Here is a 72,089-nt window from a genome sequence, read left to right as displayed (position 1 = left end):
TCTTCTCCCAGCAATGCGAGAGAGAGCATGTGATTCTTCTATCTAGTAAAGGATAAGGTGTGTGTACATGGAAGCCTTTGGTACATCCGACCAGGTTAATAGTCACACCGCCTTTATCCCAAAAATCTCTCACTTAAAGGTGAATGTGTCAATAACTAGTACTACAATAGGACCTAGTAGTACGTACATGAGGTATAGGGAAGAATCTCATTTATGCCCACTGGCTCTCTCAAAGTTGATGCATGTTGTTCGTGTAGGCTCTAGGATGTGCCAAAGCATATCTCCGTGCTAGAATTAGCATGCATACCTTGTAGGTATCATGTAACGCCCTACATTGCTCTATGATGCATCATGTTAGTGTCATTCATGGCACAACTAACAATCCCAATTGCAAATGCTCCCAGTATAGCTGCTATATTGGGTCTCAACACTAAGAGATTGTACATGAGAGTCCCAAAGGTTGATGAAAAATGCATAATCTCTAGTAGCATATCCATGGAAATTGCACCAATGACATGTGCAATGACCTCTGTTAATCTATTTGCAATAGATATCTCAACGCTCACTCCATCACCACTAGAACTAGTCACATATGTACACATCAATCCTAACTCCAAGGTAGTTGTCACTCCCTCATCATCCATAGGGAATGTATCGACATGTCCTGGCATCATCATATCAACCTCTAGCATGAGCATGTTCAAAAATCCTGTATCGCTCATCTCCATGGTAGGAGGCATCTTTGTCCTAAGAGCATCAATCTACTGTGTCTCAGTAGAGCATGTTCAAAAATCATGTATCGCACATCTCCATGGTAGGAGGCATCTTTGTCCTAAGAGCATCAATCTACTGTGTCTCACTAGAGCATGACCACGCTAACTCTGCGTATACAAAATGTCATGCACAACACTCTGGAGATCCGCGAAAGAGACTTGTCGAGCATCTCTCGCTAACACGTCTCCATGTTGGATTTCTTGGCTTTGAATATGAGATACCTTACATTAGTATAAAACTCTCTTGATGTCTCCCAATCTTTTTTTTATACAAGAGACTTTCTACTAAGAAAACTTATTAATGCAGGTATTGAAACTTTCATAGTTGTCAACATAAACATTATAGGCTTTTAGAGAGCATTTACCCATATTGTAAATCCAACAAGTTTAACTATTGGTTAGCAAATGGCTATTGTATCCATTGTAGAAAGACGAATGTGCTGGAACAAACTTCAAAGCTCCAAATTAGAACACCCTTCTTCTAGATTGTAAACCTATTAGCACACAACTATTGGACACATTTGTAGTCATTTATCAGTCTACATGGCTTAGACTAGCTAGTACTACCCAATAGGAAGCCACGACTCAACACTAGATCACATATGGCCTACAAAAAAGTATGCCATTCAGAATTGCAATTAACTATTGCCATTGGTATGACCATTCTATCACTTTGGCCTACCTATTTGTTTAGGTGCATGAGCTAGTGTCTCTATCCCTTTATTAATATCTTTTGTCTGATTCACACGAGGGCTATTAAAAGCTTTATTTTACTCCTAAACGAATGAAAGTATACGAGTAAAAAGCTTCTTTAGAAGATGCCACTACTGTGGCATTTTCTACCAAGTTGTTTGAGAAACGTGCTACATGCGTCATAGACAATGAGGGAGCTATTATCGATCCAGTAGCCTAACATCCACAATTACGGAGAAGCTGGTATGCCAAATGAGGACAACGCAAGCAACCCCACACACACACGCGTGTGTGTGTGTGTGTGTGTGTGTGTGTGTGTGTGTGTGTGTGTGTGTGTGTGTGTGTGTGAGAGAGAGAGAGAGAGAGAGAGAGAGACGCCTTGCCTCCCTCTAGAAGCTAGAAGATGTATTGAAAAAGAAACTTTTCATAATGCCTTCTGTCCTTTGAAAGATTCATGGAATCTCCAAAAAAGAACCAAAACTAAAGATATGGGTGCCGTCTCCCGACTCATTGAGTCGTGGGCAAAAGCATACATAGATCCATTTTGTCGATGTGGCACGAGCATTAAAGCACGATGATAGATCCATAAAAGTAGGTCATGTCGTACGGCTGGACGCCAACATCCATAATTCTTGAAAACCTTGCAGAAATAGTGTGTGTGCGAGAGGTCTGTAATGTTATTGCCATAAGAGCCCCATCCCGCCTATTGCAACGGGGGGCTACAAAAACATCCTTATCTCATGTGCATTTTGTTGCACGCTCACACATAGTACAATTGTTGCACCATGATGAGGAGCGCCTTTGTGCTTGGTGATGAGCGCATGTAGCGCGTACGGAGTGTGTGCAAGAGAGGGGAAGAAGAGAAATGGGGAAGGGGGAGATGCACAGGCAGCCACTATGTTGGTTAGTGGAGAAGAAAGAGAAGAGTCAACTCTACCTCTTTTTCTCCCTATATTGATTAGGTGAGAATCAAGTGTACAGGAGTGGTTTCCCACGGCCACCTGGCCTACACCCCAACAACCTCCCACTTGAAGGTCATGGTGGCCAATAGTGGCATTAGTATAGTTAGTCTATACAAAACTGATGAAGCATTGCCGAGGCTTCATCCTACACCCATAAGTTCTATACAATGTGTAAATCGCTCCGAGGCTAGGCTCTTTGTGAGAGCATCTGCGTGGTTGTCGTCAGTGTGGACCTTGACAAGCTCGATACGCTTACCAGCCAATGCATCTCGTATGACATGGTATCTGACCTCTATGTGTTTCGACTTTGAGTGAAACATTGGATTCTTTGCCAAAGCAATGGCACTCTGACTATCACAATGTAGTACTGGAACCTCGTGAATGCCCAAATATCCCACTAGACGAGCCAACCATATGGCTTCCTTGCTGGCGTCAGACGCAGCAACATATTCTGCCTTAGTGGTAGATGAAGACGTGCAATCTTGGAGACACGATCTCCAAGAGATAGCTGCTCCAGCAAACATGAACACATAGCAAGATGTGGATCTTCTACGATCCACGCAACCCGCATAATCCGCATCCGTGTAACCTACAATAGATGCATCACTGTTTCCGAAGCGTAAGCACTTGCTAGCTGTACCTTTCAAATATTTGAGGATTTTCTTCACTGCTTCCCAATGCTTCTTGCAAGGGTTTTCCATGTACCTACTAACCACTCCCACTGCATGTGCAATGTCTGGTCTTGTGGCTACCATAGCGTACATCAAACTGCCAACTTCTGAAGAATATGGTACTTTCACCATTTCCTCTTTCTCAGCCATTGTCTTGGGAGAGTCTTCCTTGCTAAGTTTGGAGTATGCTTGCATTGGGGTACTCAATGACTTCCCCCCCTGCATACTAAAACGTTGCAAGACTTTGTGAATGTACTTTTCTTGAGATAATTCAAGAATTCCACGTTGCCTGTCTCTCTTGATGTGCATACCAAGAAAGTGATTGGCATCTCCCAAATCCTTCATGGAAAACTGAGTGCTTAGCATCTTTTTCAACTGATTGATTTCTTCAATTGATTTGCCTGCGATAAGCATATCATCTACATACAAGATCAAGATGATTAAAGAACCATCGTTCAACCTTTTGGTGTATAAGCAGTGATCCTCTTGACTTCTAATGTAACCCTGAGACTGCATGAATTTGTTGAATTTTTGATACCATTGCCTGGAACCTTGCTTGAGGCCATATAGTGCCTTTTTAAGTCTACAAACCAATTCTGTCCTCGTTGGTTTTTGGGTTTCACATACGAATCCCTCTGGTTGTTTCATGTAGACATCTTCATCTAGATCCCCGTGAAGAAATGTTGTGTTCACATCCATTTGGACAAGTTCCATGTCCTAGATAGCAACCAAGCCAAGCACGGTGCGAAGTGTAGTCATCTTGACTACTGGAGAGAAAATCTCATCAAAATCCACACCTTTTTGCTGCTTGAAACCCTTGGCAACTAGACGAGCCTTGTATCTAGGCTCGGGATCTTCCGTTGTATACTTCTTCTTGTATACCCACTTGCAAGGTAAAGCATTTTTGCCTTTTGGTAATTCAACCAAATCCCATGTCTCATTAGCCACAATCGAATTGTATTCTGATTGCATAGCCTGCTCCCACTTAACACTATCCTCCATTTGTATAACTTCTCTTGTAGCAGGTTGGCTCTCCACTGTCAGTGACCAAAATGTGGTGTATACCCGGCTCAAACCGCTCGAGCGCACGTGATACTCTCTCAGAGCGTCTGAGTGCCTGACTGCTGGATTCTGCTCTCTCCGGAGCAATAGTAGTATCTTGCACTTGAGGAGTAGGTGCGACACTACTGAACTGAGTTGGTTCGGAGTCTACATCCTCAAAACGAACACGTCTGTACTCAACATCTTTGATGGGCTTCTTGTGCATTTTTGATTCATTGAAAATTACATGTGAGCTACGAATGACTTTGTTTGATTCTGGGTGCCAGAGACGATATCCCATCTCTCCGTTTGCACCATAGCCTATAAAGATGCATTTGTGTGATCTGGGATCTAACTTCCGACGAAGTTCTTTGGGCACATGTGCATATGCTTCACATCCAAATACACGTAAATGCTCATAGCTTGGCCTTTTGCCAGTCCATAATTCCTCTGGAATTTTGAAATTCAAAGGAGAACTAGGTGACCTGTTGATGATGTGCACTGCTGTCAGAACAGCTTCCCCCCAAAATTCAGGAGTAAGCTTCGCCATAGACATCATAGAGACAACTCGCTCTTGAATCGTACGATTCATTCTTTCAGCTATCCCATTTTGTGCAGGTGTGTATGGAGCAATAAACTGCCGCCGAATGCCTCTTCCATTGCAAAAATCCTTGAGCTCTGTGGAGACGTATTCTCCACCATTGTCCGTGCGAAAAGCTTTGAGCTTTGTTCCTGATTGGTTCTCAACCATGGCGAGGAATTTTTGGAATGTCGAAAAAACTTCTTCCTTACGCTTAAGGAGATACACCCACACCTTTCTGGTAGAATCATCTATGAACGTGAGAAAGTAGTTCGCCCCCCCTAGAGTTTTATGTGGCATTGGACCACACAAATCACTGTGCACAAAGTTTAGAGGTTTGCCTAGTTTCTTATTCAATGGCGAAGATGTCAATCTAGTCTGTTTGCCATACAGACAATGCTCACACAATGGAAAGTCCGTGTAATCTAACACAGGTAAGTAGCCAAAACGCTGAAGTGTTTTCATTCCCTTTTGGCTAATATGCCCTAGCCGGCTATGCCACAACTTAGGAGACGGCAGCTCGGCAACATAGATAGAGTGTTCGTCGACACTCAAAACAAACAAAGAGTACAGGGATCTGTTTTTATTGCCTTTCACCATGATAAGGTTGTTCTTGCGGATCATCCAAGAACGATTACCAAAAACTGTAGTGTAGCCAATGTCATCCATTGCCCTATAGAAAGCAAGCTTTTCGTAAGCTTGGGCACATGTCTAACATTATGTAGCACAAAAGTAGTGCCATTATGCATCTGAAGTTTCACATCACCAATGCCAATAATGTCAAGCTCATAGGAATTACCAAGCTTGACAATTCCATGCATGGATGCATAAGAGGAAAACCACTCTCTATGCGGTGTGACATCCCTCATCCTGTGCAACCAAAGCATATGGAGTGAGATCTGAATGAGAACATCTGAGGCATTTGTTGTCACCTCGGCATGAATCTCTGTGGGCATAATGAGCATCACTGGAGGAGGAGCATCCTCTACTGCAATGGTAGGCATGGGAGACTCAACAATGTTGAGCTCCTCAATTTTTACTGTACTTTTGCCTTTGCCAGAATTATCCTTGTTAAGTATGGAGCCTGATTTACCCTTGTAATTTTCTGTGGTAAAAGCGCACATTTGTAAGGCCCCCATTATGAGGAGAAGCCATCGTGCGTGAAGGAAAATCACTCACCGAAAACCAAAATTTTCACGGACAAGAATCAGTGGCAACTTTAGAGGCCTCGGGGACGGAGGCCCCCGAGACTTTTTTTTTCGCCGGAATATTATGGCCGGACGACGGCCGAAAAGTGGTCGGAAAACAACCGGTCGGTTGGCCGGTGGCCGGTAGTCAATGGCCGATGGCCAGTGGTCGGAAGTCAATGGCTGGTGGCCGAATTCAAAAGCGGACTTGTCTTCTCAAGGGCGGCCACACATGGGCGGATTGGAGGGTCCAATTTGGACTTATTCGCACAAGGGCGGCTACACATGGCTGTCTCTCATAAGAGAGGGCAGCCCTTTTGGCCTATAAAAGGAGGCCATTTCTGCACACATTTCATAGTGTGGAGTTAATGCAACAAGGTGAGTGTGAGGTGGTGAGAGTGAAGCAAGGCGGGAGCTCTATCAAGGGTTTAATCCCTTTGTAAGCTACTTCTTCTTTTGAAGTGCTAAAGCCATTGAGTGGCTGCTTTCCCGTGGACGTAGCCCACATTGGGTGAACCACGTATATCGTGTGTACTCTCTCTCTCTCTCTCTACTCTATAATCTCTTGTGTGTGAAATCTATCTCTCTCCATTAAGTAATCTACTCAAAAATCTATTTAGCTATGTCTTATTTCCTAACAACTGGTATCAGAGCAAGGTTTGCTCGTAGCTAAATTATCTCAAGGAAAGGATTCCTTGAATTGAGTGGGAGTCATGGTGGAGGAAGGGAAGCTCAAGATTGAGAAGTTCAACGGCAAAAACTACCAACATTGGAAGATGCAGATTGAAGACTATCTCTACCAGAAGGACCTCTATTTGCCACTAGGCGGTCTTGTGAAGAAGCCCGCAACAATGGCAGATGAAGCATGGATTGTCCTTGATCGAAAGGCACTGGGAACAATCCGGTTAAGCTTGGCGTCAACGGTGGCCTTCAATGTTTCGGAGATGAAGACCACGGAGGACTTGATGAAGTCACTTGATGACTTCTATGAGAAACCATCGGCATCCAATAAGGTATTTCTTATGAAGCGCTTGTTCAATCTAAAGATGGCAGAGAAAGGTTCAGTTGCAGAACACCTAAATGACTTTAACACAAACATAAGTCAACTTAGATCAGTGAAAATCGATTTCGATGACGAAGTGCGAGCTCGTCTTATACTATCATCTCTACCGGATAGTTGGGATAGCCTTGTGATGGCTGTAAGTAATTCTATCTCTCGCACAAATACTCTTAAGTTTGATAATGTTGTGGGTGTTCTCCTAAGCGAGGAAATGCGAAGGAGAAGCACAGGAGAATCATCAAGTGCTGCACTATCAGTGGAAACAAGAGGAAGGCCTAAGGAGAGGTTCAAAAACCAAAAGGGTCGTGATCGCTCAAGGCGGAGCAAGTCACGCACAAAGTCACTTCTTGAATGTTGGAACTGCGGCAAGAAGGGCCACGTCAAGAAGGATTGCTGGTCCAAGAAGAAGAAGGAGACAGAGTCTCAAGACAACAAGCCAACATCGGAGGCCAATGTGGCAGGTAAAGTAGAGCAAGATGCTCTAATTCTCTCATTAGACAATGTGTCTAATTCCTGGATAGTAGATTCCGGGGTTTCATAACATGCGACACCACACAAGCAACATTTCCAAGACTACACCAAAGGTAATTTTGGGTATGTATACTTGGGAGATGATGAAGCTTGTGAGATTGTCAGCAAAGGTACAGTTTCTGTCAAAACTGCTAACGGAAATGAATGGAAGCTTAAAGATGTTAGGCATGTTCCTTCTCTTCGCAAAAATTTGATCTCTACAGGACAATTGGACGATGAAGGTCACAACATTGCATTCGGAAACAAACGGTGGAAGATCTCAAAGGGATCTTTGGTGGTTGTCAAGGGAGAAAAAGTCGGTACACTTTACTTGTGTACTGTTGGCACGCAACCTTCAGCTTGTGCAGCAACTACAGAAGTTGACAGTGCGGTGTGGCACTACCGACTTGGGCATATGAGTGCCAAAGGAATGCAAATCCTTCAAACAAAGAAGCTTCTACCAGGTTTGAAAGAAGTGGAATTAGAGTTCTGTGAAGATTGTGTTTATGGTAAACAAAAGAGGGTAAAATTTCAAAAATCAAGAAATGAAAGAAAAAATAAAAAACTTGAGTTGGTTCATTCTGATGTTTGGGGTCCTGCAAGTACACCATCACTTGGTGGCTCATTGTACTATGTAACATTCATAGACGATGTGACTAGAAAAACATGGGTTTATGTCATGAAGAATAAATCCAATGTATTTTCCATATTTCAAAGGTGGAAAGCCTTTGTGGAGAATGAAACAGGTACCAAGGTTAAATGCCTCAGATCCGACAATGGAGGCGAATATTGTAGCCAAGCTTTTGAAAGCTTTTGTGCTAGCAATGGCATTCGGAGGCAAAGGACAACACCAAGGACACCTTCACAAAATGGGATTTCGGAAAGGATGAACAGGACAATCATGGAACGAGCACGAAGCATGCGGCTACATGCAGGCCTACCGCTTGAGCTTTGGGCGGAAGCTGTAAGTACGTCTGTGTACTTAATCAATCGGTCACCCTCAACGACATTGGATGGGGGAGTTCCAGAAGAGGCATGGACAGGTAAACCGGTGAATTATGCATTTCTCAAAGTGTTTGGGTGTGAGGCTTTCATGCACATAGATAGAAGCCTAAGATCAAAGCTAAATACAAAGTCCAAAAAGTGTTTCTTCATTGGCTATGGAGAAGGAGACTTTGGGTATCGCCTATGGAATCCTGAAGATGGTAAAATCTTAAGGAGTAGGGATGTAATTTTTAACGAACAAAATATGTACAAAGATTACTTGGAAAGAAAACAAACAAAAGAAACAGGTGATGAGTACATGGAGCTTGAGGACGGTGAAGACTCAAGGACTACAAACGGTGACAATGTGCAACAACGTCAACCAAATGAGGAGCCTCAACCTATTCCCCGAAGATCTACAAGAGCAAGTAGACCTCCAGAAAGGTTTGTTCCTTCCTTCAACCATCTCTTGATCTCAGATTCTGGAGAGCCGGAATCATACGAAGAAGCTATGCAACATGAATCCAAAGAAGAATGGACGAAGAGCATGCAAGTGGAGATGGACTCACTACATCGCAACCAAACATGGGAGTTGGTTGAGTTGCCTAAAGGTAAGCGGGCACTTCAAAACAAATGGGTGGACACGTTGAAGGAAGAAGAAGGTGGGAAGAAAAGGTACAAGTCTAGGTTTGTGGTAAAAGGTTTTTCTCAAAAGAAAGGTGTCGAATTCAATGAAATATTTTCTCCTGTTGTAAAAATGAACTCAATTAGGCTTGTCTTAAGCCTTGTGGCTGCTCATGATCTAAATCTCGAGCAAATGGATGTAAATACGGCATTCCCTCACGGTGACTTAGAGGAGGAAATCTACATGCTTCAACCAAAGGGGTATGAAGTAAAAGGTAAGGAGAAAATGGTTTGCAGATTAAAGAAGAGCTTGTATGGTTTAAAGCAAGCATCAAGACAATGGTACTTGAAGTTTGATCGATGGATGTTGGATCATGGATTCACAAGATGCAACTCGGATCACTGCGTCTACACGAAGAATTTGGAGATGGGAAATTCATCATCCTAATGTTGTATGTTGATGACATGTTGATTGCAAGTACTAACATGCAGGACATCAAAGACCTAAAAGAGGAGCTGTCCAAATCTTTTTCAATGAAAGATTTAGGTGCTGCAAAGAGGATACTTGGTATGAAAATATCAAGGGACAGGACGAAGAAGACAATAAAGCTATCTCAAGAAGATTACATCAAGAAGGTACTAGAAAGGTTTGCAATGAAAAATGCAAAACCAGTTTCTACACCTTTGGCTGGTCATTTTAAACTAACGAAGGATATGTGTCCAAAGACACAAGAGGAGATAGCCTATATGTCTAAAGTTCCATATGCTGCAGCGGTAGGTTCTCTAATGTATGCTATGGTCTGGACAAGGCCAGACATTGCACATGCAGTGGGAGTTGTGAGTAGGTTCATGGACAACCCAGGTAAAGAGCATTGGCAAGCTGTGAAGTGGATACTTAGGTATCTAAAAGGGACAACAACAAATGCTTTGTATTTTGGAGGAACTGATATTTTTCTAGAAGGGTATGCTGATGCAGATATGGCAGGTGACAAAGATACTCGAAGGAGCACTACTGGCTATGTGTTCACGGTTGGAGGCACAGCAGTAAGCTGGGCTTCAAAGCTGCAGAAAGTGGTTTCACTTTCTACCACGGAAGCAGAGTATGTAGCAATGACGGAGGCAAGCAAAGAAATGTTGTGGCTTCACAGATTCTTAGAAGAGCTTGGATTCAAACAAGACAATTGTGTCTTGTACAGTGATAGCCAAAGCGCTATCCATCTTGCGAAGAAGTCAGCCTTTCATTCAAGGACAAAGCACATTGAGGTGAGATATAACTTCATACGCACTCTTTTGGAAGAGGGACAGCTAAAGCTAGGAAAGGTGCATACAAGTGAAAATCCTGCAGACATGTTTACAAAGGTGGTCAACAAGGAGAAGTTGAGCTTTTGCTCATCTTCAATCGGCATTCAAGGATAAGAAGCCAAAATGGAAAGCAGTCACAGGTTTGGTTTGGAGATCAGTCTCCAAGTGGGAGATTGTTAAGTATGGAGCTTGATTTACCCTTGTAATTTTCTGTGGTAGAAGCGCACATTTGTAAGGCCCCCATTATGAGGAGAAGCCATCGTGCGTGAAGGAAAATCACTCACTGAAAACCCAAATTTTCATGGACAAGAATCAGGGGCAGCTTTAGAGGCCTCGGGGAGACTTTTTTTTTCGCCGGATTATTATGGCCGGACGGTGGTCGGAAAACAACCGGTCGGTTGGCCGGTGGCCGGTAGTTAATGGCCGATGGCTAGTGGTCGGAAGTCATTGGCCGGTGGCCGGTGGTCGGAAGTCAATGGCCGGTGGCCGGTGGCCGAATTCAAAAGCGGACTTGTCTTCTCAAGGGCGGCCACACATGGGCGGATTGGAGGGTCCGATTTGGACTTATTCGCACAAGGGCGGCTACACATGGTTGTCTCTCATAAGAGAGGGCAGCCCTTTTGGCCTGTAAAAGGTGGCCATTTCTACACACATTTCATAGTGTGAAGTTAATGCAACAAGGTGAGTGTGAAGTGGTGAGAGTGAAGCAAGGCGGGAGCTCTATCAAGGGTTTAATCCCTTTGTAAACTACTTCTTCTTTTGAAGTGCTAAAGCCATTGAGTGGCTGCTTTCCCGTGGACGTAGCCCACATTGGGTGAACCACGTATATCGTGTGTACTCTCTCTCTCTCTCTCTCTACTCTATAATCTCTTGTGTGTGAAATCTATCTCTCTCCATTACGTAATCTACTCAAAAATCTATTTAGCTACGTCTTATTTCCTAACAATCCTTTTGCATGTTTTTCTGATCTCTTAGGAAACTGCGACAATCCTTTTTGTAATGACCCTTCTTGTGGCAATAATAACACTCAACATTTTTGGCATTGCGGTCTCTACTTTGGTTCCTGTGTCTACTAGGACTACAAGGATTCCGCTCTCTACTTTTGCTTTTGTATTTGTTCCTGTCATGGCCTGTTGGCTTTGTTGAACTGCCAGCCATATATGCATCTCCATGACTAGCATTGTCGAGAGATTTACGACGAATCTCTTCAGTGAGCAACGCATCTATGACAGCATTGAATGCTAACTTGCCATTCAGAGCCGAATTGCTAATGGCTGTGCAAAAGATATCCCATGAACTGGGTAGAGAGCATATATGATAAGAAGATAGACTTGAGTTCATCGTCAAACTCTTTAAAGCCCTGAGATGTCAGATGACTGAACAAGGAGTTGAACTCCTTTAAATGACTGGAAACTGTGCTACCTTCTTTCATGTTGAGCTTCATAAGCTTTTTCATGAGAAAAACTTTGTTGGATGCACTTTTGCTCTCCCATGCTGAACATAAGCTATCCCAAAGTTCCTTGGTTGTTTTCTTGCCTATGATAGTGAAGAAGACTGACTCGGCTAGATGTAGACGTATCGTAGCCATGGCTTTTGCATCCAAAAGCTCCCATTGAGCTTGTGTATAATCATCATCCTCTGCACGCTCTTTCAACAGTTCTGAGAGGCCTTTGTTTATCAAAACATCTTTCATACGCTCTTTCCACATGGTGAAGTTGCTACCATCGAACTTCCGAATGAAATACTCCTCCTTTTCTGAAGAGGAAGCCATCGCTGATAAGAGGGTTTGAGAGGTGCCAAACTATGGCGAGAAGCTGTAGAAATTTGGGCAGAGTAACCTTTGTATTGGGAGTAAAATCTCAACCGAAATAGACTCAAAAGTGCCAACAATGGAAGTCACGACTCGCGGGAAGTAAATCCGGCAGAGTCTCGTTTGTATGAGGAGTCAAAACTCAACTCAAAATGCATATAAATGTGCCAACTGCACTAACTGGGCATCTGCTGCACAAAACCACTGCTATGTGAGTGCCAACTCGGCGTCAAAAGCATAAATAACCGTCCAGATACATATCCTATGGCGAGGGTACCATAAAGGGAAACTCCAGCTACCTGTATCACCGAAGGTGTCTCAACATTCGAGCACACCCCAACTCAAAGAAAACCTCACGCTATCGACCCTCCAAAAGGCTAATGCAGACACAAATGGACTAGCCACAGTCTCGGAAAGGGCTCTTCCGATCCGAGTCTCAGAAACGGCCGGGAAAAACTGCCAAAATAGCCAAAAATGGCTCCACACGGAGTACAATGGGCAGTGTCCACAACTCAACGTACATGAGTAAAATTGCGCTCAAACAGGCGCCAAGAATTGCTGCATGCAGTGAAAGTGATCCCTGCGGGGATATCTGCTCTCAAAAGAGCTCAGTAGCACTAGGTGTGCTCACAACAAAATGTATCTTTCAACGCATGTGCCCGCAGAGAATCTGTTGTCAAAATGACTACCAAATCGCCTGTGAAAGCGCTGTGTCTGGTAACCTGGAGAATCTGTGAGTGAATGGGCTGAAAAACCCCCCTATAGCCTGTAACCTGCGTGTCGGTGTCGTTATGTGCCGATTTCTGCCGCCGGGAAAAAATATGCTAGTCAAATAGCCGCCAAAGGTGTCATATCCGTGAACTGTGTCGTACAAGGCGATCGATGCGCTCAGTGCCGATGCCGGGTGTCACTCCTCTATGATAGAGGTACCTCACCCGCGCATGTCGCAAGCACGGTCGTCGATCGCGGGAACGCGCTAGTGTGGGGAAGCGCCCGGTGTGGGTCGGATGTCGAAAATCCGCCGCAATGAGGAGTGTCGAGTCGGTGCGCATGAGCGGTGTCGATGTCGATGTCGATGTCGCCTTCCGCCGCCGGGCAGAAGTGGCTAGCCGAATAGCCGTAAAACGCCAATGCTCGAGCGTTCAATATCGAGTCGGATCGGTATCAATCGCAAATTTTGCTTGATCTGTGAAGATTGCCCTCAAAGTTTGTCGAACTCGGTTGTTTGTGCTCGCTCGCAAGCACAATGTCAAGCTCTCTTTCTCACTCTCTCTATCTCACAAGCTTTTCGCGCAATGAGAGAATGTGTGTCTCTCTCTATCTCACAAGCTGCAAATTTTTGAGATCTTCCTTTTCACGAGCTCGAGGAGAGGAGTCGGGGGTCGGAGCATCAAAATGGGCTTTGTCGAGGGCTCTCTGTATGAATGAACCTCTGCACACAAAAAATTTTATGGCTCAAAGGAGAAAAAATCGATTTTTTTTTTATTGCATTGCTAAGCCTGTGCCAGCGTTGACGAGCAAGCACACACAGTGAGTGTGTGTGTGTGTGTAGCGCTGCTTGAATACACACGCAGGGGAGTGTGTGTGCACTGTGTGTGTGTGTAACACACCACAAGCTTGCCAATGCTCGAATTCCACCCCAGCTCAAGCTATCGGGCTTTGCTTTGCTGCCCTCTGTCGGCTCCTCCCAACCGACTTTACACAGTGTGTGTGTGTGTGTGTGTGTGAGCTTTTTGATACTGCACAACTCGGTACTGCCCAGTTCTACTTCTGCTCACAATTGCTTGCCCTGAAGGTCTCGCAATGCTACCCGATTCCAAGATTTGCAATCCCTCAATGCTCACACCCTGCCTTTGTTTGCCTTGCTCACGAGCTCCTCAGTTTCAGCTCTGGTCAGCTCTACTTCGCCTGCACTTGCTACCTTGATTTTCCTTTGAAGCCCGTTCTATTGCACGCTTCCTCAAGCCTGGCTGCACCTACAAGCAATTCCCCCTTTGCCTCTGCTTGTTGCTCGTCAATTGCCTTCAACTACAAACTCTTTTCTCGGCTCTGCTCTTGCCCGATTGCAAACGATTCCTGTCAAATTGCAATTCAACATGCTCGTGGCCTTGATCTCAACTTCAGAGATGTCGACTCTCTCCCTCGATTCTCTGCTCTCTATTTCCTCGATCTACTGAGAGTTTGCAAACTCCTGCTGCTACCAATTCCTTCTAAGATCTGCTGCTTTGCTTGCCTTAAGCTCTCAAGCTCGGGGTTGGTGCACACATGGTTAGCCGGGGAGGGGAAGCCGACAACCTGGAGCTCTGATACCAATTGATGAGCGCGTGTAGCGCATACGGAGTGTGTGCAAGAGAGGGGAAGAAGAGAAATGGGGAAGGGGGAGATGCACAGGCAGCCACTGTGTGGGTTAGTGGAGAAGAAAGAGAAGAGTCAACTCTACCTCTTTTTCTCCCTATATTGATTAGGTGAGAATCAAGTGTACAGGAGTGGTTTCCCACGGCCACCTGGCCTACACCCCAACACTTGGCGACATCTTATTTGCTTGCAACAACATGTGCACATGATTTGAATCGGTGTTCTCCATTTTGGGCTCGTGTAGTGCTAGTCTATATTACTCTATTAAGGAGATGAAGATTCAGGCAAGCCACGTGGTCCAAAAAGAAGATGGCTCTCTTGGATGGGTTGGTGGATGGGAGCCTGGAGCTGAGGAGCGGCCTGACCGGTTGGGGGGTGGAAACTTGGAAAAGCAAGGGTGTGGGAGGCAAAAAGGAGGAGAGAGAGAGAGAGAGAGAGAGAGAGAGAGAGAGAGAGAGAGAGAGAGAGAGAGAGAGAGAGAGAGAGAGAGAGAGAGAGAGGGGGGGGGGGGGGGGGGGGGGGGAGAAGGGGAGTCGAAGAGGCACCATGGTGAAAGTGCAAACCTAATCTCCTAGATGATAATGCACTTTCACCATGGTGCCTCTTCGACTCCCCTCCTCTGTGTGTGTGTGAGTGTGTGTGTGTGTTTGTGAAGCAATTAACCATGGGAAGGAACCCTAAAGGTATTAAGGTTGAAAGCTTGCTTCACACATACACATAAGGCAAATGTGGTAGGGGTGGACTGGTCGAGGTGAATGGAATAGATGTGTCGAGGGTAGATTGCTAGGTCTATTTAGCATGTTGTGTTAAGTGGCACACTATACATAACCATCTCCAGAAAATTAACACAACAATGCATTTTCTTGATTGATATATGGTGTTGTAGGCATAGGGAAAAGCCTGGCATTTATGACATTGTAGAGCTTGAAGGTGATGTAACGCATTGACCTCACGTCAAATTAGCTTCATGTGAGAGTCAATAAGAGGGAAGGACATGTGTGTGGTAGTGCATATGTGTCAACCAGTGAGATAGGAGACATAAACGAGCAACAAAATATAGGATAGCAAATGGGCATCAACTATGGCAGTGTGATGGATAAGTATCATTGCCCAAGATGACATCAATGCCGTACTTGATCAAGCTAATGGGCATGGGAAACAAGTGCATTTGTCACAATGATCTGAATATGTATATAGAACCCAATCCAACTCGGGGGTGAGTAGGTGAAGATCCTCATACCCTAGACAAATTATAGGTATTATTTGATAGCAAGAGGTAGTCTCTACCTCCTCTCTTGCATTAGGTAATGGAAGACTGCATTATTCTACCACATCAAGACCTCCAAGTTTCAAGGTGCAGATACTACCTCTTTAATATTCTTTGATGTTTTTCTTTAGCCATGAATATGCTTGCATATTGCTCTGACTATGATGCAATATATGACATAGTCATAGGATCCACCTCGGCCATATTGGACTTTGGGCTCATTTTATTGATGCGCTATACCTAACCCAAATTGCTTTTTAGTATGAGGGGTACCAATCTTCCGCCTTGCATGACATGTGATGCATGCATCTATATAGCTAGAGGCCGGCATGTGAGAGTGAGCATGCATCCTATTTGGGGAGCTGAAGTATATGCACATGACGCTCTTTAAAATTTTCTTGATAGCAATCTTCAATTTCTTCACAGTTTGGGTGCTCATATGATCTGAAGTGTGAACAAGAGAAAGGTTCCATGAAGGTCCAAATCCTATCAATAGCAACACGCTCCTGTACACACTAGGAAACAAAAGGAATACCTCCAGGAGGCACATTAGTGGGAAAAGGTACCAACACTTATTGAACACAACAAAAAACATAAGGAACCCTAACCTAATTATTTGCACTCCCCCTAGAGAGTCAAGGGAATAGGATATTGTAGAGGTTGGGGGGAAACCCTAAGGCTAAACCCCTATCCTCGTCGTCGAGATAAACAAAGTCATCATCCATGAGACCATATGTGCCATCCGTGTAGTCCTGTAAATTTTCTTCTTCATCATAGGTTCCCATGTTTACTAAGAAGGTCACTAGACGCCTATAGTCATCTTGGTCAAAAGGGTAGGCTTGTGCAATGGGAGAAACGCTCTCTACTAAGTATGGATCAGACGTGGTCAAGAGACGTATCAACCATTCTTACTCCTTAAAATTCCTCTCACATGCTAGCGTACCTATCAAATCTCATTCACATGCAAGCACTGGAAAGACCATGTGAAATATTTGTGAAAAGTAACGAGGGTACCTCTCACCCAAGGCAGGAGTGGATGACTCTAGCGTACTAGCCATATCTGTACACGCAAATAGATGATGGTTAGAGTGCAAATATTACAAGGGTCATGTTCTTGTGCATAATTTGTTTTTATGATTTTGTGTTATGGCTCTTGCTCTTTTACTTTTTTATCTTGTTTTTGTGAGTATAAGGCTTTATATATACATTCCCTAAGATTGGAGATTAAGAGGTCAGGGAGAAAGGTTGAGAGGGAAGCAAGTGAATAATGGATGTCCACAAACACTCCCCCCTTCTTTGGGTAGATCATACCGTTTGAAATGATGTCGTCACCCTTTGAAACCAGTTGTTCCAAGTTGTTATAGGTGAAGATTTTTGCCAGTAGTTTTCTATTACCTTAGGTGCCTCGTCGAGTTGCAAGGGTGGCAAGGTACTCTCCCAGGATCGAACTTGAAGTGGTTCATCAGGTGATTCTTGAACACTGGAAGGTGTGGATTCCTTAGTAGCTTCATGGAGGTCCACTATTGTAGGTGGAGGTTGTGTAGAAGCTTTTACCTCTATGGATGTATTACATCAGGAGCTAGAAGCTTCATGGAACTCCCCCCTTCCTGAGCTAGGTGGAATAAATTGGTTTTGCCTTGGAGCCCAAACTAGCTCTGGACTAGGTGTGTAGCATTCTGTGATCTTTCCCTTCCCACGGTCTGCCATTGGCTTTAGCGTTACACTGTTTGACTCATATGGGTTTGTTGTCGATAGGGAAGGACACATTTTACGTTTAGGTACCCAAATTTGCTCATTTCCATCATAGTAGCCTTGGGCTTCTAATAGTCATTTTGGAATCCATCGTGATTTGGTCTTGACTCTCCTAGAGCGCGCTCTTGGTTTTCCAGGGAAATTTTTTCTTGGAATGTATGGGAGGGTTGAGGTAGTTGGAAGTAAGGCCTTGGGGACCCATTGATATGTACTCTTAGGTCGTGCAGGTTGAGTACTTGCAATATTACTGCTTGCTGCAACTACAAGTGTTGAAGTGCTAGGTTCATGGGTAGCCGGCAAAGACGAGTTAACCACCTTGGCTTGTGAATGTTGGCTATCCTTCAACTTTGCTAGAGTTTGCAACGTAGGTGACTTTGCTTGAATGATAGGGGTAAGAGTCGGTGGTCGCATTGTGACACTACCAGTATGCCAATCAATAGTGCATTTGGTTGCCAACATCCACGTGCGTCCCAGGTTTACATTGCCTTCCATAGCTCCTGCGGGCATGACTAGAAACCTCTGCACTATGCTTCCATTGTCATAGACAACAGGGGTCTGAAGGACTCCAAGAATAGCAGTTTTCTTTTTATTAATGCCCTTGACTTGCATCGTACTCGGGGATAGGGTCCGTTTCCCTAATTGACACCAAACTCCATAGGATAACAAATTGTGTTTAGCTCCCGTATCTAATAAGGCATTGTATAGTACTTTCCCATAGGGGCTATTTAGCTCAATTGGGTATCGTAGGGGTGGCTCAGATTCTAATGAGTCGTCATCTGTGTCCTCGAAAAATGCTTGCGTGATTCCCAGTTAGCCTCTCATTGGCGTCTAAGACGTTGTTGTCGTTCTCGAGCCTCAACTCTTGCTTGGATTTTTCTAAGCTCTGCTTGTTCCTTGGTAGCTTTCTTTTGATGGATGGCTTGCAACTCTTCCTGGCTTAGAGGATCATAATATCTTTTGAATTTACTCCCATTAAGGAATCCAATGGTTTCAACTCCATCTAGAGTCTCCAGACGAATGATACCTTGCGGGCTAATTTCACACACTCGATATGGTCCCTTACCAGCGTATTTCAATTTCTTCTTTTCATTACGTACCCCGTACATAAGAACTTTATCACCAACCTTGATGTCTTTATCCTTTAAATGGCTATCAAACCACTTCTTTCTCCTATCCTTCTCCACTAGAGCATTTCGCATAGCTAATTGCCTCTCTTCATCTAGCTTTTCCAGGATATATAATCGCTCCACTAAGGGGTTACCATCCCAACCTTCTTGAGAAGCTACTCGAAGACTAGGAATGACAAACTCCCATGGCATAACTGCTTCTTGGCCATACACCATCTTAAACGGTGTGCAATTAATAGCAACTTTATACGCAGTACGATAAGCCCATAAAGCTGATGTAAGCTTTAGGTCCCAATCAGTGCGATGAGCCTCAACTGTCTTTGTCAAAATGGAGATGAGAGTTTTGTTGGTACTCTCAGCTTGGCCATTTGCTTGGGGATAATAGGGTGTAGACTTGTGGTGAGATATCATGAAGTTTGATGTGAGTTCTTTTATTACTTCATTTATAAAATGAGTTCCATTGTCACTCACAAGTTCAAAGGGGCATCCAAAACGTGTGATAATGTTCACAAAGAGGAACTTAGCTGTTGTTTTTGCATCTGCCTTTCGTGTTGCTTTTGCTTCAGCCCATTTGGTTACATAGTCGGTAGCCACAATGATATATCGTGATTGCGTGTTACGTGCAACCGGACTAATCGGTCCTACAAAGTCTAAGCCCCACTTTTCAAACGGTTGGGTTACCTTGATGGGATGTAGAGGCATCCTATCCCTTCTTTGTGGCTTCTTGAAGCGTTGGCATTCATCACATCCCTTTGCAAAAAGTGATGCATCCTTAAACAGAGTGGGCCACCAATAGCTTGACTGTAAGATCTTTCGGGCAGTCAACTTTCCTGAAAAGTGACCACCAGCTACGCCCATGTGTGCCTCTTGTAGAATATATAAATACTCATCCTCGCGGGCACAGCGTCTAAGAACATCATCTTTTCCTCTCTTATAGAGAGTTCCAGCCAGTAAGCAATAGGGTTCACATTCCTTGATTAATTTTCGAGCTATATCTTTTCGCAGCTCTTTGGGTGGAAAACCATTAACTAAGAAGTTAACAATCTTTTCACTCCATTCAGGCATTGTCTCAACAATGAACAAAGGAGTATCAGGCAATTCATCATCAACCCCCGTAGGAGCTTCGCCATTAGGGATACGAGATAAATGATCCACCATGACATGTTTCCTCCCAGGCCTCACAACAACGGTGAAGTCAAACTCAAGAAGAATTAACAACCATCATGTAATTCGACCTGTGGAACACTGCTTGTTTACCAAATATAGCAATGCTTGATGATCAACATAAAACACAAAGTTGGTAGCAAGAAGGTAATAGCGAAATTTCTTTACTGCGTAAATCATAGCTAGACCTTCGCGCTCTGTAGTAGTGTAGTTCATCTCGGCATCATTTAATTGGCGACTTGCAAAGCTAATATGGTAGTCCAATTTATGTTCTCCTGGTTGAGTTAGAACACACCTAATAGCAAAGTTTGATGCATCAATATGCACATGAAAAGGTACATTCCAATCAGGTGTTCGCAGGATTGGAGCACTTGTTAGGGCCTTCTTTAATAACTCATAAGATGATGACATTCTTTCGTCCAGTGAAACTCGATAAGAAGCTTGTACAATGGACGCGCTATCTCGGCAAAGTTTAAAATAAACCTTCGATAATAACCAACATGGCCCATAAATCGTTGAACTCCTTTATAGTTCGTAGGTGGTGGCAAATCGGCAATGGCTTTAATCTTACTCTCATCTATGGATATCCCGTTCTTGGACACTATATGCCCTAGAATGACTCCATGCTTAACCCAAAATTGGCATTTGAAAGGGTTCAATGAGATGCGATAAAATATGCACCTTTCAAATATTTTTCGTAGATATAACAAATGCTTCTCCCAAGAAGAATAAACACAAAGGTCGTCTAGGAAAGCTTCACAAAACTCCCTTAGAAATTCTTTAAACACAGTGTTTATTAATCGTTGGAATGTAGCAGGGGCATTTGTTAAGCCAAAAGCCATAACACGAAATGCAAACACTCCAAACTCGTGTGATAAAAGCAATTTTAGCTTGGTCCTCTAATGCAATTGTGATTTGATTGTAACCAGAGTACCCATCTAAAAAGCTATAAGCTTCCTTGTCCGCAACTCTTTCAAGCACATGTTTTGAATATGGCAAGGGATAATGATCTCTCCTGGTAGCTGCATTAACTTTCTTGAGGTCCACGCACACTCTTAGTTTCCCATTCTTTTTTGGCACAATGACTATTGGAGAAACCCATTCTGAGTGCTCAATAGGGTATATGAATCCACATTGGATAAGTTTTTCAATCTCCTCTTGTACAATTTTGGCGTACTTAGGATTCATTGGATAGGGTCGTTGCTGGACGGGTTTAGCAATGTTGATCATGGGAATTGTATGTTGCACCACAGAAGGTGGAACACCCTTCATGTCATGATATGTCCAAGCAAAGATATCCTTGTATTCCTTGAGGAGCTCCTTAAGTACAGCCTCTTCAGTTTCGGTAAGGTCTTGAGTAATAAAGACTCGTTTAGACTCCTCACCTGGTTCTGCTAATTCTATCTCTTTAACTACCGCTGGACCATCATAGACTCCACTGCTTCCATTGGTAGGTATTCATTGGGCTTTGGCATACACAACCTTTCGCTCCCCCGTGGTATAAGATTTAAAATGTTCAGGAGCCGTATGTAAGTCAGCAGGCTCTTGTCCTGACAGAGACCTTTCTTTTAGTTCTGCCTCCTTTTGTTGTTGTGCTAACTCTCGGTTTTGACGTCTTCTTATAGTTCGACTCAATTTCGGCTCTGTAACCTCCAATTGAGCGAGGTCAATGGGTCGCGGGCTTCACCACATGACACTCTGGAGATGTTCACCCCAATTGTCTACTACCTTTCGATGAGCATCACATGCCCCTAGATAGCTAAGCCATTCTGCAGTAGATCTTTCCTTGTTTATACTAGCTCTCACATTTGCTCGATATCGTCGTTTCTTATATGACCTTTGTTTCTTGTTAAGGTTTTGATTTTGGTAAATGTTTGAACTCGACTCGCCTGATAGGTCTTCGCTTGTATCTTCTTCACTCTCATATAAATTACCATAGATGGTCGTACTAGGCCTTGAGTGTTTAGTTTCTATACTTGGTTCACTTGATGTTTCCTCAGGTTCTGAATCCATTTCTCCCTGAGATTCCGTTTCTGATGTGTATTGGCCTGAAGACTTTGAGGAATCATCAGTTTCACTCTCAGGTAGGTGTGCCTCTTTCTTATCATCGGATGTTACACGCGCTACACCTAACATGTTTATTGGTGCAATGTGTGGTATCTCTTCCCCATCTGGTGTTACCCAGGTTGTTCCTCTAGATCCCCATGTATCTATAGTTGCCGCTAGGTGTACCCAATCGACATTGTCTGACTCAGCCATTCCGGGTAGGATATCCATATAAGGAGAGTTCTCCCTAATATCCGTGTCTTCGTTACACGTGTAACAATACTGTAATGGAGCTGAGTGAATTGTTGTGTCTGATCGATTATCAATGATGAATTTATTTCCTAGAGGATGCGTTCGACCACTTAAAAGATCAACTCGAATGACAGAGTCTTGGAACTGTAAGTAGACGTGGTTTTTGGACCAGTCATGCACCATTTTTGCTTCCCTCATGAATGGACGCCCTAAGATCATCTCAAATGACATAGGATGCTTGGAAAAATCCATAACAATGAAAGTCTGCCTTACCTTGTGTCCCAAGACCTTGATCCTGAGATCCTTTAGCATTCCAATAGGCGTAACAATAGATCCATTAGCCATTTTTACCACTACGCTTGTGGCTTCAAGGTGAGGTCTCCCCATAGACTCCCAACAACTCTTTGTCACCATGCTGACTCCCGCACCACCGTCAAGGACCCCCTTTACAGTTAATCCTTTAGTAGTGATTGGTACAGTAGCATTAGATTCATCACCTTCAAAGTATTGCCCTAACTTGTTAACAGGTATTTCTATAACAAGGTTCTCATCTAGGTTGGGTTGTGGATCTATGTGTTCCTCCTCTATTGGCATCTCCGCAGCTCCATCCATCTGTGCAAATTGTGGTAGCCCAAACTTTAGTTCTCCATTGAGGAAGGGTCGAAGAGCTGAGACTAGCTTAGGGTCTTTATATAGTTTGGACATGATGGTGGTTCTAACTTCTGAAGACATGAAATCCATCAATTTCGCAATGTTTAACGGCACCTTTTGGCCTTGAGTCCCTTGACGTGGGGAAGATGGGATCTCCATTTTTTCGATAGGATCACGTAGTCCCTCTGTAAAAATTCTTTCCATCAAGAAGTGAGTACGCCCACTTTCCCATGACTTTAAGTCACTTTCTTCTTGGATGACACTAGGTATGTCCAAGGGTCTATGGACTTGGTGAGGTTGTTGTTGTGTAGGGAACACGGTGTCTGTAATCTGGATCTTCCTAGGTGCTGGTTCTAGATCCCTTTGGGTATCTTCTACCAAACTCCTTAATTGCTTGACTCGCTCAATATCCTCTGTAGGGTTTGGGTAAGTTCCTATCTTCTTTTTGGATCCTGGCCATTGTGGCTCATGAAGATCTTCCTTGTTGGTTTCTATGTTAGTGGTCGTTTTGGTCTCCATGGTTTCACCTGAATCAGAATCTTCTTCAGCGTCGTTCATATATACGGGGTCATCACCAGTCCCTATGTTGGTCTTTGAGCTGGGGTCTGACTTCGCTGCTTTTTGCGATCTCTTTCTTTGTGTTTTCTTCTTTTTCTGAGATTGGGCAATTGATGCCGTGTCTCTTTCCTCAAGAATATAATTTTGTTTTTGGAGCATCGATCGTGTGAGTGCGTTTACTGGTACTATGTTTATAGTTGGTGGTGTCCCATCAACAGTCTCTATTAAGTTCAATGGTGTGATTTTCGGTGCGTTTGGATTGTTAGGACACTGTGCGATCAAATGATCTATGCCACAACGATTACAAGTGAGTATTGGCATTGCCAATGCACTCCCTTGACTTGTTTGCATTAGTGCAGCATTCTTTTGCATTCTAATGGGGCACTCAGCTACTCGATGTGGTCCACCACATTCGTAGCCCTAAAGAGGTGGTCTCCTGGCAAAACTATTAATGTTTTGGCCTCTTGCTGCTAGCGTAGTAGCTTGATATACCGGTTTGATTTTTCCCCAATGGTCTTCCATATAGTACATGGGACACTCCTCAAGCATGTCGACTCCATAGGTGATACTAGAGTCTATGTCCTCTTCACAATCTACATAAGTACTAGATGACTCGCAACCTATTTGGTTCATAGGTGTAACTCTTGGATGAGGGGGTTGCGGTCCTAGCACTGGAGGTGGCAACGGTGTGGTTTGGACCACATTTTGGGTTCTAGGGACCATGTGCTGTAATGGCAACTGTTGCTCCATGGGTGGGGTAGGCATCAATGCAGGAACTCGAGGTGAGTCTGCCCAAGCTATAGGAGGTCTATTTTCCATGATGTGTTTAAGGATTAGGCAATCCTTCGCTTGATGGCCATACCTACCACACGCGTTACAAGTCCCGTTAAACTTTACTCTGAAAGTAGGGCATTCACTCGTAGTATGTGGGCCCAAGCAAATTGAGCACCATTCTTGCTCCCTTCTTGGATACATATGAGTGTTTTGTGGAGCACGATTACCCCTAAGGCTTTCTTGGATGGCCTTGGTGAGATCTGCCAAAGTCATCTCAGATATCGTTTGCTCTTTCACGATTGGCTTTATCTTCATTGGCTCATGCCCTGACGCTTGCGAGCTGCCGGACTCGGCTCGGCAGACACTCTTTCTCCTGCAATCATTAAATTATCCTCCAATTGGATTGCATTCATGGTGACTGCTTCCTAAGATTTTTATGTTTTTATGACACTTTTGTGTGTGTGTGTGTGTGTGTGTGTGTGTGTGTGTGTGAGAGAGAGAGAGAGAGAGAGAGAGAGAGAGAGAGAGAGAGAGAGAGAGAGAGAGAGAGAGAGAGAGAGATTTATTATCGTCCTAGGAGGTCAAATATGACCAAAGATACAATGTGTGGGGCTAATAAGTAATTCTTGATGCTTAAAGATCTTGGTGATGAGAAGTGTAATGGAGATCCCACAATTGTGGCTAGGAGAGCAAAGTGTGTAGGTCTAAGTCGTGGCTAAAAATGTGGGGGAAGCAAGTTCGGATATGTGCACATGTGAGTGGGTGAGTGTGTTACATAGTGAATATGTGTTTGTGTGTGTGTGGTGGGTTTTTGTGGGGTGGGGCTTTTGGGGGGAGAGGAGAGAGGAGAGGGTACCTTTAGGGTTAATGGTATCAAATCTCTCGAGGGGCTTTGTGCCCATCGAATCGACTTTTTTGCATATGCTGGATGTCCGTATGCAAAGGATATGCTAAGGTTTAAATGTATTATCTTGAGTTAATTCAAATCAAGCTCAAATGAGCATTTCAAAAATAAAAAATTTCATGCATAAAATGGAAGACTCAAGATTAGAAAGAAGACTCATTGATTTTAAAGTGCTATAATTTTATTGATTTCAAAGTGCTATAATTATAGAGGATCAGAAGGAAGTGCTACTACGGTGGATATCGGCAATGACAGTGGCAAAAGGGATGGCACAATCGTAGGTGGAGGACCAAAAGGATAAACATGTGACAAAGATTGACAGGAACGATGGTGCTGCCAGGCAAAATCTGAAAGAAGTAGGCAGAGGTGGTCAAGGACGTACAAAGTACAGACAGAAAATGAAGTGAATAAAACAATAATTAAGCAGTGCAATACGTGCAGGATTGTTGGTAATTGAGTAGCATCCGCCACTTGAAAGGTATTTTTGAATCCTTATGTAGGTACATATCACGTCTAAATATGGCATGACGAGACATGCGACACTGATTTTCCCATCCTACCACCACAATACTTGCCAAGTAATCCACCCCCCGTCACGCTTATAAACTTGCCTCCAACTCATCGTGGCTTTAGTTCGGCCATATAAGCATTGTTTGATGATGCGGCACACTTTAGCCATGCATGTGCTAACCCGGCCTTTCCTATCTACGTCAACCGACAACAAACTTACCTTGCTTCATGTTTTGATATGTTGCATAGAAGCATCATCTCTCTCTCTCTCTCTCTCTCTCTCTCTCCTTCAATACCCATACACACACCACATGATGACGCACACACACACCATCATGAAAGAGCCCACTATAATAAACCAGCAAGTGTCAATGGGTGACACACATCTATATATATACACGCACATAACTACATACACACACTCACACGAGTGAGTTTGAGAAACTTAAAGGATTGGCCTGTCTGTAAGAGCGAACGAGACCCGCTGGAGGCGGGTCGCGTAAGCTTGTGCTCTATAAGAATTGGGTTTGCGGCACAGTTTTGCAGAACTAACTGCAGCCCCTTGATGTGCCTTCTAGCCCAGCGCTTTGAACCTTCCCAAGCACCAGGCGGGACGGGACTCTAAAACTCATCAAGATCTGAATACTCGGAGTGTGAGTTCAAATCCCACCCATCTCCGAAGAGGGTATCCTTGGAGCTTTTGGTGTCGAGTTTGAACCCGCAACGTCAAAATACTGGCATACTACTAGGGTTTAGACAGTTGTGGGTTCTTGGCTACCGCTCACGCACATGGAATATGGGTCTGCAGGCAAGCGGTTGCACCAAGGAGACGATGGCGTGGAGCGCAATGGCAAGCAGAAGAAGAGGTCAAACAGAAACGAAGAGCCATCTTCCCCTCTTCCTGAAGAAACAGAGTATCGCCTGCTCTGTCCTGGAGAAAAAGTTGGAAGCCTTATTGGCAAAGGGGGCTCCATAATCAAAACGCTGCGCCAGGAATGCAAATCCAAAATTAAAGTGGAAGATCTTGTTCCCGGATCTGAGGAGCGCATCGTCCTTATCAGCTCTGCCTCCGACCAATTCGGGCAGGGCAGCCAATATGTTTGTGCTGCGCAGGAAGCTCTTTTCAAGGTGTATGCTAGAATCACCGAGCCGTTCAATGATGATGACGAGGAATCTGCGCACATCGTGGTTAGACTTCTTGTTCCCAAGAATCATATTGGCTGCATACTGGGCAAGGGAGGAAAGATTATTGAGCAAATGAGAAAGGACATAGGTGCCCAGATAAGAATACTTCCAAAGGAACAGCTCCCTACCTGTGCATCTGAGACTGATGAGCTCGTTCAGGTATGACTGCTCATGTACCTCGTTTGTAGTAGTTTGAATATATGTAATGTGCAACATGAGTCGTGGCAGATGAACCTGTTTTGTTGTAGCCATGATGAAAGAGTGTGCTTTATAGTCGTCGGCTGCTTATCTTTACCTGCCTCATGTATGGCTGCTACCATGCAGGTTGTGGGTGACGAACCTACTGTGAGGCGGGCCCTTTTTGCCATCTCTACCCGTCTGCATGAGAATGTCACTGGGGAGCACTCGCAAGGAGGCGGATACATGGCACAAGGTCCTGGGATGGCTCCAATGCTTGCGGCTGGTAGCGTTTTGTATCCCTCAAGTGGCTATCTGGCGCCGACTGGATCGTTCTATGGGCCATCATCGGCGGGAGGTCTTGGGTATTCCTTCCCTGCATATGGTGGGATGTATGGAGATGCTGGCATACGGTCTTTAAGCTCTGGCTTGTCTGAGGGACCTGCAATTAGTGCCTCAGGCGGGTATGCCCTTGCAGATGGAGCTTCTGAGGAGCAATTTACCGTTAGAATTTTGTGTCCTAATTCTAGAATTGGGAGCATTATAGGAAAGGCTGGTAGTGTGATCAAAAAGATGAGGGAAGAAACTGGAGCAAAAATTAAGGTTGAAGAGGAGGTTCCTGATTGCGATGAACGGATTGTGAGGATATCTTCAGCTGAGGTGAGTGGTTGACATGTTTGCGCCTTTATTTTCTGTCTTATGAACGTAGGAGCTCACTTGCTACCTTGGCTGGCAGTTTGGTGAGAGCCCCTCACAGGCTATTCAAGCAGCTCTTGGGGTTTATCAACGGCTAGTCGAGCTGCAAATGGATAAGGAAAGAGATAACCATTCGTTTGTAGTGCGTTTACTTGTACCATCCAACCAAATTGGCTGTTTACTAGGCAAAGGTGGCAGCATTGTTACAGAAATGAGGAGGGTGACAAAAGCTAACATCCGCATCTCACCAAAGGACGAGCCTTCTAAATGTGCAGAGGAGGACGATGAACTTGTCCAGGTATGGCTGGTCTGTTTTCATGAAAATCTGGTTTACAATGGTGATGTTTGGGCTTTTAACTATTTTTTTTTCTGCTGGCACAGATTATGGGTGACCAGAATGTTGTCTATGATGCGCTTTTTCAAATTCTTAGCCGTCTACGAAGTAACTTATTCAAGGGCCAGGATACTAGGGATGCAGGCCCGACCTATGGATCCTCTGCTTTACCATATTCGAGCAGCGCATATTCTGGGGGGGCTTATCCACTCACAAATGTCGGCTCTCGGTATGGTTATGGCAGTTACGAATTAACCCGAGGTGGGTCTTCCCTACCAACTCTGTCTGGTTTGGGGGATGTCAAAGAGTCAAGGCGCAGGCAACGATAGTAATCAACATCCAACTCAGTTCTATTAGGTCTTCTTGATAAGATAATTAGGATTGAGTCCATGCAGACCATGGATTAAATGAGGTTTGCCAAGGCCTCTCACTCACCCTGCTTTGACTTTTGTAGCTTGTTATGATTTTGGATGCTAGTCATTTTATTGTTCACTTTACTGGTATTGTGTTTTCTGCTATTTGCAAGAGTTTGTTTATTGCCGATCTTCGTGATAGAGTTGTACCTGTTGCTATTTTGTCTTATTTGTCTGTGGCCACCACTCGACTATAAGTGACACGGGCAGATCAAGGGATTGACAGCTCTCCGTTGATCCATGTGGCACCGTGGATTCACAACCAAAAAGGTCGCCCCCCTCCCCCCTCAAAGAGCTGCGCTGCAATGGGGCGGATCCTTCGCGCTGCTCCTCCAAGGCAGCCACCCTATCTACCTCCCCTGTTGCAACTTCTTGATGTTAATGCATATGCAGAAAGCCGGTCTTTCTCTCTGTCTGTTGCGATGATTCCCGGTCTTTCTCTCTGATTCCTCGTTCAGGATTGTCCCTTAACCTGAGGATTCTTCCCTAACCGTTGATCCCTTCACCCACTGTGCCTGTCACTTATAGATGAGGATCCACTGTGCCTGTCACTTATAGATGAGGATGGCCACCTTTGTGCTGTTGGATGCCTTTTGGCAAAGTTTGCAAAGAGGGGAGGTGCTTCATGAGTGTTTCCTGTATGAGAGGAGGGCCATGCGCACTATGCAGCTTGTAGAAAAAGCTATCATACATGCTACAAATTTTTTAATCTTGCATGAAGCATAGTGCATCAAGCTGTTTGGTGGATTCACACTCGGTGTTTTCATGAGGTCTGCTGCGACAAAAAAGTATGTAGGCTGTTGTCCTAGTTTTTTTGCACCCGTGTGGTTGCCCATCCGTATTTTTGTATTCGTCCAAGTACGGAAACGTACGGAAAGTAATTCTGTACCCGGCAAAAAATTTGGGGCAACAACTTCTCGCCTACAGATTTATGGCTGTGTGAGTTGGGCTACTGTTATGCAGGCATTGTAGCACAGTGATGAGCTGTAAACTGCAAATCAGCGGCCAGCCCATCCTCTCGCCCTCTCTTGCTCACCTTCAGCTTCTCCCGTGCCCACAATCTAGTCTCTAAATTTTGATTTTTGAACTTTCTATGGTGTTGTGTTTGTGTATAAATTTTAAGGTGTAGTATGTAGGCTTTTAAGCATCCTATGTAGTAGGCTATGTGACGTGTGGAATTTCTAAGTAGTCTCATCTGAACTTATTCTGTACCTCTGCACTCGTGTGCGTCCGACGTGTGGTTGACGCATGGAAAAGCTATGGCTATTGTTATATTCTTTCTTATGATTCATTAAGGTACTATTTGCTGGTGATAACATCCTCTGCCGACAATTACTATCGTCATGCTATGCTTTTTCGCATGAAGAGAACTTGTGTGCCTGGGCAACTTACTTATGCTGCACATCCAAGGTTTTTGACACTGATTCAAGTAATGTTTTTTGTAGTTTCTCAAGCATGCTAGCTTTCGCTGTGCGTGCTCATGGTAGCTCTTTTGACAGATGCAAGATATCTACTTTTGGTGTTGTGCCAGGCTATTCTGTCTTACTTTTTCAATGGTATATGGTGCCATATTTGAAGTCTTTGGTCATTTAATGCAGTATGTATTTGCATTTTTGAATCAAATGTCTGAAAGGATGGGTATATTCTCAAGGCTGAGTTAAAGTACTTTAAGGGGGTGGTTTTATGGGTCTGCTGATACGGCTTGAATATTTTGTGAAACTCTTGAAGGGTCCAGATTAGTGAAGTTGGCACAAAATTTTAGTGAAGTTGGCACAAAATTTTGAATACTTACTCATCCTTCCGAAAGTCATCAATGCTAAGTAATCGGTGTGAAATTAGTTATCAATGGGTACTCCAATGGGAGACAGAAGCATATCACGGCATTGATGTGTACGGGATGCCCACTGTGGTCCTTTTTCCGGTAGCACTTACTGAGGGCCTGTATGGTGACCTCCGAGCTGCTGGGACTCCAGAAACAAGGCAAGGCAATTATTGCACATTGTCTTTAGCAGGATGTGGGCGGAGAGGGACCCTCGACCTGGTGCATACTTATCTTCGAGAGACATCTTAGGTTGCCACTTATTGGGACCATTTGACTTTGTAAATGCACACACTAGGTTGTACTTGTATTTCTATATACTGAACACTCTGGAGAGTTCTGGGAGAGAGCCGCCTGTAGTGCAGAGCCGCTTGGACAGAGTTGGGCCATGTATTGATTTCTTGGACTAGTGAAGTTGGCACAAAATTTTGATACTAACACATCAATGCTCAGAACCGGGCCTGAAGTTAGTTTTCAGTAGGTGCTTCAGTGCATGACACACAAGCATAACTCAATATTGATGTGTGTGTATTGGTTTCTTTTATGGTGTTTTAAGTTGTAGGCTGGGTCCACGTTTTCATGTAAGCACTGAAAGCAAATAATTTAGGGAAATTGCCCAAGTGTGATGGTTCATATATTACAAGCTAGGGTAAAACAATCTCCTAGGATTAAGGGAAAAGGTTGGGGTAAAGAATCTCCTAGCGAGGGGAAAAAGCCTTGGCATGTGTGTTCACACACTCCACTACCATAATATGGTAACAGATTTGTTCGAACGAGTGATATTGTGAACATGAGTTGGTACTATGTATAAGGAAGTAACAAACCTTATCTAATCAGTCCACAGCTTCAAACTTCTCATGAGGTAGACTTTTGTGAAGAAATCAAGAAGGTTGTCCTCTGTAGGCACATAAGCGAAGCTGATCTCTTGAGTAAGTCTTTCCATGACATAATGCACCTCGATGTGCTTTGTACAAGCATGCAACACTTGTTCCTCATGCTTGCCACAACATTTTGATTTTTAGTTTAGTAAAGATCATGGTGGCTGACTGTTGTTCGACACCCTAGTCAGCCAAGGAGTATGAGCCATAGGAATTCTACAATGAGAACATATATAGTCACAAAGTAAAAATGATTCCCAAAAGATGGAGTATGCATCGTACCATAAACGATGTTATGGACAAGATGCAATTCGCTAGTAGTCCACACAGAACGAGCCTTGCGAAATTTAGACCGCTAAATTTTGCTTGAAATGTAGCCTTCAGATACATGTTTCGATGGTGCCTCAAGGGGGGCAACCAAACTATCACATCAAAATTTTGCAAACTTAGCAAACTAGAAAAGTTCAGACGAGCAAAATATGCATGTCAAAGTTTTGCATTTGAAACAATCTTTGAAAAAACTTTCTGCATGCTAAATTTTTCGCACATTTCTTGTAAGCATTAGGATCATTTAGCCCACAAAACAAAGTGCTAAATGCCGCACCGGTATCACCAAATTGAGATTGTGTATATACATTTGTCATCCACAAACTTGACTACAAGACTAAGTTTTGCAAGTATAGATATTGACAAAAGGTTTTTCTTGTTCTTGATCTCAAGTACATACAAAGCATCCAAAAACCTGAAACAATTCCCACCTACAACAATAAGCGCAATCTTTCCAACTCCCTTAACTAGATAAGGGGCATTGTTGGGACATCTCATAGTAATTTCGTTAGCACTAGTTTGGTACCAAAAAGGACACAAAGGACACTTCAATGTCCTAAAAAGGTGCATAGAATCTAGAAAAGATCTCAAGAAATGCTTTTGCAAACGTATTAAATGTTAGCCACAGTACTTATAAAAATTATAATTCTCCACTTTTGTACACGATTTCAATAATAACTATACTCATAAAAGGCACCTACGCCATAGAAGGCACCTACGCAAAGCAACAATTGCCATTTCACTAAAACTTGTATCTTAGTCTAAGAAAAAAATGAGCAGGTGCATGCATTAATCCATGGTAACTATTTATATATGCGCTTGATATTTTTTTTTCATGTGAATTTTTTTTTCTTTATGACTAGAATTTAATTTGGAAAGTTGTGTGGGTCAAATATGTACCATTTGTGAAATCAACTAATGACCACATAAAACATGTAGTTCGTCTAAACTTGCATTGTCTTATACGGCATATATACTAGATCTACCACAAGGTGATACTATTTGATGGTTATGCAAGCCACATTTGGTGATTTATGTCATATCCAAAATTTGTGCATGTTGAATTTCACATTTTATATTCATTAACACTAGGTTGGTAATGGGACACTTTTATGTCCTGTTAAGTGACCATTTTCCTTGAATTATGTCAAGAATTTCAAAATGGATTTTGAGGTGCTATCTACCTAGAAAGTTGTTTCATGAGTTGAAAAAAACTCAACATTTTTTTGGAATATCAATTCCATCTTTAACATTGTCATTGCACAACATTTCACAACCTAAACTGTGTGAAAAAACGGGTCCTGTTTTTGGCTTTTTTCAACTTTTTGCAACTATACCACTCTAGAATTCATGTTTGTGAGGTCTATAATGCTAAAGAACTATCTTTAGTAGTCCTCAATATGTCCTGATGCTTCTAGGGAGAAATAAATATTAAACTTGTAAGTTATGACCAAATTACAAAAATGGTCAAATCCTGTTTTTTAGCAAATTTTGGCTCTTCTATGATTTTTTTGGTGGATTTCATGATACCCAAATGCACTTTTTATTTTCTATGTTGCATATTGTAACATAAAGCTAACATTCCTTGAGTTTTGGGGCACCTAATACCCTATTTTGCATAGTACACAATGATGGTTGATTTTTTCAATTATAGAAGAAAACAAGACATTCTAGTATATCAAGTATAGCTTTTTCAATATTGTTAGTTTCTTGTGACCACTACATGCATTTTGTAGGTAGTAACCATATCTAGTCATAAGGATCAAATTTGCCTAGATATTGAATAACTTCTATGGGATTCTAATCCTCATAATGTTGAACCCAGTTTTTTTCATGTTTGCTGTATTTAACACTTCATCTTTGTCCCCAAGATTCCCCTTGGTAAGAGATGTATTATTCTTTTGACATGCTTCATGGCTCCTTATGAACATAAAGGACAATAGGGAACTAAGAAAACATGCATATATTATTTGTATTGAGCGGGGCTATAGAAACTTTGATGATATGTTCGCAGAATGGTAAAAATTCAACTTTTTTGTACCTATTTATTTTGGCAAAACAAAAAATAGTGAGTGAGAAGCAATCATATGTTCTGATCACCAACCCATTGAAGTTAACTAGGGAATTTATCTCAAGTCCTACAAAAATCCATAATCTTATTTTTATGCAACAAAACACAAGAAATGATTGTTTTGATGAAAATGCACTGGTCCATCAACTTTGGAGGCTTGGTGTGACCAAAAGATGGGAAAATTTATAAGTTTCTTATTTTTTCCATGTGTAGTAGGCCTTGAACTATAATCTCATGAAAGGATTTTACAAAATGAGTGGATCTACTATGGTTTTGGAGGATTTCTTCAAAACCCTGAAAGGACACTTTTATGTCCTGTTAGGTTACCAACCTAGGTTAAAGATTAGCCTTAAAATAAAGTCCACTTTTGAATTGTTCATTCATCTCATTTATTTGTATACAGATACCTTACATGGACACAATTAGGGAATCTTTATGTACACTTTCATTGGTTTTTCATAGAAATGGTTGTTTTTTAAGGAATTATGTACTATAAGTTTTCCTAAATGAGCTAAATGAGCTTAAACTTACAAGATGTGTGTGAGTTTGAAACATTGAAAAATGCTTGTTTGATGGTATTGGCCTATAAATAGGTTGTAGACCTTAAGTTTTGGCCCATAATGTCATCATGTTAATGAAAGAGGCTTTGGAAGACCAAATCTTTTATATTTGTCAACATTTTCAAGATTTGGGTTTATTGATTATAACAAAAAATTGGTCTAAGAAGTAAGTTATGAAGTTCAAATTCTTGTTACAATAAGTTTTTTCCTACACATAAACTTTAAAATCTATACAAAATCTCATTTTGATGAGAAGTTATGTAATGGAATTTGCCTATTCAATTTGAGAGTAGCGGAATTTAATGAGAGTACTTTCAAGAAATGATTTTGTGAGCATAGTGGGTAGACATAATTGAAGATAGCAACATAATTATAGCAATTAGTTAACTTGGCATGGACAATACTTTTGCAAGAGAGAGAATTTAGAGAACATGACAACAGTTGAGGACCGGATTTATGTGGAGCCGGTCCCCCCTCCAATAGGCATTTTTATTATGATTTCTCCCATAAAGAGAGACTTGTTACAATACATTCTTTGTGTTCCTTGTGACCTAGGTGAAGCAATGAAGATGGAAAGCTTCATGCATCACCATCATAGCATAACCTAAACTTGAAGAAAGCTTTAACTATACCAAGCCTCAGTCCCAAGACCTCAAACACCTTCGAAGGTGGAGAGAGCTAGCAGGGAATGAGGGTAGGGAAGAGGAAGAAGAAACATTTCATACGAGAAAGAGCTAGTTCCTCACTTATCATAACTCTTGTGCTAGCATACATAATAGCATAGTAATGAAAAAGAAATAGATGGCAAGCTCAAGCATTGAAGCATGGCTCTTGGATGGATTTGCACTCCATAGCCAAGAGTGTTGGTGTAGGCTCTCAACCTCTACTTGCTTGGAGAAGGAGAGGGAGCTCTTGCACTTTGCATAGTACACAATGAGAGTGTTTGTGAGTGTGTGTGGGTGAGTATACCCCCTAAGAACCCCCCTAGCTTGCTTGGGTCGACCCCCCCTTGTAGCTCATGCTTTAAGCTCATTGGACCCCTCCAGGCCTAGCCAATCACAAGCAGGAGCCATTACAAGCAACATGGGTAGCCTTGGGACAAGTGTCCCCCTTTCCCCTTTGAGAGAGAGGACTTGATAAATGCAAAATCAATTAATTAAATATCCTAAATTATCATTGGACCCCTTTGGGTGGCCAACCAATAGGCTTCAGGCACACCATGAGGGCAACATGGGGAGGAACTTGACAAGTGTCCTTGCTGCCTCTTCAAGCTGGGGCTTCCCTTGTGTGTGTGTGTGTTATCTCTCATCCGCCCCCCCTGGGGGTGTTCCCACAAGCATCTCAGGCAAGCTTCTCAAGGCACCTCAAGCACCTTAATCATGCACCAAGTCAAGCACCTCAAGCATGGAGCCAGTCAAGCACCTCAAGCATCTTAATCAAGCACCTCAAGCATGACAAGCACCTCAAGCACGACAAGCACCTCGAGCTTGGGCCGGGTTCCCACCTCAAGCTCAGCCCTAGCTTACCTAAGGTCAAAGGACTTTTACACACATTATTGGAGGTCTTCAATGAAGCTAACCCTAAGGTCTTATGCTCCATTGGTTAGCCTTGGTCTTGATAGACCATCTCCCATTTGGGCCCCTTTACTATTGGCCCCGTGTTGAGATAGATCTATAAGCACATATCTATATCTTAACACTTGTTCCCATTTATTCTCCCACATTAAGTGATCAATTTAATATGAGAAAATCATTTGGGTTGGTTAGATATTAGATTTTATGACAAGTTATGTTCAATTTATGATATACTTTTGAAAGCTGCACTAAATTTTTATGATTTTTCCACCTTAAAACTTATTACCATTATCTAATATGCTATTAATTTTAGGAAAATTAAAACTTTGTCTATTTCATTCACTTCATAATTGACCTAAGGTATGAACATGACCTATAAATCTTGTTTCTAGCTTCACCAAATAATTATGATAAGTTGCTAGAAAAACAGGACACTTTAGTGTGTCAAAATACTTTGAGTGTTCAGTTACATAAGTATTGTTAGGGAGAACCTCAAGAAGTGAACCAATCATGATGAGACAAAGTGAACCTCAAGAGAAGTGAACCAATCATGATGAGACATAATGTGATTATGTGGACCGCTATAAAAGTACACACATGAACAACCTATTTTGTGATACATGCATTGTAAAGAGATGGTCATATTGATGCTACACATTAAAAGCGTCATTTTGCATCCGGCACAACATTTGCAAAATTTGCATTGGAAGAAGTGTTTGAAATGACTGAAGTTGCCTCTTCTTGTGAGTCTCTTTAGCCTTAAGCTTATGACATTGCTTGATCATTTGCTCTAAGTAATGACATTTCATGTTTTTCTTGCCTTTATCGCCACAGTTCTCAGACCTATTGCTGCTTGAAGAAGCAACGATCATTGCAGAGGTAGGTATGCTACTTGTGAAAGCATTGGGGATGGAAATAATGGTATTTTGCTTTCCTGTGGAGCCACAAATGCCTACTCAATAGTAGCTCTATTTTTCCTAGATTGTACCTCTTGCAACAATACAAAGAAAAGGGCAAAAAAATTCACATCATTAGATCTATTTTTCGTCACAAGTCTAAATGTAGAGGTAAAAGTCTCATACAAATCTAGCAATCATCAACCCCTTTGTTTGTCCCTATTATAAGCTTTAGTGAATGTTAACAAAGTACCCCTATAAGTTATGGAAATTCCCAAAATACCCTCACACTTCAAAAATTCCCAACATACCCCTCACATTTGACCAAAAATTCCATGAATGCCCTTTAATTTCTCAAAAATTCCCAAAATACCCCTCAAGACCTTGCAAAAGCCTCTAAATATATATTTTTTGCAACTCTTTACAGAAAGATTGCTTCTCCCTCAATCTAAGATGATAGAACTATGATTTTAAATGGTATTGCTAGCTTTCAATCATTCATCATTTTTAGACACAGAGGCCTCTATTTTTGAGCTCATTGATGAATAGTTTTGTTTGAGACACTTGAAGATAGAACTCCATGGTCATAAAGATTAGACTATGCAAAATTTGAGCAAATCCATCCCAAAATGATACAAGGGTATGTTGGGAAGTTTTGAAATTTGAGGGGTAATTTGGGAATTTCTACAAATTATAGGGGTATTTTGGTAATTTCCCCTAAGCTTTATGACTAGACTCCTTGATTTCGTAAACCGATATGATATTGTATACATTGGGTCCGACAAAAGGTATCAAAAAGTGCCACTAGCACGCAAAAACAAAATAGTTTATGTTACCATATACATGTGGTAGTGATGTGTGTGAACACACTTAGGACCTCATGGGCATTTTTTCCTTCATTAGGAGGTTTTTCCCCCCGTGCATTATACGCCCATCACTCTAGGGCTATCTTATCTTTCCATTGCACACTAAGTAATACTACTCTTTGTTGTGTGCCTTGAGCTTCCTTCATCTTCTCCAACCTGTGTGCATTTCCCTACAACCCTATTCCCAACAATTGGTATCAGAGCAGGTTGCATCCTCCCGAGCTTAGTCGCTAGCATCACTAGCACACGCCTGCTCACTTTGTCCAATTTCAATGAGCTTTGGTGAGCATCAACATATCGACAAATACTTCGGATGTGCTCATAAAGCTTGGTCTGCATTGTGTAGGCAAATTTGTCCTTTTGTGCAAAATTTTTGTTAGTGCCGTTTTCTGCATATCAGATCTCTTACACTCTTCTTTGGGTTATATAGCATGCGTTAATCCCACTTCATTTCTCCTGTTTTTGGGTAGTTTTCACATTAGGTGCAGACATTCGCCATGGATGACAACAACACAAATGTGTTCTAGATGTTTGCTACTGCTGCTGAGGATAGATTGGATGGGGACAATTACTGAATGTGGGCTTACATGATGCAACATGTTCTTGTGTCAAAGGGAGTTTGGAACCTTGTGTAGGGCATTGATGTACGTGTTGGTTCTATGGATACAGAGAATGTTGCAGGTTTTGGTGGCAGAATTGCTGCTGCTAGAGCCATTTTTCCTATGACTGAGCAAGCTCGTTGGGATGTATACACATGTTCATGCATTGATTGCATTATCTGAGAAGCGCACTATTACTCCTCATATTTGTTCAACTAAATCTACAAAACAGGCTTGGGATATTGTAGTTGGTCTTTATGCAAGTCACAATGAGGCTAAAATTGCATGGCTACGTAAAGAGCTCGAGTCAAAGATTATGCATGAGGAAATTGAAATGGATACTTTTTGTACTGGTATCAAGGATATCAATGAGCAAATTTTTATTGCAATCGAAGTCATTTCTGACAGCTTCCTTGTGCAGGCTGTTCTTGATGCTTGCCAGATTCTTACCAGACTTTTGCTTGTATTTGGAGACTTATGGCCAGGGAAATCCTGAATTTGCCAAGTTTGATGCATTATGCACATTGCTATTGCAAGAGTCACTTTCAAGAAAAAACAAGGCTAAATAGCGTGCAGTTGAACATGCTTTTATTGCTGCTCAAAGAGAAAGTGGTAACAACAATTTAGACACTTCTCATGGTTCTTCTGCGAGTGGAAAGGCACCTGTTCCTAATGCTTCTACTAGCAGCACTTCGTCTGGAAATCCTGGTGAAAAGAGCATGAGTTGCCATTATTGTAAAGCTAATGATCACTTGATCAAGCAGTGTCCGAAATTAAAGAGTCTAAGAAGAAAGAGGTCGGTTCCACTACAAGTGCATCTATTGTAGAGTCTTTTGTGAGAGGAGATTGTGATGCTGATGTAGATGCAGGATGGGATTTTAGTGCAGAGTGCACTTATGATCCTTCTGTCCATGATGCATGTATGTCAGTTGCTGTAGATGCTCATGTGTGGTACTTTGACAGTGGTGCTGCAAAGCACATTACCTCTCATTGTGACTTCTTTACCTCAAGGATGTCCCTCACGGGAATACAACCAGGTGTAAACAATGCCTCTTATCCGATCAAGGGAGTTGGAAAGATTATGCTGATTGTTGTAAATGGCAGTTACACTTGTCGATGCACTTTATGTACCTGGGATCAAAAGAAACTTTTGTCTATATTTGCACTTGCTAGACTTAGTCTTGTTGTCAAATTTGTGGATGACAAATGTACAATTCATGATCTCTGTTTTGGTGATGAAACTGTTGCATCTGGTATTTTGTGTTGTGGACTATATAAGCTCACTCTGTATGACAAGTGTGGGAAAAATTTTGCAAATGCAGTTGTGGATTCAAAAGCTATTTTAGATGCTAAACTTTGGCATGCACGTTTTGGGCATTTGGATTTTGCTAGTTTGCTGCGTTTGCAAAAATCTGATATGGTTACTTCTTTGCCACCTCTTGAAGCACCTGCGAAGAATGTTTGTGAAGGTCGTATTTTGGGTAAGATGCAGTGTTCAAAGTTTCCAAAGGATGGTTCAGTTGGGGCTACATGCAGGTTGCAGCTTTGTGCATAGTGATGTTTGTGGGCCCATCCAAACTCCGTCCTTGGGCAATTACCTTTACTTCATGAATTTCACTGATGATTACTCCAGGCACGTATCGGTATATTTGCTTAAAGCTAAGTCCGAAGTGTTTATGTGCTAGCTATGGTTGAAAATGTCTCTAAATGTACTATGGGTACTCTTCGTTTCGATAGAGGGGGGAAATATATGTCTTATGTGTTGAGATGTCGAGCTCTACATCTTGAGCTGGCATCCACTACGGGTCTTGGCCGGTTACAAAATTTACTCACTGGCACGTTAGGTGACCGACACGGAGGATCTATGCCAGTGATTCTACAACTGGACTACACTTATTGTGCCAGCCTAGTACGCTTCTAGCGAGTTCACACTTAGTGACCGCATGTACATATGTGCTACTTTTTAGCTTTAACACTTAGTCATTTTGTACTCTCTTTTCTTAGCAAAGAAGAAGAAGAAGCTTTCAATCTCTATGTGTTTTGTGCTTGTCTTGTGTAGCTCTCTTGCTTCCTCATTCTTTACATGGTATCAGAGCCTGGCGCAGGCAAGAGAGGCTAAGAGAGCAAGAGCATCACAATCTCTTCGTTCGCAATCCACGTACCAGATGCTGAACAAGTCTCCAAAGTGCACTATACAGAGATTTACTGTACAAGTACAGTGGTTGTATGTACACTTGATTGTGGACACTTGTTGAGTGTAGAAAGTGTTACAAGTACCACGATAGCAGGTTCAACAAATTTGCAGGTTTTTACAGATTGCAGCTATTTTGTCTTAGTGCTTCAAGATGTCTGACGGTTTCAGTCAGATTGTCACTGAGAAGCTTGAGAAAAATAACTACCCTGCATGGAAGTTCAGAATAACTAATTTCCTAAAAGGAAAAGGTTATTGGGACTATGTAGAAGGAGACAATGAAAAGGAACCAGAGATTCCTGAGGCAAATGCTACGGTAGAGCAAAGAAAAGCTTTGAGGGACTGGCAACAAGGCCAGAGCAAAGTGATGTATTGGATTTCTATGAGCATCACAGATGGCATGATGGGCTATCTACAGGATGCTGAAACCCCCGCCATTGCATGGAAAAACTTAGGCAGAGTGTTCGAGGTGAGCACCAAGGCCAAGAAGCTTCAACTAAAGTCGAGATAAATCAGGTTAAGCGGAAAAACCTCTCCATCATTGATTATGCCTTGAAGATCAAGAGTATCATTGAGGCTCTTGGATCTATTAGAGTCTCAGTGGAAGACGATGAAATTGTCCGTGCATGCTTGGATGGTCTAGGAGACGAGTATGTACATTTCAGGTCTTCCATGAATACAAGAGACGACATCCCCGTGTTCCAAGATTTGATGTCTATGCTTATTCTTGAGGAGAAGAACCTTGGTCTTGATACATCTTCTTCTCATGGCAGAAATAAGTCTGAACAGGCCTTCTATTCTAACTCCAACAGAGGTAGAGGTTGTGGTCAAGGCCCAAGTGGTTGCAGGGGCCAATCTTGAGAAGGTTAATCAAATCAAAACAATACAGGTGGCAGGGGAAACCAGTCTCAAGGCAGGGGGAGTCAAAGAGGTCGTAGTGCAGGATCAAGCAAGCAGCAACATATTGCAGAAAGCAGAGAATGTTGGACTTGTGGTGAAAAAGGTCACATGTCACGTGATTGTCCAAAGGGAAAAGAAAGTGGAAAGAGAGAACAGGGCAACTATGCATCTACTAGCAGAGATGCAGATGACAGTAGAAGCGAGCGCATGTTTGTTATGCAGCATGTAATGAATACAATGACTGCAGAGAATCCCACCCAAGATGATGTTTGGTATGTGGATTCAAGTTCTTCTAATCACATGACGTCTCGTGGAGAGTGGTTTAGAGATATGCGCAAACCAGATGTGTCTGGCTATGTGCAGACAGGAGATGACACAGCTCACCCCATTGCTCATTTAGAGGACATACCTCTAAATACAAAGAGTGGGAAATCAAAGTACTTAGCAGATGTACTTCATGTCCCAAACATTACAAAGAATCTTGTTTCTGTTGGACAAATGGTTGAGTAGGGTTTGCAGGTTCTCTTCAATCCAAATGGTTGTTATGTAGAAGATTTCCAGAATGGCTGTAAGCTGATCACAGAGGGAAAATGTGTGGCCAGAATGTTTACGCTGAATGTAGACATGCATGAGCTAAAAGCTGCATTATTTGCACAAGGCACAGGAGTTGTGGCTGATGTTGACATTTATCACAAATGCATTGACCATGTCAATGAGCAGAGATTGCGCAGCATGCAATCAAAACAGATTGTAAAAGGTTTGCCCAAATTCAAGGTAGATGGTATGCATAAAGTGTGTGCAGCATGCCAGTTTGGAAAACAATCAAAGGGCTCATTTCCACATGAGCGCAATGTATGTAAAAACCCACTTGAGGTGGTGCACACAGATGTTTGGGGTCCAACCGATACTGCAAGTATACATGGTTGCAGGTATTATATTGTCTCTTTCATTGATGACCATACAAGGAAAGTATGGGTCTACTTCATGCGTAACAAAAGTGAAGTGTTTGGTCACTTTCAGGACTTCAAAGTCATGATTGAGAAGCAGACAGATATGCAAATCAAGACATCGAGGTCAGATGGAGGGGGAGAGTACTTCTCCAATGATTTTTCAGATTTTCTGCGAATGCATGGTATACGCAGGCAGTTTACATGCAGATATGCTCCACAGCAAAATGGGGTCGCAGAAAGGAAAAACAGGCACATTGCAGAGGTTGCACATGCATTGATGAATGAGAAGAACATGCCTCATCATTTATGGGATGAAGCTGTAAATACAGCTGTGTACATTATGAATAGGACACCTACAGCTGCGGTGCATGATGTAACACCTGAGGAAAAGTTTACAGGTACAAAGCCTAAGCCTGATTTGGCACACTTGAAAGTGTTTGGCTACATAGCTTACGTGCATGTACGAAATGAGTTGCGTAGGAAATTGGATCCTAAAGCAGAGAAATGTATTCTTGTGGGATATTCCCTTGAACAAAAGGGGTAAAGGTGCTACAATCCTACTACACGAGAATTATGAGTGAGCAGAGATGTAGTCTTTGATGAGATGAGTAGCTGGTACAGTAATGCACATGGCACTATTGGGGCTAATGTAAAAGAGGATGTGGTTGTACAAAATGTGAGGCCACAGTCACAGGTTTTGAGTGGACCACAAGAGTCCTCTTCTCGTGGCTCTGTTGAGAAGCCATGGAATGGTAGACTACGTACGTAGGTTACTCCACCAGCAGGTACAGGGAATAAATCACGAAAAGGAAAGGAAAAGGTTGATGAACCTCCCTTTATGGCTGATGCATCATCGGATTTTTCACATATAGACATGGATTCAGATGGTTTTGAACAAAGTCTTGATAAGGAATTTGGAATTCCGGCTGTCAGGACACCTAGTGTAAGGAAAGTACAAGAAGATGCTAGAGGGAAAAGGAGTGACCCAAGACCGCGCAGATCTAACAGAGTCAGAAATCCAGTTTAGAAATTGACTTATGATGGGTATCTAGCGCATCACCAAGCCTACATGGCTAAGGTGATATAGGATGTGGAGCCCACATGTTTTGAGGATGCAGTTGGAAATGTGCATTGGGATGATGCAATGAATGAAGACATGGCTGCATTGGAAGCAAACGACACATGGGAGTTGGTGCCATTGCCAAGTGGCAAGAAAGCTATTGGCTATAAATGGGTGTATAAAACCAAGCATAAGGCTGATGGTAACATTGAGCGTCACAAGGCAAGGCTGGTCGCAAAGGGTTATGCACAGATGTATGGCATAGACTATGAGGAGACCTTTGCTCCAGTGGCAAAGATGACAACTGTGAGAGCTGTATTAGCAGTGGCTGCAGCTAGAGGATGGATTATGCATCAAATGGATGTAAAGAATGCCTTCTTGAATGGTGAGTTGCAAGAGGAAGTGTATATGGATCAGCCACCTGGTTATGTCAATCCAGGTTACCCAGATTATGTATGCAGGCTTCTCAAAGCTTTGTATGGTTTGAAGCAGGACTCTAGAGCATGGTATGACAGGATTGCCAAGTATCTTGTCAGTATTGGTTTTAGGAGAGCTCATGCTGATCATTCACTCTATGTACGTGAGAGTGATATGGGGATTGTGGTCATTACCATATATGTAGATGACCTTATTATTGTGGGTGACAATGCTATGGAGATTGACCATGTGAAGGGTCTTCTCAAATAGGAGTTTGAAATGAAAGATTTGGGCGAGTTGCGCTACTTTCTTGGCATTGAGGTGATCAGGACTCCAGAGGGTGTATGGCTATCTCATAGAGACAATATGCTTTGGACATGTTGTCAAAGTATGGTATGGATGATTGTAAGCCAATTTCTATTCCCTTGGATGTGAATGCAAAGCTGAGTGCAGAGAAGGGTGATGTTGTTAAGGATGTCAAGATGTACATGAAGATTGTGGGTAGTCTAATCTACTTAACTATCATGAGGCCAGACTTTAACTACACAGTAGGCTTCAAGAGTTAGTTTATGCAGCTTCCGAGGAAGCCACATTTGGATGGAGTACAAAGCACACTTTGGTATGTGCAAGGGACTCTTGACTACGCATTGTTCTATGCAGCAGATGCGTCATTAGCATTGTATGGGTATACAGATGCACATTGGGCAGGTAGCATTGTTGATAGGAGATCTACGAGTGTCTTCATGTTCTCTTTTGGGAGTGCTGCTATTACTTGGAGCAGCAAAAAGCAGCCTACGGTTGCTTTATCGAGCACAGAGGCCGAGTACAGAGGTGCAGCAGTTGCGGCATGCGAGGTAGCTTGGCTACGCACATTACTTGAGGACTTGGGAGTGTAGGTAGACCAGCAGATTGTCATCCATTGTGACAACCTCAGCAGCATGCAGTTGGCTAGGAACCCAGTGTTCCATGCCAAGACCAAGCACATAGAGGTCCATTACCACTACGTTCGAGAGCGAGTGTTGGTGGGCGACATCGACTTGGTCTACGTCAGCACAGAGGAGCAGATAGCGGATATCTTTACCAAGGCCCTCGGAGCTGAGAAGCTTCAACGTTTCTGGACTATGCTTGGACTCTGCGACATGCAGAGCTCGAGGGGAGTGTTGAGTTGTCGAGCTCTACATCTTGAGCTGGCATCCACTACGGGTCTTGGCCGCTTACGGCATTTACTCACTGGTGCGTTAGGTGACCGACACGGAGGATCTATGCCAGTGATTCTACAGCTGGACTACACTTATAGTGCCAGCCTAGTATGCTTCTAGCTAGTTCACACTTAGTGACCGCATGTATATATGTGCTACTTTTCAGCTTTAGCACTTAGTCATTTTGTACTCTCTTTTCTTAGCGAAGAAGAAGAAGAAGCTTTCAATCTCTGTGTGTTTTGTGCTTGTCTTGTGTAGCTCTCTTGCTTCCTCATTCTTTACATCATGTATTTAATGCATTTCTAGCTAGTCATGGGATAAAACACCAATGTATAGTGTCGTATACACCTCAACAAAATGGTGTCATTGAGAGGAAAAATAGGTTGCTTATGGAGATGGCACGATGTATGGTCAAGAGTCAAGCTTTACCACATTCATTTTGGCTTGAGGCCATCATGTGTGCTACTTATGTACTTAACATGTGTCCTACAAAAGTTTTGTAGTCTATGACTCCTTATGAAGCATGGCATGATCAAAGCCGTCTATTGATCACATGCGCGCTTTTGCTTGTTTGGTCATGATTTGGTGCCACAAATGCAACGAAAAAAATTGGATGATAAGACTATCAAATGAATTTTTGTTGGTTATAGTGCTGAAAGCAAAGGTTACAGGTTGTACCATCTACAAACAAAGTGTATCTTGGTTTCATGAGATGTTGTGTTTGTGGAAGATTCTGTTCAGCCCTTGCTGTCATGTACTAGAGAGAGTAATGTAAGCTCATAGGACATTTATGACAATTTGTTGCCTCGTTTAGTGGTGTAAATTTGAATGCAAATTTGAATGAGGTAAATGTACAGCCTATGGGTTTTTTTGAAAATGTTACAAATCGCGGTCTATCACTGATGTAGATGTACATGATGTACTTAATGTGGAAATGGCTAAGAATGAGCAGGCTAGAGGTATGCCAAAATGGATGGTGCACAATTATGTACCTTTGTCCACTCGTTCAAGTTCTTGCCATGTATCTTATGAATTAGATTGTTATGCTTTGGCTGTTTCTAGCTTATGTCATGTTGATGAACCTCTGTCTTTTGATGAAGCACAAAGTCCAGAAAATTAGATGGTTGCTATGCAATTAAAATATGATGCACTTATAGAAAATGACACATGGACTTTATGTGATTTGCCTCCTGACAAAAAGGACATCGGTACGAAGTGGGTTTACAAGTTGAAACGTAAGCCGGATGGTGAGATTGATCACTATAAGGATCGACTTGTTGCAAAAGGTCAGGCATAGCAAAAAGACACAGATTATGAGGAGAATTTTGCTCCCACTTGTTGTATGACTACTATGTGTATTGGCAACTCATTTTGGTTGGGATGACATCAATCAGACATTGTTACTGCTTTCTTGAATGGTGACATATTTGAGGAACTTTATGTAGCACAACCTCATGGTTTTGTCAAGAAAGGACAAGAGGATAAAGTGTGCAAATGTAAGAAAGCTTTGTATAGGTTGAAGCAATCTCCTCGTGCTTGGTATGAGAAAGCTGACACTCATTTTGTCAAACGAGGCTTTTGTAACAATCCACCAACATAAATCACTTTGTATGTAAAGTGTAAGGGCGTTGTACTTCTCATTCTAGTTCTATATGTGGATGATTTGCTGATCATTGGTCTCAATGAGGCACATATTGCTGAATTTAAGGCTGATTTGAATGCTACTTTCTAGATGAAAGATTTGGGGCTATTGCATCATTACTTGGGAATACAATTTAAGTAGTGTGATGGTGGTATTGCCTTGTGTCAGACAAGTCACATAGAGACATTGTTATGTAACTTTGGACTCGAGGATTGCAAATCTATTTCCACTCCCATGGAAACACATTTGAAATTGAGTCTTCATGATGCTTGTCGATGTCACTCTTTACCAAACTGCTATTGGATGTGCTACAAACGGAAGGCATGGTGTCCTTGCAAAATACTAGAATACAACATATTGCAATCCATGAAACACACAAATATGTGTACATGGCAAATCCCGTAGCACATATTCCATGTCATACACCAACATAGAAAGACCGAGATCGAGAGAGAGAGAGAGAGTAGAAGAGCACATGCAGACGCACCTCCTAGAGCGGAGTGCTACGTCGGCACGGCGAGAGAGAAGAAAGGAGGGGAGAGAAGAATAAGACGGACACTGGGTGCAATCTCCCCCCATGCAAGAGTGACCATTTTCCTCTTACACGTATTTGATTTATAGATTTCTTGAATGGTCAAAGTGAGTACAAACTGGCCGGCCGGACGTAAATGGCCAAAGCTCATAAAGAGCACTTGAATAATCAAATATACATAAAATGTAATATCCTTATGCATAATCCATTATCTGCTGATGCTTTTGCCACTTGTCAACTTCAATAAATAGGTAAATATCAATTACATAACATACCTCTCTGTTGGAAAGCAACTATCCTCAATTGCAAAGATAAAAATCTGCAAACAATACTTGTCAAAAACAATGATTAGGATTCTGTACGAGAAACATGTCATAATAAAAGGAAGAGATTAGTAAACTAAACAACATTGTTTATGCCTACAGTCATCCACATACTACCAATTCTAGTGTCCCATACCACTAGAATAAGCAGTGTATGTCATACCCTGATGAATCAAGATATCATTGGTCACACTCATCATCCAATAAGAAATTCTCATCCATCTCAAGTTCACTTTCATAAATACTGTCGCGACAGGAAAGAATCATATACCAATTCCAATTCCAAATTCAAATCTACGTCCAAATATCTGTCAACATATACCCATTTCAAATCCAAATCCAAATATCCTTCATGTTTTATACCCGGGTAACAAAATCATACCAGTTATAGTGGTGGCTAGCTACTGCAACATGATTTTGTGATTGGTGTTGCCTCAACCGGTGAATCTACACCAATAAGACGTGCTGCCTAAATCGGCAAATCTGCACTAATGTTTCCTAAATGAGTGAATCTGAATTTGGTATAAGTTTAAAAATCATGAATTTTGGAATTTATCAATGTGCTATCTAAATTGGCGAATCTGCACCAAGATGAGTATCTATACACTGCCTAAATCGACGATTCTGTGTGCATGTGACCTATGGACTATACAAGACATAAAATAGAAAAATTTACTATTTGATTGACACCACTTTGGGGTATAGTGGAATACCAAAGTACTTACAAACTCTTGTTTGTGATGAAAAACACCGTAGCTCATATGAGGAGCTATATAATATCAAATGACCTTAATAAAGATTCCATGTAGTGCAAAATTTAAGCCATTATATGAGAGATGGCTGGGTTGATAGCTCATAAGATAATCTGAAAAGAGAAAGGAGGTCTTATAGGTACTTACTTGGATAATAGACCATATTTTAAAAAATGTATACACCAGTGTGTGCATGTAGATAGAGGTACAAATAAGAGAAAGCTCTGACTGTCAAACTTTCACCAAAGGATAGTTAACAAATCAAAATTGTGTGAATGTTGTGTTAATAATTTGGCCATGAAAGAAAATATATTTCTCCTATCTAAAATATATTAATGTTACTTTATGTCTAAAGATACATAGATAGATCTTACTGATCAGGGATAATTGAAATGATGTTTCAAGAGGGGTATTATCAGAATGCATTAAGGAGTGTCATGAGAACATTTATAGATTTATTAAGGAGTGTCATGAGAACATTTGTATATAGATTTATCTGCAAAACTTTTCTATAAAAAAAACAAAGCACTAAACACAATTGCTTGTTAAATTTAAGAAGACGTTAATAATTGCATATCAAATGCATTAACATTTGAAACACCATGAATAAACAATCTGATGCAAAGTTTGTTTGCCAAGAAAAGAGAATGAAAGTAGACAACTTGAAGTACACATGAGCGGATAAGAGAGGTGTTATCTAAATTGACAGGGTGGTTTGCAAGATTGGGATGACCAGTGGATATTGGTCTTCAAAGAAAGTGAGTCCACACTCAATGGATGAATGTTAGGATAGGTCAAAAGCAGGTCTCTGAAAGTAGTTGGCCGCAAATTTGACATAGAGGTAAGTATTTGTCAGTAATCGTAGTCTTTGCAAAGGAGTATTGCAACGTTAGGAGGGATGTAGTACATAAGAAAATAAATGGAACAATATTGAGTAATATGCAACAACAGTTTGACGGACATATGATGTAACATGTAAGACATTTTGTAGAGCAATCAAAGTGAAAAGCGAATTACACTACATCATTGCTAATGGGTATAAACTTACATTATGGGGATAATGGCTCTTGCAAATAATGATGTGAGAGGGATTTTGTTGGTTATGCTTGATACTTGCTTAATAATCCAAGTAATATGCAATTGGGGTGTTGGTAGCTAAAAGTATACCTAGTCAGAGTTCGCCAATGGTCATCATTGCTAGAATATTAAGGGTTGATGTATCTTGAGGGTGAAAATTTGACCCTAGCATGTTATGTTTATTCACGGTGTTTACGATGTAGGGCATGAAAGTAGTAAAACAAACTAAGAGACAACAGGACCCATGAGAAGCAAATTTATTGTTCTATAACGTCACCATGTCCATCCTCTTTACCAGTGAAATTTGCACCTAATCCCTTCAAATGTGACAGATACTACAGATGTGGGTAGCAAAGGCTATTTATATAATACATGTCAAAATTTTACTTGTAAAAGACAATGGACATATGACATAAAATTGACCGGCCGATTATCAATGTACAAGGAAGGTTTGCCTCATGTGAGCTGAAGGTTAGGTAAAAGAAAACGTAGTGTTGGCGATTGTTTCAAGCGGGGTCAAGAGTGGTCATGGTAAGCGTGGGATCGTGGATGAAGTTGGATATTGTAGGACAAGGATTATAATGATACTTGGACATGCTTAAACAACCATCGTAAAAGAATACAAGTTTTTATGCTTGTCTTCTCGCAAAATCCTAGCTCCTATCAAAGGGTATGCCTGTTGCAAAATGGCCTTAACACGGCACATGAATAGAAACCGATGTGCATATTCTGACGGTTTGCCATCCACATGCAGACACTCAAGCCTGCACATAGTAGCGTCATTAAGGGACTTGATAGTTTGCAGGACAACCCACCTCCTATCCAAGGGGTGAGAATCAGGAGGCAAATTCACCTCCTCCTGCACAATGGCACTCCCACGAAGGATAGCAATGTGTAGAAGTGGTGAAGAGATGCACACAGTATGGTCTCAACTTTCTGCACACCGCTACATGTTGCATGCAAAAAGACAATTGGTCTACAGAGCATTCTCCTCATTATCTCACATTCTCCTCATTATCTCACAAAATGTGGCCATAAACTATGTTAGAAAGAATTGAACAACTGCTTTCATGGATGTCATCGAGTTGCAAATTGTGGCAAATTTTGGACCCTTAAGCAAGGCTCCGCCAACAAGAAATCCATCTATATCTTCTTTCATTTCAAGCTCTTCACAATTGGCTCCATTCACAGCACCACCATAAATGATACGAACAGTCTTAGCAGTGTCGGAAGAAACATTCTTCCCCCATCCAACCACAAATGACATGGATGACTGCATGGACTTCCTGAGCTTGTAGAGGTGTTGCTACCTTGACAGTGCCAATCATGCAGATTGGATCGTAAGCAATCACAATGTTGTCCCAGCTCGGCACCGCATTGATAAATGCTTTCAATTGCTCAAAGCAATAGTAAACGTCTTCCCAGCTTCACGCTCTTCCAATTTCTCCTCACCCATGCACACGCAATAACCTTTAGGATTTGTGATAGTGCCAAAGCAGCCTTGTGTTACTTGTGTTAGTAACAAAGAGCAAAAGCCAGTATCAAAACAACCTGTACAAGGATTAAGGACCTAGGGGTGCAACAATATGAAGATATAGATGGGGAAGGAGATGGCGGGGTGGCAGAGACCTGAACGGGAGTTCAATTGCTGCAAAGTAATGGTAGTGAGCATAGAAAACTTGCGTGTATATTGTTGGTGGCAGTGGGAGTGGGTGTGTATGCACCTATATTGCAGCAGCGAGGGGCAGAGAGAGAGAAAGAGAGTCAGTGCATGTGGTGGACGTGCACTACAGTCAACAGGGTCAAGTAGTGTGTGTGTGTGTGTGTGTGTGTGCATGCATGGTGGCTTGAGAGAGAGAGTTGGTTGGTTGGGTGTAGCTGCATGGGAGCATGAGTGGTGCGTGAGAGAGAGAAGGTGAGCAAGTGGGTGGTTGCGAGATGAGTGGCAGACATTGGTGAGTGGTTGAGGTCTCAGAAAGGCACGAACAATTGTTTTCTTGCAACTTCAGTTTGCATGTGATGCAAATGAGTGGTACAGGTTGGGTGGTGTTGCATGCCAAAAAAAAATATTGTCGAGACCCTTTTCTCACTTCGTGTACCTACCAGCACTGCCTGTGTTGGCGTTGGACAATAGTGCCCGCCATTGTACATGACTGCCAGATGTGATCGACAACACTGTACTCAGACTGGAGTGGCAAGGGTGATGAGCACGCTAACAATGATCATGGATAAATGATGATGATGTGCACAAATAAGGGAGGGTCAAGCACCTTGGTAATGCATGTTGGTGATGTCCAGGCTGCAGCAAAGCCATGAGGTCATTTGCAGCCGCCAAGTAACATGCGGGTCGAGTAGGTTGCACCCAAACCAGCATTGGTGGCGGTTCCCTTTGCCTACTGCCATGGATGTTGAAATCAATAGTTGGGCGTGGAGACTCCTTCCATGCTATCCGCTCCTGCAAACTCGACGCTTGGCCGGTTGTGTGATGGCGGCTCCGTCTACAAACGCTCTTTTGGAAATTCACCGAGGTCTCTTAGGATTGTGATACTAATGAGAAAAATTACCGTCTCCTATACATATCGTTTGATGATATTTATCGTGCTTATTAACATTAATACACACACACACACACACACACACACACACACACACACACACACACACACACACACACACACACACACACACACACACACACACACATATGTACACACATGCTAATATTATGTAAACTTTGCTTATAGTATTAAATTATCATTTCTACTATCTTATTCAAATATCTTTCACTAATTATAAATTAATGAAGGATTAGCACTAGATTCGCATGAAAAAAATAATATAAAACAAGGACATAGAATTATAAATTTTGAAAACCAAAAGAAAACACGAGCAGTTAGCTTTTGGTTATCCGAATCTGCAATTCTCTGGAGCGTAGCCTCATCTCTGATACCACTGCTACAAACAGAAGGCGTGGCGCCCCTGCAAAATAAAGACCATATTAGGTATTTTGGTAAAAATCTCACATTATGGGAATCTCCAAATCGACCGAATTCATGTAATTTGGGAATTTTCCACTTAAAGTGGGAAAAATTGAGGTGTGTGGCTAGTAAATAAAGTGAAAATCTCATAGGATTGTGGTGTTGATAAACACCAAAAGTCAAGAGGATGTACAACACATGGATTTGAATAATAACTATAAATTACATAAAACAAAGGAAGATACAAAAAAGATTTTGTTTACAAATTGACTAGTATAGTCACAATAGAAGCTCCACATAATTCTACTCCACATTTGATACCATATCTGAACTTTGATCCAAGTGTGGCTGATGTGCACGAGTGAGGCCTTCTTTGGCTTTTAGAGCATGTCTTTCTCGAATCTTTATTCTAGAAAATGGTCCTTCTTTGTTGGGTCTACAGGACCAAACAATTGCATCTATAGTTTCCCACACTTGTGGGTCCTTATAGTTGACAGCCCAATAACCCTTCCAACAATTACTGTAAGCTTGAGTATCTGTCATCCCACTTTTTCTCGCGCAAGGTGCCCAATATTGAATCAAGAGTTTTCTGTAGTTTGGTGATGTAGGCTCATTATCAATGTCAGATAAAGCCATTGCAAGCCACACTGGATAGATTTCTGTGTCACTCGGAACAAGCATAAGAAAGTCACCTTGGTGCACATCAGACATAGGGTCAAACTCTTCCCTTGGCCTATCTCGTTGAGGCCCACAAAAATGATCGTTCAACTCTTCAAGGCCTAGGAATCTTTCTGCTCCTTGTTGCAAATTCATTGTAGTGCTTTGTAGATGAGAATATTCTTGAGTTTTTGGCCAAAACATTTCATACAAGACTCCCTCTGATATGATTGCTTTTCCAATCTCTTCAATTACCTTACTCCAATAATCTATCACGGGTCTATAATATCGCGGAATACTTGAACCATTCCCTAAATTTTTCCAAAATTTTATATAGTTCTTTAGCCCCAAAATGACTTCTTCGTGGGCCTTGACATACTCCGCCATTTGTACTAGAGGTGGATCTCCATGTGGTAACATTGGCTTGCCTTCTGTGTCTGTTTTCCAAAGGCGAATACTTCCACTCCAACTTGATACACCTACATGTGCCTTATATTGCATCATTGGTGTCTCATCCTGCATAAAGAACCTGAACTGAAGCGGTTTGGAATGTCCAACAAGTATGTCTTGTCCATCACAAAGATAGCCATCACAATATTGCTTGAAATCAGGGATCTTTGTGAGAAAAAATGGAGCTGGAGATGAAGATGAGCTGTTTCGTAATGTATCCATCAAATGTGGCAAAGTATAGGTTTGTGTAACTCTCAACTTCTCTGAAAACCTACTAAACATGGCGTCTATGTCCTCATGTGTATGCCCAACCATTAAAAATCCCAGCTGGATGGTTTTGAAAACACCCCTTGCAACAAGCATTGACAAATAGGCAAATAAGTATCGATTTTTGTTTTCCCCTGCACAATTATCCAATTGTAGCAACAAGTTCTCTGGCAATCTGCGAAATGTTGACCCCAATTCCTCTTCTGCAATTTCTGACGACTGCACAATGGGCTCTTTTCCATCACTCAAGTTATGGTAGTCCAAAGCATCCCTTGAGTTCAAAGCATGTAGTAGTGAAATATTGCTCCTTGGAAGTCCATTTGTTACTAGATCACCAAGAGGATGCTTATCTATCCTCTCGAGGTTATGTAAACAATTAGCAATTGAGCCAATTGTAAGATTTGGATCAGCTGGCCACAAACCATTCAAGACAAAGTGTCCGTAATGACCTTCTCCATGTCCATGAGTGATCATGCCAATCAATGCCACCTGCAGATTATATCCTGAATCCACACCCTTGGGAACAATGCGTAATCTAGGAATGGCAGTCTTCTTTTGATCCATCTTATCATGGATTACGCATACATATTTTTGTGGTTGAGTTTCTGAATACGTGCGCCATGCATAATATAGGCTTCTGCAACTCTTTTGTTGTGCCATGTGAACTTCTCTCTCCCTCAAGAGAAGAGCTCTCTCTTCAAGAGAAGGCTTAGCTTCTAACCTTGCCTTGATTGAGCTACAAATATTGCACTTAGAGAACTCACTCGTCTTTGTTAAAGTGACATGTGGGTACTCTTTGTTCCAAATTCTACCAGAAGAAGATTGGGATAGCTTCTTCTCATAGCCCATTTGGTCAAGTGTCGTGTTGATTTCACATAAAATATCCACTTGTTTGTATGTTGATGGAATCACCAATTGAGTCTCTCTTGAGCCATCTAGCAGTGTTCTACTTCTATGTGGCATCTTCTCAGAGTTATTTTCCACAAACTCGTTTAGTAGTGCTCTTGCTAAACTAGTATGTTGAAGTCCCCTTCTCAATGTACATGTGTTCCCATGTACATATTGGCGCACACCATTTTCAAAGTTCTCCTTGTATCGATAAAATGATGTCTTTGGTATTCCATGTAGCTCATACCATGCTCTACAACAAACAATAGAGCCATTTAGCCTGAATTGGTATCGTGACTTCTCATCTTTCTGATAACATATAGAAAGAACATCATAAACATAATTAGTGCGTGATTTTTGAGACTCTCCCCAAAATTGTTGTCGTAACCTTGTCACCATATCATGATCTGCAAATTGGCAGCATTTTTGTGCACAACAATCAATGCATGATACCCTTTGAATTGATTTGTTTGAAAGGTAAAAAGTCGAAGCTGGTGCTGCTTTTGATTTTTGAGTCCTGTTCATGAAAGTGTATCGTCTCTTCCTTGACAACTGGACAACATTACTCCCATCAAGTTTTTTTCCAACATTGCCATCGTTGGATACATCCTCATATGTAGCATGCATGCCATCAACAGGAACAAAGCGTTGTAATGGGCTCCCATTCAACATTGTTGTCTGCTTGATGGGCCATTTTAGCAAAGTGATGCTACCCACTTCAACCACATCATGAATGCTTGCATTTTCTCTTTCAATACCCACACCCACACAATCAGGACCAAGTTCCTGAAAGTTGACATAATCATGTGGAAATACATATAAGATGGTCCCTTCATTCATGGTTTGCATCATTGTGTCATCTTTTAAAAGGACCCTCTGATTTCTCCAAGACTCTCGAATCATTGCTTCAAATTCTGGGCTTGTCATAGGTATTGCATCTGTAACTAGAGGATCAGAATGATCATGTTCTTCATCACCATTGTAGCTTTCGTGTGGATCAATTAAGTTCCCATTTAATACAAAAGATTGCAAAAGAAGCTTTGACCATCGAACAACACTCCATAATGAGCCTTGGAGAGATGAAGTATCCATTGTAGGAAAAGGTAGGACCACATCCTTCAAGCATTCCTCCAGTAGTATGGAGACATTTCCCAGCCCTATCTTTGTACCACCACAAGTGGAATCTGGATCTGTTCTACACACACAACCAATACCAACGATTTCATTGTCAAGTATCATATGTACTTTCTCCCCAGATTCGAAGTCCATCCTGTAAGTAAAAAGATTACATTGTTAAATCCATAGTTATAGAAAAATACTCTTCAAACCAAAAATCATGCTACAACATGAAAAAGGTTTGCATAGATTGGACAAGTGGTGAACCTTGAGACCAAATCCTCCTTGCTATATTAATGGAAGCAAGGTTGGACAAGTGGTGGACCTTGAAACCAAAGCCTCTTTGCTATATGAGAGCATAGGTTGGACAAGTGGTGGACCTAGTTGTAATACCCACTGCCACCTATCAACTACTATAGGACTATGCTTTCCAATGTCCAAGTATCCCTTGAGTCTTTCAAGGTTGAACACGTGGTGGACCTTGAAACAAAAATCCCCTTTCTATATCAGAGCATAGCTTGGACAAGTGGTGGACCTAGTTATAATGCCCAATATCCAAGGTGAAATACCTTAGGACTTTGCTACCTTGCTTGCCAATGTTTACGTAGCCCCTCATTTCTTTAATGGAAGTAAGGTTGGACAAGTGGTGGACCTTGAAACCAAAGCCTCTTTGCTATATAAGAGCATAGGTTGGACCTAGTTTTAATACCCACTGCCACCTATCAACTACTATAAGACTATGCTTTCCAATGTCCAAGTATCCCTTGAGTCTTTCAAGGTTGAACACGTGGTGGACCTTGAAACAAAAATCCCCTTTCTATATTAGAAAGGTTGAACACATGGTGGACCTTGAAACAAAAATCCCCTTTCTTTATCAGAGCATAGCTTGGACAAGTGGTGGACCTAGTTATAATGCCCAATATCCAAGGTGAAATACCTTAGGACTTTGCTACCTTGCTTGCCAATGTTTACGTAGCCCCTCATTTCTTTAATGGAAGTAAGGTTGGACAAGTGGTGGACCTTGAAACCAAAGCCTCTTTGCTATATAAGAGCATAGGTTGGACCTAGTTTTAATACCCACTGCCACCTATCAACTACTATAAGACTATGCTTTCCAATGTCCAAGTATCCCTTGAGTCTTTCAAGGTTGAACACGTGGTGGACCTTGAAACAAAAATCCCCTTTCTATATTAGAAAGGTTGAACACATGGTGGACCTTTAAACGAAAATCCCCTTTCTTTATCAGAGCATAGCTTGGACAAGTGGTCGACCTAGTTATAATGCCCAATATCCAAGGTGAAACACCTTAGAACCTTGCTACCTTGCTTGCCAATGTTTACGTAGCCCCTCATTTCTTTAATGGAAGCAAGGTTGGACAAGTGGTGGACCTTGAAAGCAAAGCCTCTTTGCTATATGAGAGCATAGGTTGGACCTAGTTGTAATACCCACTGCCACCTATCAACTACTATAGGACTATGCTTTCCAATGTCCAAGTATCCCTTGAGTCTTGCAAGGTTGAACACGTGGTGGACCTTGAAACCAAAATCCCCTTTCCATATCAGAGCATAGCTTGGACAAGTGGTGGACCTAGTTATAAAGCCCCTCCTTTCTTTAATGGAAGAAAGGTTGGAAAAGTGGTGAATCTTGAAACCCAAACCCTTTGGCTATATATAGAGGATATCTTGGACAAGTGGTGGGCTTAGTTGTAGTATCCAATGTCCAAGGTCCAAGGTGAACTATGTAAAGACCTTACTTCCAAAAACAGAGTCGTACAAGTGGTTCTCCTTGAAACCAAAACCTCCTTAGTGTATTAGAACATAGCTTGGAGAAGTGGTGGACTTAGTTGTAATGGTGAATGTCCAAAGCAAACTATTATAGGACCTTGCTTCCCAAATCAAGTTTGGACAAGTGGTGGATCTTGAAACCAAAACCCCCTTACTCTATTAGAGCATAGCTTAGATAAGTGGTGGACCTAGCTGCCATGGAAAATGTTCAATCTGAACTACTGCAAGACCTTGCTATTAAATGTCTAAGTAGAGCTAGCTTCTTTAATGGAATCAAGGTTGGGAAAGTGGTGCATCTTGAAACCAAAAGCCCTTTATTGTATTAGAGCATAGCTTGGACAAGTGAGGGACCTAGTTTTAATGTGTGATGTCCAAAGAAAAGTATTACAAGACCTTGCTTTCCAATATTTGAATTGGTCAAGTGGTTAAAACTAAGTATAAAACTTTGACCATTTTCTTCTCGAATTGCCAAAAAGCTAGTTTTAGACACCCCTAAATGAAAATGGTTTAGGGTGGCCTTAAACAATGTTTTTTCAAAGACTTGAACAAAAGGGTTGTCGAAGAGTAATGACAATTTATTGTGGCTTGAAGTGCCTGAGTATGTGAAAACAAGCCTACGTTTTCCACGAGGCAAAAGGTGACATAATAAGAACATTGGAAAGTTAGGATTGACCATGTGGCCTAAACTTTGGCAAGTGAAGTGGTGGCCAAGTTTTGTGGCACAGTGTGCACTTGGTCCTATATGTGTTGACCACTTGGCTAAATCTAGGACCATAAGGCCAAACCTTTGGCACCTTAAATATAGTATGGGACATAATCTAGAACTGCTATAGTAAATTAGTAGTATAGCTAATATGTTAATATTTGTATTATATTTAAGTATATGCTAATATAATTTATGTTCAAAATTTCACTAATGAAGAATGTTCCCATTTAGCACTCCAGATGCGGGGTCTTAGGGCAATGCCACAATGGGGTGACAAGGCAGCGCTTCCACGTGAGGTTTGGGGGTAGCGCTCTTGATGGGGATGTGGAATATAGCGCTCTCGATGGCGGGGCTTGGGAGGTTGATTTTGGGATATTGTTCTGGGCGGGGTCCGGGGCAGCGCATATGTGGCATTCTAATAAACCCTATCAAGATTAGGCACACAGAGAGCGCACGAGAAACGCACACAGAGAAAGCAGGCGAGCAGCAAAAACACAGAAAGCGCACACGGATCGCACACAGTTGGAGTATACGCGCGCGTAGAGGAGCAAGCTCGGCATCGTACACAACACACAGGTGGAGTGCACAGGATTGAAAGTTCGCGCACAAGACAAAGAAACAACAGCGTACACAACGCTTTCCAGAAGGGCAGGATCGGGCAGTCTTCTCAGGAGACATTGCACACCTCACGAATAGAGAAAAAACAGGTATTTCTCTCTCTCTCACTCTCTGTCTTTCTCCATATAGAGAAGATGGTTCTCTGTAACTCTTCTTGCACACACACTCTCTCGTCAAAAGACAGAGATACATAGTTTAAAAGTATCCCCGCACACATACACATATTCCCACACATCGTCTTCCTCTCTTCCACATACATAACCACAGTGAAATCTGTTATCTTGCTGTCTCTCTCTTGAAAATACATGCACATATTCCCACACATCGTCTTCCTCACTTCCACATACATAACCACAATGAAATCTGTTATCTTGTTGTCTCTCTCTTGAAAATACGTGCACATATTCCCATACATCGTCTTCCTCTCTTCCACATACATAAACACAGTGAAATCTGTTATCTTTCTCTCTCCTCTCTCTAAAAAACAGTTATTTATCTCTCTCTCTCTCTCTCTATCTATCTATCTCTGTATTTGCTATCTCTCTCTTGAAAATACATGCTCATGTATGTGTGCGTCTGTGTTATCTATGTGTATGTATGTATATTTGTGTTATTTCATTGTAATACTCATACATAATGCAGATACACAATTACACTTAATTACGATATGCACACATAGTATATATACATACATAAATATCACAAATAACTAACACATTGTAATACTAGTAAAATTGAATGGAAGACTTACTTGCGTGATCTGTTAAAGTCGATTCTTGTAGCGAGTTCTGGATGTATGCTGAGCTGATTTTCCTCTAATCCATTTGTAGATATGATTGTAACTTCTGTTTCTCAAAAATAGTAGTGTTGTTTAGTGATACACCTAATGGACATAAATGGTTTAAACTAGGACATGTAGACCAAAAATACGTGTATTTCTTTGGATGAATATATACACTTTTTGGTGACCCTTACCACAAGTGGTGGACCTTGAGACCAATGGACTATAAGGACCTCCAAACAATACCTTGTACACTCAATCCTTCTTGGTATCTAGGTTGGACAAGTGGTGGACCTTGTTCAAATTCTCTAACCACTCTCTCTAACATGGTGACATAATTTAGGTGTGATAAATTCATATCTATGCAAACTAATATCAGTTTAGGCTTGTTAATTTGAATTTGTTTGAATTTATGTACAATATGATGATTTGAGGTTTGCATATTTGAATTTAGGTGGTATAATGATATCTTTTTGTGGTAAACTTGAATTTAAAATCAATTTTGCATGGAATATTTTAAATTTATGTAGTAAAATTTAAATTTTTATAAAAAAGTTTGAATTTTAAAATTTGGGCGGGATAGTTTAAAATTTAGGCGGGATATTTAAGATTTGGGAGGGATATTTTAAATTTAGGCGGGAAGGTTTTGAATTATAGCGAGATCTCTCTTACATAAGAGAGTATAGGTTGGACAAGTGGTGGACCTTCAAGCTAGAGCATCCATGCTACTGGACATGATAGGTAGGGAATCTAGTTGAATATTGTATGTATAATATATATGTAATAGATCTAGCTTGGACAAGTGGTGGACCTTGGAATAAAACCCCATGTAAAACATATCATGCACATTCCAAGTGGTCAAAAAAAATATCATTTAGAATATAGCCTTATAGGTTGGACAAGTGGTGGACCTTAACACCCAGATATTCTTCATATAATGACATAGAGTGGAAAACTGGTGAATCTTGAGACCAAACCATGCTACTAGCGATAATAGCTTGGACAAGTGGTGGACCTTGAAAGTAAACCCCCCATCTACGAAATATCATGGGTTTAAGGTATTTCGATGGAGCCTAGCATCTTGGAGACATCGTGCATCTTGCTTCTCTTCATGTTTCAATGGAGCCTATCTTGGACAAATGGTGGAGCATCCTTCTCTCCATGTTTCAATGGACCCTAGCTTGGACAAGTGGTGGACCTTTACTTCTCTCTATTATTCAATAGAGTTAGCTTGGACAAGTGGTGGACCTTGGAACCAAACCCCCATTTAAAACCTATCATGGTCACTCCAAGTGGTGAGAAAGAATAACCTTTAAGATATAGCCTTATAGGTTGGACAAGTGGTGGACCTTAACACCCTAATATTCTTAATATAATGACATAGAGTGAAAAAGTGGTGAATCTTGAGACAAAACCACTCATGCTACTAGCACTAATAGCTTGGACAAGTGGTGGACCTTGAATGTAAACCCCCCATGTTTCAATAGAGTTAGCTTCGACAAATGGTGGAGCATCCTTCTCTCCATGTTTCAATGGACCCTAGCTTGGACAAGTGGTGGACCTTTGTTTCTCTCTATGTTTCAATAGAGTTAGCTTGGACAAGTGGTGGACCTTGGAAGCAAACCCCCATGTAAAACCTATCATGGTCACTCTAAGTGGTAATAAAGAATAACCTTTAAGATGTAGCCTTATAGGTTGGACAAGTGGTGGACCTTAACACGCGCATATTCTTAATTTAATGACATAGAGTGGAAAAGTGGTGAATCTTGAGACCAAACCACTCAGGCTACTAGCAATAATAGCTTGGACAAGTGGTGGACCTTGACTGTAAACCCCTCATCTACGACATATCGTGGGTTTAATGTTTTTCGATGGAGCCTAGCATCTTGGAGACATGGTGCACCTTGATTCTCCTCATGTTTCAATGGAGCCTACCTTGCACAAATGGTGGAGCATCCTTCTCTCCATGTTTCAATGGACCCTAGCTTAGACAAGGGGTGGACCTTTGCTTCTCTCTATGTTTCAATAGAGTTAGCTTGGACAAGTGGTGGACCTTGGAACCAAACCCCCATGTAAAACCTATCATGGTCACTCCAAGTAGTAAGAAAGAATAACCTTTAAGATGTAGCCTTATAGGTTGGACAAGTGGTGGACCTTAACACCCACATATTCTTAATAAAAGTGGTGAATCTTGAGACCAAACCACTCAGGCTACTAGCAATAATAGCTTGGACAAGTGGTGGACCTTGAATGTAAACCCCTCATCTACGAAATATCGTGGGTTTAATGTATTTCGATGGAGCTTAGCATCTTGGAGACATGGTGCAGCTTGCTTCTCGTCATGTTTCAATGGAGCCTATCTTGGACAAATGGTGGAGCATCCTTCTCTCCATGTTTCAATGGACCCTAGCTTGGACAAGTGGTGGACCTTTGTTTCTCTCTATGTTTCAATAGAGTTAGCTTGGACAAGTGGTGGACCTTGGAACCAAGCCCCCATGTAAAACCTATCATGGTCACTCCAAGTGGTAATAAAGAATAACCTTTAAGATGTAGCCTTATAGGTTGGACAAGTGGTGGACCTTAACACGCGCATACTCTTAATATAATGACATAGAGTGGAAAAGTGGTGACTCTTGAGACCAAACCACTCAGGCTACTAGCAATAATAGATTGGACAAGTGGTGGACCTTGAATGTACACCCCTCATCTACGACATATCGTGGGTTTAATGTTTTTCAATGGAGCTTAGCATCTTGGAGACATGGTGCACCTTGCTTCTCCTCATGTTTGAATGGAGCCTACCTTGGACAAATGGTGGAGCATCCTTCTCTCCATGTTTCAATGGACCCTAGCTTAGACAAGGGGTGGACCTTTGCTTCTCTCTATGTTTCAATAGAGTTAGCTTGGACAAGTGGTGGACCTTGGAACCAAACCCCCATGTAAAACCTATCATGGTCACTCCAAGTAGTAAGAAAGAATAACCTTTAAGATGTAGCCTTATAGGTTGGACAAGTGGTGGACCTTAACACCCACATATTCTTAATAAAAGTGGTGAATCTTGAGACCAAACCACTCAGGCTACTAGCAATAATAGCTTGGACAAGTGGTGGACCTTGAATGTAAACCCCTCATCTACGAAATATCGTGGGTTTAATGTATTTCGATGGAGCCTAGCATCTTGGAGACATGGTGCAGCTTGCTTCTCGTCATGTTTCAATGGATCCTATCTTGGACAAATGGTGGAGCATCCTTCTCTCCATGTTTCAATGGACCCTAGCTTGGACAAGTGGTGGACCTTTGTTTCTCTCTATGTTTCAATAGAGTTAGCTTGGACAAGTGGTGGACCTTGGAACCAAACCCCCATGTAAAACCTATCATGGTCACTCCAAGTGGTAATAAAGAATAACCTTTAAGATGTAGCCTTATAGGTTGGACAAGTGGTGGACCTTAACACGCGCATATTCTTAAAATAATGACATAGAGTGGAGAAGTGGTGAATCTTGAGACCAAACCACTCAGGCTACTAGGAATAATAGCTTGGACAAGTGTGGACCTTGAATGTAAACCCCTCATCTACGACATATCGTGGGTTTAATGTTTTTCGATGGAGCCTAGCATCTTGGAGACATGGTGCACCTTGCTTCTCCTCATGTTTCAATGGAGCCTACCTTGGACAAATGGTGGAGCATCCTTCTCTCCATGTTTCAATGGACCCTAGCTTAGACAAGGGGTGGACCTTTGCTTCTCTCTATGTTTCAATAGAGTTAGCTTGGACAAGTGGTGGACCTTGGAACCAAACCCCCATGTAAAACCTATCATGGTCACTCCAAGTAGTAAGAAAGAATAACCTTAAAGATGTAGCCTTATAGGTTGGACAAGTGGTGGACCTTAACACCCACATATTCTTAATAAAAGTGGTGAATCTTGAGACCAAACCACTCAGGCTACTAGCAATAATAGCTTGGACAAGTGGTGGACCTTGAATGTAAACCCCTCATCTACGAAATATCGTGGGTTTAATGTATTTCGATGGAGCCTAGCATCTTGGAGACATGGTGCAGCTTGCTTCTCGTCATGTTTCAATGGAGCCTATCTTGGACAAATGGTGGAGCATCCTTCTCTCCATGTTTCAATGGACCCTAGCTTGGACAAGTGGTGGACCTTTGTTTCTCTCTATGTTTCAATAGAGTTAGCTTGGACAAGTGGTGGACCTTGGAACCAAACCCCCATGTAAAACCTATCATGGTCACTCCAAGTGGTAATAAAGAATAACCTTTAAGATGTAGCCTTATAGGTTGGACAAGTGGTGGACCTTAACACGCGCATACTCTTAATATAATGACATAGAGTGGAAAAGTGGTGACTCTTGAGACCAAACCACTCAGGCTACTAGCAATAATAGATTGGACAAGTGGTGGACCTTGAATGTACACCCCTCATCTACGACATATCGTGGGTTTAATGTTTTTCAATGGAGCTTAGCATCTTGGAGACATGGTGCACCTTGCTTCTCCTTATGTTTGAATGGAGCCTACCTTGGACAAATGGTGGAGCATCCTTCTCTCCATGTTTCAATGGACCCTAGCTTAGACAAGGGGTGGACCTTTGCTTCTCTCTATGTTTCAATAGAGTTAGCTTGGACAAGTGGTGGACCTTGGAACCAAACCCCCATGTAAAACCTATCATGGTCACTCCAAGTAGTAAGAAAGAATAACCTTTAAGATGTAGCCTTATAGGTTGGACAAGTGGTGGACTTTAACACCCACATATTCTTAATAAAAGTGGTGAATCTTGAGACCAAACCACTCAGGCTACTAGAAATAATAGCTAGGGATAACCATTAAGATATAGTCTTTCAAGGGGTGAGAAAGAATAACCATTAAGATATAGTCTTATAGGTTGGACAAGTGGTGGACCTTAACACCAAAATATTCTTAATATAATGATAGAGAGTGGAAAAGTGGTGAATCTTGAGAGCAAACCACTCATGCTACTAGCGATAATAGGTTGGACAAATTGTTGATCTTGAATGTAAACTCCCCATGTACAAAATAACGTGGGTTTAAGGTATTTCGATGGAGTCTAGAATCTTGGAGATATGGTGCAACTTGCTTCTCTTCATGTTTCAATGGAGTCTATCTTGGACAAATGGTGGAGCATCCTTCTCTCCATGTTTCAATAGACCCTAGCTTAGACAAGTGGTGGACCTTTGCTTCTCTCTATGTTTGAATAGAGTTAGCTTGGACAAGTGGTGGACCTTGGAACCAAACCCCCATGTAAAACCTTTCATGGTCACTCCAAGTGGTCAGAAAGAATAACCATTAAGATATAGTCTTATAGGTTGGACAAGTGGTGGACCTTAATACCCAAATATTCTTAATATAATAACACAGAGTGAAAAAGTGGTGAATCTTGAGACCAAACCCCTCATGCTACTAGCGTTAATAGGTTGGACAACTGGTGGACCTTGAATGTAAACCTTCCATGTTTCAATAGAGTTAGCTTCGACAAATGGTGGAGCATCCTTCTCTCCATGTTTCAATGGAGCCTAGCTTGGACAAGTGGTGGACCTTTTGCTTCTCTCTATGAGAAGAATAAAGTTAGCTTGGATAAGTGGTGGACCTTGGAACCAAACCCCTATGTAAAACATATCATGGACATTTCAAGTGGTGAGAAAGAATACCCTTTAAGATATACGCTTATAGGTTGGACAAGTGGTCGACCTTAACACCTAGATCTTCTTTATATAATGACATAGAGTGGAAAAGTGGTGAATCTTGAGACCAAACCACTCATGCTACTAGGGATAATAGCTTGGAAAAGTGACTGACTTTGACGTTAAACCTCACATGTAAACAATATCGTGGGTTTAAGGTATTTCAATGGATCCTAGAATCTTGGAGACATGGTGCAACTTGCTTCTTTTCATGTTTCAATGAAGCCTATCTTCCACCAATGGGGGATCATCCTTCTCTAAATGTCTCAGTGGAGCCTAGCTTGGACAAGTGGTGGACCTTTGCTTCTCTCTATGTTTCCATAGAGTTAGCTTGGACAAGTGGTGGACCTTGAAACCAAACCCCCATGTAAAACATATCATGGTCATTCCAAGTGGTGAGAAATAATACCCTTTAGGATCTAGCCTTATAGGTTGGACAAGTGGTCGACCTTAGAACCTAGATCTTAATAATATAATGACATAGAGTGGAAAAGTGGTAAATCTTGAGACCCAACTACTCATGCTACTAGGGATAATAGCTTGGAATAGTGACTGACCTTGACGTTAAACCCCACATGTAAACAATATCGTGGGTTTAAGGTATTTCAATGGATCCTAGAATCTTGGAGACATGGTGCAGATTGCTTCCCTCATGTTTCAATGGAGCCTATCTTGGACAAATGGTGGAGCATCCTTCTCTCCATGTTTCAATGGAGCCTAGCTTGGACAAGTGGTGGACCTTTGCTTCTCTCTATGTTTCAATAGAGTTAGCTTGGACAAAGTGGTGGGCCTTGGAACCAAACTCCCATGTAAAACCTATCTTGGTAACTCCAAGTGGTGAAAAGAATAAAGTTTAAGATATGGCCTTATAGGTTGGACAAGTGGTGGACCTTAGCACCCATATATTCTTAATAGAATGACATAGAGTGGAAAAATGGTGAATCTTGAGACCAAACCACTCATGCTACTAGAGATAATAGGTTGGACAAGTGGTGGACCTTGAATGTAAACCCCCCATGTACAAAATATCATGGGTTTGAGGTATTTCAATGGAGCCTAGCATCTTGGAGACATGGTGTAGCTTGCTTCTCTTCATGTTTCAATGGAGCGTATCTTGGACAAATGGTGGAGCATCCTTCTCTCCATGTTTCAATGGACCCTAGCTTGGACAAGTGGTGGACCTTTGATTCTCTCTATGTTTCAATAGAGTTAGCTTGGACAAGTGGTGGACCTTGAAACAAACCCCCATGTAAAACCTATGCTGGTCACTCCAAGTGGTGAGAAAGAATAACCCTTAAAGATATAGCCTTATAGGTTGGACAAGTGGTGGACCTTAACACCCAAATATTCTTAATATAATGACATAGAGTGAAAAAGTGGTGAATCTTGAGACCAAACCACTCATGCTACTAGCGTTAATAGGTTGGACAAGTGGTGGACCTTGAATGTAAACCCCCCATTTTTCAATAGAGTTAGCTTCGACAAATGGTAGAGGATCCTTCTCTCCATGTTTCAATGGAGCCTAGCTTGGACAAGTGGTGGACCTTTGTTTCTCTCTATGTTTCAATAGAGTTAGCTTGGACAGTGGTGGACCTTGGAGCCAAACCCCCATGTAAAAAATATCATGGACATTTCAAGTGGTGAGAAAGAATAACCTTTTATATAGGTTGGACAAGTGGTCGACCTTAACACCCAGATCTTCTAAACGGAATGACATAGAGTGGAAAAGTGGTGATCTTCAGACCCAAACCACTCTCGCTAACTAGAGATAATAGGTTGGACAAGTGGTGGACCTTGAATGTAAACTCCCCATGTACAAAATATCTCAGTTTTAAGTATTTCAATGGATCTTAGCATCTTGGAGACATGTGCAGCTTGCTTCTCTTCATGTTTCAATGAGCCTATCTTGGACAAATGGGGAGCATCCTTTCTCTCCATGTTTCAATGGACCCTAGCATAGACAAGTGGTGACCTTGCTTCTCTCTATGTTTCAATAGAGTTAGCTTGGACAAGTGGTGGAACTTGGAACCAAACCCCATGTAAAACCTATCATGGTCATTCCAAGTGGTGAGAAAGAATACCCTTTAAGATATAGCCTTATAGGTTGGACAAGTGGTGGACCTTAACACCCAGATCTTCTTAATATAATGACATAGAGTAGAAAAGTGGTGAATCTTGACATCAAACCACTCATGCTACTAGTGATAATAGGTTGGACAAGTGTGGACCTTGAATGTAAACCCCCCATGTACGAAATATCATGGGTTTAAGATATTTCAATGGAGCCTAGCATTTTGGAGACATGGTGCAAGCTTGCTTCTCTTCATGTTTCAATCAAACCTGGCTTGGACAAATGGTGGAGCATCCTTCTCTCCATGTTTCAATGGAGCCTAGCTTGGACAAGTGGTGGAACCTTTGATTCTCTCTATGTTTCAATAGAGTTAGCTTGGACAAGTGGTGGACCTTGGAACCGTACCCCTTAATAAAACCCATCATGTGCATTCCAAGTGGTGGTAAATAATACCATTTAAGATATAGCCTATAGGTTGGACAAGTGGTGGACCTTAACACCCAGATCTTCTTAATATAATGACATAGAGTGGAAAAGTGGTGAATCTTGAGACCAAACCACTCATGCTACTAGGGATAATAGGTTGGACAAGTGGTGGACCTTGAATTTAAACCCCACATATACAAAATATCATGGGTTTAAGGTATTTCAATGGAGCCTAGCATCTCAAAGACATGGTGCATCTTGCTTCTCTTCATGTTTCAATGAGCCTATTTTGGACAAATGGTGGAGCATCCTTCTCTCCATGTTTCAATGGACCCTAGATTGGACAAGTGGTGGACCTTTGCTTCTCTCTATGTTTCAATATAGTTAGCCTATATTAGACAATTAGTAGACCTCCAATCTCTCCATGTTGTCTAGAGCTAAGCTTGGACAAGTGGGGACCTTACTTCTCCCTTCCCTTAGTTTACTAGCTTAAATGATCACTATGTATACTTGCTTAGATCTAGCTTGAACAAGTGTGGAACTTGTATTCACACAAACTTAATCCATTACAAAAAAGTATATGTTAAAATAACATTTGGTTTTTTTGTTTCAGGAAAGATGGCTCCAAAAAAACAGGTTGCAAGGGTTGCTGTCTCAGTTGACTATACTTGCAATGATCTTAGGAAATGGTATTTGGACATACATGGTATAGAGGGTGCACAATTTCATAAGGTGCATCTATTTATTGCCAAAAAGGATAATGACAGCTTGTTTGAAGATGTTGGACAAGTTGTGGAAGCATCTGTCTCTGTAGTTGATAGTCATCCAGAGGTGGAATGCATTGACATTCTAGTTCCAATGAATCTAGAATTTCAAACTATCTCCAGGAGCATATGCATTGGAGCGCATGTCTAGAAACAAAGAAGAGAAAATGTTTTCTCGAGGATGAAGTTTGCAGAATCAAATCCAAAATCACACAGATCAACTTCAAAGCTCATCCATTGCCACACTACAACGAAAAAAGGTGAAAGCTTCACACGACCACCATCCACAAAGAAAGCAAGCAAAAGTGCAGAAAGTAGAAGCTAAGCGAACTAGCTCCATTTTGGATGTAGACAAGGCATCTTTGGCATCCTCATCAACAGAGGGTTCAATGTCAAAGATGAGAATTGTGGATCCAGATGTTTTAGAAGCTGAGCCATGAAAGGACAAGAAAAAGATACAGGTGGAATGAATAAGTACATAAATTATTTTCCTTTCCAATATAGGGAATTTGATATCCCTATTCAAATTGTTGGCTTGCTCCTGATCACTATAATGCACGTATTATGGATAAAAAACACGCTGAAAGTGTGTTATTTGGATTTTCACGGAGTACGACCAAGCCTGCAGCATGTGCATATTTGATGCCTATTCGAAATGCAAAATCAAAGAAGGGGACTCCTTTGGCAGTAGAAGAGGTAGAGGAGCAAAAAATTAAAGATTATCATTATTGGATTCTTGATGGCAGCATTCAATCTATGCTGCAAAAGTTTTGCTTCACAATGAACAAAACAACAAAGAGATCTTTGAAAGACTGATTAGCGTGTATAAAATTTAGAAGGCTCGCATTGTTGTGAATGCTCCTCATTTGTTGCAACGCTATATCTGCCATTGCAAATGAGGAGGCTCAGGCAATTGTATGTCAAGCAACCTTACAGCCAATATTGAGACATTTACGGAGTCAATGGATCTTCTCAGGACGACCACCAAAGCAGCAAGTGGAATTGCAGAGGGACATGCATCTCGTGCCGGATGGGATGTAAGTTATTTTCTTTGTCTTTTTGATAGTGTTTAATTAACAAATCTTGCTCAATAGTTTAATTATTTCTTCTATTTCTTTTCAGGGTTTTCTTCGATTGCAAGAATGAGTGCAGCAGCAAGTTGGATTGCTAAACAGGCACACATGGTCACCTACTCTGATTTAGTTTATGATTGCTGGATAGAAATCATTGAAAATCTAGAAGAGGAGAATAAGAAACCCCCAACAACTGTATTTAGATATCTTTGTGGCCTTGAGGAATCAGAGGTAAAGACTATTCAAGAAAGATTAGAGATGAGAAGATTTTACTGTCAAAGAGTGCAAAGGATGGTGATGCAACTGACATGTATGATCGAATCAAGCAGTTGAAGCAAGACAAATTGATTCAAGATGCACTTCTTGAAGGCTTCAACAATTTGAATGAGTCTTCACCATGTAAAGACTGGGAGGAGGTGGTCAAAATGTATAACATCAATGATGTTGTTTATAAAACAATTTTAATGCTATGCGAGGAATGGATCAGATCTAGTTTGACGCGTGGAACAAAGAAAATGGCTTTTCCAGATGGAGCATATAAAATACATGCAATGGGCAATTCACCTTCAAAAGGAGAAAACTGAGCCTAGAGATTTGCCATGGTCAATCTAAGTGGGAGCCTACAAATGAAGGCAATCTCTACTTGATGCCCACTTCAATAATAAAGTGCCTATTGGCGTTATGTGTTTTAGATATGAAAAAAAACGTTGGAGGCAATTTGAAGTGGAGTGAGGAGACATTTAACAATGCTTTGGGATGGATCTTGGCTATTGCTGGAGGGTCAACAGATCCTGATTTGTCTTTCTTGCATTTGTGGATTTCACTAACTTCACAAAATTGCAATGTGCCTTTCACGCCATGGGAGATAATCTGAGCTACCATTGTTGTGGTGCATTGCATCACTTTCCATCAGCTCCTTGCAAAGGAGCAATTCAATTCCTAACAGTTATTGCCTTCTTGGGACAAGGCAATGCATTTGAAGACCTGAGAAGAAGATCAGAGGAACATCCCATGCCAATTGATTGTTCTCTTCTTCAGTAGCAGATAACGATATGTTTGGATTTGCAATATTGGAGGCCAAAAAAAGAGCTTTGGTCAAGCACTACATTCGTACATATTGTTTTGAAGACCGCAAGCTTGTTGATGTTTTTGGTGATGGCTCCTTGGTTGCACAAGAAGGAATACAACAGAAAAAAGAAGTCATCTGCTTAATTGATAGTGTGGAGGAGGCAAAAAGCATGGAGACCATGCTGCTAGACTTTGTTAAGTCTCATGAAGATATAGAAAAATGGGCTGGACTTCAACAATCCACTTCGCAATCAGCGACATTGTGCCTGTTAAAGAGGAGTGCTCTCCACAAAGAGAGAAGAACAACAACAACACCATCCTCTGTCAATGGAGGACTTTTTGGAAATGGAGACACGTAATGTTTTGAGTTTCTTGTGCATTTTAGTGTTTCTTGTTACTGATTTGATACTCTTAATGTTAGATTTTGCTTTATATAGTATTGATTGAGCTTGTATTTTTATCTCAAGCATTCAAGGTTTGAATGTAAATAGTAAATTACTTGAGTTTTTGAATGGTGGATCTGTAACTAAAACTAAAAACATTTAATACAAAAAGACTTAATTACTTAAGAGCTTGAACTCAATAAGTTTTGGACCTTTTATCAATACCCCCTTGATATGATACATTAGATCGTAGCATGGTTAAATGGTGATGCTTCATAAATTGAACCTAGCTTAGACAGGTGCTGGAGCCTAAATTTAAACTAACCTTGCTAGAAGGGAGCTTATGTTTGGACTTTGAGAGAAATAGCATAAGTAATCAATTAGAGCATAGATTAGACATGTGGTGGTGGCCGGCCTTAGAGACCAAAATCTTAATGAGCTTGGAAAGGTATTTAAGTACTGCAATTTACTTAGTTTTAGTACTCATTAAATGCATAGCTTGACAAAAGGTGGACCTTACATGGATCCTAATTTCAAGAGGTGTGGTAGACCTTCAAAACAAGCTCATATAGCTTGGACATGTGGTAGACCTTGCATGAAGACTAGTTTAGACAAGTGTGGTACACCTTGTAACCAACACCCATTTGTTATATTAGCTTGGACAAGTGGTGGACCTTGCTTTTATGTTTCAATGGAGCATATTTTGGACAGGTGGTAGACCTTGTTTCTCTCCATGCTTCAATGGAGAGAAACTTTAGCTTGGACAAGTGGTGGACCTTGTTTTTATGTTTTAAAGGAGCATATTTCGGACAAGTGGTAGACATAGTTTCTCTCCATGGTTCAATGGAACCCACCTCAGACAAGTGAAGTACCTTGAAACCAAACCCCCATAATACAACCTACTAAATAGGTTGGAAAATTGGTGGGATATGAAACCATCCATGATAGAGCATAGTATAGGTGAAAACGTAGTGGTCCTTATATCAATTACCCATGCATAGCTTGGACAAGTGGTGGACCTTGATTCTCTCTATGTTTCAATGGATCCTATCTTGGACTAGAGATATATCTTACTTAGTTCCATGCTTCAATGGATTGTAGCTTGGATAAGGAGTGGAACTTCAAACAAAACTCCACAGCATAGCATATATTAACAATTCATGGGTTTTATAGAGATTGTCCTGCCTATTTTGGAGAGTTGGTACACCTTTATTCTCCATTCTTCAATGGATCTGAGGTTGGACAAGCGGAGCTGGAGAAGTGGTCAACCTTAAAATGAAACCTCCCATGCTACAACCCATCATAGATCGTATATGTAGTGGACCTTGAAACTCTTTTATGTCCCTAG

General features: G+C 41.7%; 1 protein-coding gene across 1 annotated transcript; it reads left to right on the top strand.

Annotated features, from left to right (window-relative positions):
* The first annotated feature begins 26,272 nt into the window (after window positions 1-26,272).
* On the top strand, window positions 26,273-28,490 carry LOC147465194 (RNA-binding KH domain-containing protein RCF3-like). The gene is made up of 4 exons (XM_086518761.1): window positions 26,273-26,901; window positions 27,067-27,579; window positions 27,656-27,913; window positions 27,997-28,490. The coding sequence occupies exons 1-4, from the start codon at window positions 26,347-26,349 to the stop codon at window positions 28,276-28,278; spliced, it is 1,608 nt and encodes a 535-aa protein (XP_086374887.1). The 5' UTR covers window positions 26,273-26,346; the 3' UTR covers window positions 28,279-28,490.
* The last annotated feature ends 43,599 nt before the right edge of the window (window positions 28,491-72,089 follow it).

The sequence above is a fragment of the Adiantum capillus-veneris genome, chromosome 1 (assembly GCF_014529385.1).
Source record: "Adiantum capillus-veneris isolate H3 chromosome 1, ASM1452938v2, whole genome shotgun sequence".
In the NCBI taxonomy this organism is placed as follows: domain Eukaryota; kingdom Viridiplantae; phylum Streptophyta; class Polypodiopsida; order Polypodiales; family Pteridaceae; genus Adiantum; species Adiantum capillus-veneris.
Note: the sequence above shows the minus strand (reverse complement) of the source record. Positions and strands in the feature narration are given on the sequence as shown.

Excerpts from the sequence above, each read along its gene's own strand:
- LOC147465194 (XM_086518761.1), top strand. The coding sequence starts at position 26,347 with ATGGAATATGGGTCTGCAGGCAAGCGGTTGCACCAAGGAGACGATGGC. Across the intron at positions 26,902-27,066 it reads AGACTGATGAGCTCGTTCAG|GTTGTGGGTGACGAACCTAC; the intron begins GTATGACTGCTC and ends GCTACCATGCAG. Across the intron at positions 27,580-27,655 it reads TGAGGATATCTTCAGCTGAG|TTTGGTGAGAGCCCCTCACA; the intron begins GTGAGTGGTTGA and ends CTTGGCTGGCAG.